Raw genomic sequence first — 72,089 nt, 5'->3', positions numbered from 1 at the left:
TTGTTCAGAAGCTGATAGAGTTATGTTGGAGTTCGAGGAATACGGAAGCAAGCAGGAGGACGGAATATCGCTTTTGCAAATCTAACTTGCAGATAGCAGGATAGAAGGAGAGTACCCACGAAGGCTTTAAATAGCCTCAGGTATTAAGACAATGGTTGAGAGCCAAAGGCAACCAATGGCCCAGATCAAAAAAACGCTTCGAAATCTTCAACAAGCAAGATCAACGGTCAAAAGGAGGCCACGTGGAAACGAGCACCTGATACGAGAATACCTCCAACCGTCGCACCGCCATTGGGATAATGGATGTATTACCAATTCATTGGAAACAGTGAATGGTATACCAAAGCAAGAAAATGTTTGGACTTTGCAGGTAGCAGAAGGGAAACGTGTGGACTTTGCAATAAATGAAGAAGTAAGGAAGAATAAAGGCTAAGGCATCTTTCAAAAACATATCTTCATGATATCTTTACAAGATTATCATTCGTCGAGGAATGTGAAGATTAAGTGATAAGTTTTATCATTTATATTTTGATATTCAAGACAAGCTTTCGAAATGGGGGGGGGAAAAATAAAGGAGGGGGAAAAACTTTTTTTTGGGGGTATAAAAATTCGAGGGAAACTCAAGTTTCGACCGGGTGAAAATGGGAAACTTAGGTGGAAACTTGGGAAATTTTGAGGAAACCGAGGACTTTTTCGCACAAGTTTTGACATCAAGTTTCGATAGGTTTTAGAGACTATTTTGGGGTGGGATTCTGTATTTAAGCTAATTAGTGTATAAAGAACACATTGGCACATGCATTTTAGTAAAAAAATCAATGTAAATATGTCTTTTAAATTACATAACATTAATGTAAAGATGACCGAGAAGTACACAATAAAGTTAACTATACTTAAGCAAATAAGCATAACATTCAACATGAACATATTAACTTCTAAGCTCTAACTTCTAACTTTTAAGTTCAATTCGAAATATCAAATAAACTCTTAAACATCAGATACAATGTAACTAGTAATAAAAATAAAATGGGAAGTACAACTCACTAAGTCAGTGCCAATAGGAGTGCCTCGGCGGATCCATCCCGTGACTTGAGTAGTACTATGCTTGTGACATCCTCTCCTCTGACCAACGGACATAGACATCCCATGATATGTGATGCCTATGGTTGTCGAGGTAATCGACAACTGCAGCTCTATAGGTCTGGTCATCAACATGCATAAGATATCCGATTCGAGGGAATGCACAATAAGGATAGGGAAGTCCTTCTTGATGAACTCTCAGGGGGTATGGGTTGGGGTTGCACCCCGAAGATCCGCTCCACAAACATCTCGTGCCCCCCGAATCAGCATCCGTATAAGTTGCACCCCTATGCACATATACCGTCCTCCCATCAGACGCTGGATAATACATCCTACCCTGTTCCACTTCCACTACTGTATGTCCTCCATAATCCTGAGGAAACCCCTGACCATAAGATGCACTACTATAAGCCCCAGAAGAAGATGCAGCACCGCTCTCGTACGAGTGGGGATCAGCTGTTGCCGGTATCCGGTATCCGACAGTGGAGCCTCTTGACTCATCTAGACTCATAGATCCTATGGAGCCTGCCAAGCTATTCACTTCAATGGGATTGTAAGACCCGTACGATGAAGTGTCATCCTCATACCCATGTCCATGGTGCTTCCCTTTCCCTTTCCCCTTCCGACTGCAAGTGGAACTACGACCTGCACCGTGGTCGACATCCTGGGTAGCATGGGTGAATTGACTCTCCCCCGTGAACCTTAATGGCCCTCCATGTCCCCGACTCTCAACCGCCGGCTCGGTGTGGTGGTGGTGGTGGTGGTCTCTCCGTGGTTCAGCTGAATCCTGATCAGCTGGCCCGTCACCACCATCATCATCATCACCACCACCACCATCATTATCATCATCATCATCATCACTCCCACTGTCATTCCCACTAGGGCCACTACCAAGTCCATCATCATCATCATCGCCTGCATCATCCTGTGCCTGACTAGCGGGTGGCTGAGTAATATCATCATCATCATCTGACCATATAATATTATCCTCACTGACACTGGATGCACCAGGGTGTGGTACAAAGGGACGGTTAGGCTCGGTGTGCACTCTCCCCTCTCGTGGCCAAGAACTCATTCACATCAGCTCCCATCTCTCGTGCAATTTGACCGCCGGGTCGACCTCCCGCCTCATCCAATAATGGCTCTCTCGACCCACTCAAATAGGGGGTACTCCTCCTCATCATCATCTATGGCAAAGATGTCACCAACTCAATCTTGTCCCCATTACCTTGCTCTTGACCTAACCTAATGTGCTCCTCTCTCAACCTCATATTATAATGAACATATACAAGATCCTCCAGCCGCTTCACCCCCCAAACGGTTCCGCCTCTTAGAATGTATCGGATTGAATGTGCTCCGATTACGCTTGCAGCCGGTGGCGAAGATGTCCGGGAGAGCACTCTAACCGCAACCTTAATCAAGTACTCCGAGTCTAACCCGTATTGCAGCCACCACTCACTGCAAGAAACATAACCAACCTAATTAATAATAGTAAAAAATAAATTGTGTCAAAAACTCAAATTGAGCATCTAAGACTTAGACTAACCGACTAAGTGACTAAACCAGGAGTGGTGTTCTCTCCTAGCCCGAATAGCGATCGAGCGACCGTAGCTACCAAGTAGCATCTCTAAAAGCCTTTAATCGCGATAAATAATTACAAAGTTAGTAATAAGAAACAAGTATTTAGCCTAACTCTTAAGTACTAGACTACTAGTCATCTCACAAGTCACAACTCACAGTCTTACCTCATTATTAATTAATGCTTGTTTTGTCGCATCCGGTTCCAACCTTTCCACTACTTCATGGACTCGCCCGGATCAAATCTGTCCTCATCCCAAGTTCTTTACTCGTAGTGGTACATGGGGTTCAAATAATAGGCTATCAAACAAGCCAACAAATGAGATGGTAAGAAACTATAAAACTACATAATAAGTATTACGTTATTAACAATTAAGTATTTAAGTAATAACTTGAAAATTTTAATAACTTTCAACTCACCAGCCAAATGCAATGGATGTTTCAACCGCCTTTCCCACCTTTCTTGGATGATGTTAAGGAATTTCTGGTTGCCCCTAGGATAGACTTTCTTAACCATCTCCTTCATCATCTCAATCGCAGCCCATATATGTGGTAAAGTTGGTTTCCTTTGTTGATCTACCAACTTCAAGACCTGCCACCACAGTGGTCTAGAAGCTTGATAACAACTCTTAGATTTGCCCGTAAGCTATCACCGGATATGGTAGCCCGTGCCGCTCTCCCCGCCGGTGATTCCGATTGGGGCCAAGCAAACCAATCTTCGATGCAAACATAGCACGTAGTTGGGCTTTCTTCTTCTGAAAACTCTTCAAGGAAATCCAATTTGTAGCAAATCTTGTGACCCCAGTGCCTCACCAAATCACCACCACATGTCCTCCTCAACATATCCAAAGCAAATCCATGGTTATATACGAATGTGGTCACATTTCGAGCCCGCTGAACCACATTCTTCACAAATTTGACTTCCCCCATGTCTTTTAGCATCAAATCAATACAATGTGCCGCACAAGGAGTCCAAAAGAGCCTATACCCGGGATCCTCCATCAACTTCATTCCAGCCTTCTTGAAATTGGCACCATTATCAGTCACAACTTGCACCACGTGCTCGACTCCAACCTCTTTCACCACATTCTTCAACAACCCATATATGTATTTTGCATCCTTCTTGTGACCGGATGCATCAATGCACTTGAGGAACACCGTCCTCCCATCACAATTCAACATAAAATTGATGATAGACTGCGTCTAGTGGGACCAGTCCAACCATCACACATCATCTGTCACCCCATAGTGCATCCACATTGGCTTAAGGCCATCAATGTAGGCTTTCAACTCTTCCTTATGCCGTGGGAGATATACATTATATATCTCATATGGGGTTGGCCCAACCACCCCACGTCCAAAGACCACCGATCTCATCCACCATCGCCGTATAATAAGGCCCCCGTGCAGCATTTGCCGGAACACCGTGATATAATGCCCACTTAGAAAAGGCCATCCCCACCTTGTCCTTCACATTACCCCACATATGCTTTAATTTCTTCTCGTTTTGACCGTGGCCTCGCAAACAAGTCGGGATCGTGCGTAGTATCCGCACATCGGGATCGGCCTCAATGGGTCTAGAAGCGTAGATGTGGCACTAGGTCGTGATCGTGGGGCCCATGGTAATGGAACCGACTCTCCGGTACTGGCTCCTCCTCATACCGGAGCTGCCTCCACTTGCCCTCCCAACATCCGGATCTCCGATGACCCCGCACCCACGGCTCTCTCGTGTCCTCCCCGATCTCATCGAGTCTATAAGACTCCCTACTCATCCCGAGTACTCTCTCCATCTCTCGCTCTCGGGGATGATGCATCAGCCAGATCCGGATCCACATTTGTCTCTCCCACCTCCACCTCCTCTATGCATGCCGCCTCGAACCGATCCCTCTTTGCTTTCTTTTGTGCCCTCTTCTCTTGCCCTCCTTTCACATACTTTGCCATTGCCACTTTAACTTCATAAGGGACATTGGGGCATCCAACCACATTGCGGTCCCCTCCCGCTAGATGGATCTTTAGTCTAGTGGCCCCACCTGATCCAATCTTTTTCAAACAATATTTACACTCGACTTTTTCCTATCATCCGTCGTAGGTTTACCATGCTGCCAAGCTATGTCGACATTGTGTTTCTATCTCGAATCTCCAACTCAAAACTCAAAAGCTTGTGCCCGAATCGAATTCCCGATACAAACATACATAATATTTAATAATCACCGTTAAAAACTTAAAATAGAAACCCAACAGTCCAACACTTAAATTTTAATCAAAGCCTTAATACTTTAACGGTTTAACATCTAAATACAAAAACTAAGAAAAATTCTTCAATTTAAGCTTGCACTATAATGGAACAAGTGAACAACAATAGAGAAGAGAGAACAAGATAATGGCATATTTCATTAACAAGTTATGTACCAAAATTTCTGGATCAAAATTCAGACATCCAACATTGAACATTCCAACTTGAACATATTCTCTCGTAAGTCTCTATTAAGCATGCTAAACAGCCTAAAGATTTAATTTTTTTAAAGCAGTAAATGGAATACATCTATTAAGCATGCTAAACAGCTAAAGATTTAATTTTTTTAAAGCTGTAAATGGAATACATCTATTAAGCATGCTAAACAACTAAAGATTTAATTTTTTTAAAGCTGTAAATGGAATACATGAGCCAACTTGTAGCAAGACTCGATGCTGAAAACACAAGAATTTCAAGGGGAAAGAAGAGAAGCAAGGGGAAAGAAGAGAAGCAAGGAAATGAAGCTAAAAACCCAAGGAAATGAAGCTAAAAGCAAGGAAACTACTGTTCACTAAACCATTCAAAGCTAGGTTACCTTCCAATAGAGCTTCAAACTTTGAAATAATCCACCAACAAGTGCCGATTTCACCAAAGGAGTGCTTGAATCTACTTGAAATCATGCAAAACCATGAAAAAAGGTAGAAAAATGGTCGAAACCTCGTGTCGAAACTCTCTCCCTCCGCCTGCGTTTCCCAATCGAAACTCTGGTTTCCCAGAGTTTCGATCGAAGATGGCGACTTTTTATAACATTGAACCGGCTGGTTCAGCCGGTTCACTTAAACAAAAAACCAAGTTTCGAGTTTCGATCGAAATTTCGAGGGTTTCGATCGAAACCCTCGAATTTTCGCAAGATTTCCCAGCCGGTTCAGACTGGCTCACCCATATTTCGACCCAGTAGGGAAATTTTGAGGGTTTCGACCGAAACCAATGATTTTTTTTCGGTACCCACTGGTTTCGTTTTGGTTTTTCAAAAGTGCGAAATTTCGGTCGAAATTTCGCATGTTTCGACCGAATTTTTTTCCATGGTATTAAGGCAAACATGGAAGAAGTATCTATTCATTAACAAGGGGGTACTTTTAAAAAAAAAAAAAAAAAAAAAAGCCCCCCTCTGCTTGTGGGTGGGGGGGGGGGGGGGGGGGGGGTTTTCTCGGGATCCTGAGAAGAGCCTTCCTCAGGATTGTCGTTGTCAGAGTCCTCTTCAGCAGCAGCCTGTGACTCGGCCTGTGACTTTTCCTCTTGGAGTGGCAGTTCATTAGCAAGATATTCCTCATATTTTGGGTTAGCTGGAAAAGGATCATCCTCTTCCCTAGCCCAGTCAGGGAGATCCATGTCTAACTTCCCGAAGACCTCTTTGTGACACACCTCACGAAAGGGAGCTGTATCGAAGGAAGAGTTGAATTCAAGAATTCTTTCCCAGACGTCATTTTGCCCCAAACGGTAAGCTTGGATGTTGAAAGCACCTAGCAATTTGGAGAAAGGTACGATGTTCAGGTATTTCCGAACACAATCCTTTCGAAGCTCTGGCTTGATATGCTCGGGCTTGCTGGGAATCGCCAACTTCAAGTATTTTTCGTTCTCTGCACACTTAAATTCAAGTCTATCACCGAACAATGTGGCAGCTGCTTTCTGCTTCTTAGCCTCGCGCTCGGCAGCAACAGCACAAGCCGTTGAAGAGTCGAGGGCCTCCTTTAGGGAGTTCATTTCCTCGTCATGCTTTCTCTGCAGCTCCTTGGCAGCTGTCGTCAGCTGGTCTATCTCAGAATTGGCCTTGGCCAAATTCTCTTCACAGGTCTGCAGCAAGGAGCCGTTGCGGCCAGCCCGGCTCAATGCTTCCATGTGCTGATAAAAGCTCAACACAGCATTCCTGGGGAAGAGGAGATTATCAGAAGAAGTCATAAGAGATTATGAAAAAATGAACAAGCAGGAAGACCGGTACCTTGTGGACTGACTAACAAAGGCATCATCATCCAGGGCTTCAAATTCCTGACAATCAGAAGGTATAAGACTGAGGGAGCTCCATTCTGCAGCTTTCTCAAGGTCTTGTGTCACCCTATTGGTCAACTTCAGGGTCCACTGAGGGGTGAAGACCTCCTCACAATCCTCGGAATTTTTGGATTTTTTATGGGAGGAAGCATCAACTATATCGTGCTTCCTTTTGGTTCGAACGGAGGAGGAGACATTTGACCTCTCCACCATCGGTTTCTTCCCGTTACCCGAAGCATCAGCCACGGGCCTGATGTTCCTGATACCCCTGTAAAAAGGGTTGGGAGAGGGAACAGAAGCTTCTTGATCAGTGGTTAAGGCTATGGGCGACCGTTTCTTAGCTGTCAAAATGGCCCTAGCGGCCTTCACCCGCAGGTTCTCAGGGTTCATTCTTGGAGGCACTGCAAAGAAGAACAAGAGTCAGAATTACGAAAAGACGTATCACTTCAGTAAAATTAAAGGATGATGGTAAGAAGCTCACAATGAGCCAAGCCCCAGTACTGAAGGATGGAGTTATACTCCACCTCAAGTCCATGTATCTCTTGATACCATGGAATTGATTTGATCTTCTTGACGGCCGCCTCGTCTTCTTTGGATAAGGGAAGGCCCCGGTTACTTTCAGAATAGGAAGTACACTGTTTCCAGATGGTCGGGAAGTTGAGATCTGATTGAGGCGCTCGATAGAAAAAGTATTGTTCGCGCCATCTTTTGTGGTTGGAAGGGCAAGTTCCTTTGGCAAGAATGCTACCCCTCCAATCAAGTTTAGCCTTATTGCGTTTGGAAAGAAAAACCCAGCCGAGAGGATGGGAGATAGAAATATGAAAGTGCACAAAAAGAGAAAGAGAAGGCGTAACGCCAAGTTCAAAACACAAACCCAAGAAGCCGACGATGAGACGCCAGCTATTGGGAAGGAGCATTCCAGAGCAAATGTCCCAGTGATTCAGAATGGCTGAAAACAAAGGATTGAAAAAAGGAAAGCGAACCCCGCTTTCCAGTGCATCTATGTACAGGGAAAACTCACCCGGAAGGGTCGAATCAACCCTCTCATCAGAGTGGGGAGCCCTAATATGATAAGAAGAATGAAAATCAAAATCCTGGATTGCTGAAAGAAGGGTTTCCTCCTTGAAAACGGAGGGGACAGAGCCAGGTCCGCCATTAGACCTGGAGGTTTGTTTCGACTGCCTAGAAGACTTGACAATCACCCTAGGAGTCTTGGAAGATCCAGACTCAGGAAGGGCGGAGGAAGTTTCAGCTTTTCTCCCTAAACTTTTTTGGGAAACTTCAGCGAATTCGTGCCAGAGGACAGTTAGGGTTTTGTTATCACTATCCAACTGTTCGGAAGGAAGGGAAGCAAAAGCTTCGTTACCAATACTATTACTGGCACTAGGTACCAGAGAAACCCTATTATCCGCCATTACTAGTTTCAGTAAGGTACAAGAAGTTTAAACTTTGCAAAAGGATCAGTAAACTTACTGATTCAGTGAAGCAAAGGCTCGAGAGCGAGAAGGCGCGAAGCAGACGACGAAGGTTCAAATACCAGACAAGAAGAATGAAACCTACGAAGACAACGAACCGCTTTTAAAACACCCGCACGAGTGTTCGGGGATCTAAACGATCGAAATTGATTCAGCATCAACGGTCGAGATTAGAAGACGTTTTGAAAGTTTGAACTCACGAATCCAAAACAGGCGTTCGGAAACCGTCGCTTGGGTTACGTGAGCCACGATAGGTCGACTGCAAAGAGACGCGTGGCATTGCCCTCACAACGCTCGAGGAGAAGTGACCACCGCATTGAATGTGATATGACATTTAATGGGATACGCAGAGACTATTGCCTGACGAAGAACCCAGTTAAAAACCAAGCCCTCGGGATCGACCGAACTCTTGGTCTGGGGGGCTCGTGATACGGAGGAAATATGATCGAACCGGGTTCATACTTGGTTTGAACCTCGACCCCGGTCGAGACGGAGGGAACCGACTCGCTTCTAAGCGAACCGGATCCAGAAGATAGCTTGCTGAGGAAGAAAACTAAATCAACTACCAGCATGCCCTAATCCGATTTATGGATTAGGTTAATTACCCTAATGACGGAAGGCACAAATTGGCGGCTATCACTTATCATCATTGAAGGGATAGTCATCAAATAACCTGGAGGTTATCTCAGGAGTCCTCTACTAGTTCAAACTAGTAGAAGTCTATCGCTCAACGGATCTAACAGTTAAGATCCAAAGACTACCCGAAGAAGGCTCGAGTGCATCTAACAAAGGAGATTCGAAGGTACACTCTATATAAACCTTACTTGCCTACGAGGTGAGGGGGACTCAGATTCACATACACACTGGTAGACATAAACTATCAGAGGCTTACGATCTAGATCACTTTTCCCAGTTCTTCATTCCTTAGCTCTGTGCTTCTAGCAGAGCCGTTTGTGATTAAATTCATCAACTGACTTAGCCTTCAGAGGTGGACTCCCGACCCCCGCGGTCGGGCCACATCTGACGCTTTCGTTTTGCAGGTCATCACAAGGAGATCTAAGGGCTGAGCAGATTTTGGACGCATCACTTTCAATAAAAGAAAAAACTCTAAACCTAATAACGACTATTGGGTGAAAATAGAAAACAAAAATCTTGATTGCCATGGAAGTAGGTTTACGGTTTTGTTTTCTATTTTTCCCAACTAGAAAAAACCCTAAACCATGACATTATCGATTGCCTATTTTAGAGTATTGAAAGATTTTTAGGGCAAATTACATATAGACCCCTTTGTGTTTGTAATCAATTACATCTACTATCCTTGAGAAAAATTCAATTACAGAAGCCCTGCTACTATTAAGAATTGAAAGCTATAAATGGGCTCTATTGAAGCAATAATGAGGCATCTGTAATTGATTTTTCTTTCCAGAGATAGTAGATGTAATTGATTACAAACACAGGATTCTATATGTAATTTGCCCAAGATTTTAAAATTCCATGCCACAGATCTGAATAATTATATACTTTCTCTCCTGAGGTTTCTTGAGGAAAAATCTTCCAGGTAATGCATAATATACCTTGTGAGCCAATATCTTAGCTGATTCTCTGGCAAAACATGTTGTCTAGCATTCTTTTTCTTTGGTAGCTCAAAAGTTCATTTATAGGAAAGCTTAAGGAAGAGCTACATCAGGGGAATCTAGAAGGGGTTGGATCCAAAGAGTGGAAAGTGGCCAGTTTTTCTTGCTCGCCAGAGTGGCCTCCACTTTACATGTTGGCCAACGTTAATTGACAATATTCATTGTACTTTTCCTCATGGTTTAAATTTAAATAAGTTCTCTCTTACCAAATAAAAAAAAATAAAAAAAAAATGGCATTGCAATCCAACTTCATACATCAACAAATCCATAAGAAATATTAAAATTGCTCAAACCAAATGTTCTCTAAATTTTTAGCTCAAAGCTAATGTTCTCTAAATTTTTAGATCCATTGTTGATTAACTTCAAATGGAAGTCATAATGTAAATCTGAAGGAAATTAATATGGAAATCTTACCTACATCCACTAAAGAGAGAAGAAGTTTCACTATTTCAGAAAACCTCACACCACTCTCACACCCATAATGTGCTATCATTTGTTTGCCTTGTTATCTAGGTTATCCCAGAGAGACTATTTATAAGGAAACCCAAAACCCTAATCTCAGTATAATTACAATTTTAACCCAGTACTAGTAATTGATTCAAACATTGTTTTAAGGGTAAATATCACTTACCTCCCCTCTTAGCTGGACAAATAGCACTTACACCCCCTCTTACTTGGATAATATCACTTACCTCCCCTCTTACCTAGCAATATATCTAACACCTCCCCTATGTTAACTTTCTCAATTAAATTTAATTTTTATCATTAAATATTTTTCTAAAACCCAAAATACCCTTGACTCAAAACAGTTTTTTAATTTAAACCCTAATTTATCTTAATCATCCTAGTAGCTAAAATATTAAATTATCATCAATTAAAATAATTTTTAAAAACCAAAATACTATACTTAAATCTAAATTATCTTTAATTATTAAAACCCCAACCTACCCCCCTTTTTTTTAAATTTTATCAAACAACTAAAAAACACGAACTGTTTGATATCAAAATGCAATTTCAATACTTAATTATCAAAAGGGCATGTTGGGCTTTTAATAATTAAAGACAATTAAAATTTTAACTATGATATTTTGGTTTTTAACAATTATTTTAATTGAGGGTAATTTAGTATTTTAACTGTTAGGGTGATTACGATAAGTTAGGGTTTAAACTAAAAAAATATTTTTAATATTTTTAGCTAAGGGTAGTTTGGGGTTTTAGAAAAATATTTAATGGTAAAAATTAAATTTAACCAAGAAAGTTAATAGAGGGGAGGTGTTTGATATATTTGCTAGATAAGGGGGGAGGTAAGTGATATTATCCAAGTGAGAGGGGGTGTAAATGCTATTTGCCCAGTTAAGAGGGGAGGTAAGTAATATTTACCTTTGTTTCAATTATAAATACAATTAAAACCATAATTACATAGTCCTACAAAATACAAGACAACCAAACTCAACCCTTGTCATGTTAAACAACAATCAAAATCGTTTTAAACTTTAAAAACTAGAGGGTTACATGACCAATCACCAATCATAATCAGAAATTGGACAGACTGTTGCACCAAATCTTAAACAAGTAGCCACAATCGCAAGACTAATACCAGAGATCTAACATAGCAAATTTTGAGAAGCTTTAACAACAGGGAAAAGGGAAAACATGTTGACATCGAGAAAATGAACGAAATACTTGAAGAAACTTGTAGAAATTCAATGTTGATGGATCAGGAAAAGAGTTCAAAAGCATTAAATGGAGGGTACCTCCTTTGCATTTCATCAAAATCAATGTTGATGGATCTGCAATCAGCAAGGGTTCCAACAACTTCCAGGCTAAATTTGGTGGTATTGCTCGTGATCACTTGGGTCACACTCTCTTCACCTTCTACTGTAAAGGAGGAAACTCACAAGCAATTCAAATGGAAGCTGCAGCAATTCGAGAAGGACTGAAGCTAGCTATCTCCCTCAATCTAAAGAAAGTAATTATTGAAAGTGACAGTGAAGCTGTTGTTAGTCTGATTAACAACAAGTCAGAGACTCCACGGAAGATCAGTCATTACATACATGATATCTTCAGTCTTTCCTCTCTGTTTGATGTTTTAATTGTAAATCATATTCATAGAGAAGGCAACTCTGTAGCTGATAGATTAGCTTCTTATGCTGCTGTTTCTCAGGCTTCTTCTTTTTCTTTCTCTTCCCCACCTTTTATTCTTTAGCTTTTGCATTTTGATGTAATTGGTACTTTGTATCCCAGGGGCTTTTCTTTTAAATGAATTCAGCTCTTCACCAAAAAAAAAAAAAAAACATGTAGAAATTCGTGAAACTGAGGTGTACTGCAAAGAGATTACAAGGTGTGTGAGAGACAGAGAGAAATAGGTGGGTTCCTCTATTTGTGCAACACAAGACCGAGAAGGTGGAGTCGCCGCTAGAGAGTGTCTTCTTCCTCTTCACACTGATGTCTACGTTGATGGAGACCTCTGTCCCTGATGCAGCACACCATCTCCCAAGTTTCACGATTTTATCGGCCACAATTTGGTCCAATTTGTTTCCAGAATAAAAAAACAACTCAGAGGCGTTTTGCAAAACCTTTTTTCAACCAAATTTACCACCGGTCTGTTTTCTTGTACACAAAAAGGAACCGGTTTACCAGACGCATTTTACTTGTTTTTTTTTTGTTATCTCAGCCTATAAAACAAAAAAAAAAATTCTTCACAGTCATCATAGCATAGCCTAAGCGTCTTGGTGCTTCTTTATGGACCTTCTTTATCATTTAAATAAATATACTTTAAGTTGCTCTTATATTGGCATTATGTTGTAGTCTAGTTGGTTAGATGCTCAGCTCTCACCTGAATGACCCGTAGAATGTTTAACTTTAGGATAATTTTCATCTGGACCCCCTGAAATTTGGTCCATGTCATTTTTAGTCCAAATAAATGGACACTTTGCGTCTACCTCCCCTGAGGTATCCAATAAGATCAATTAAGGACAATTTATGATTTTTATGACCAAATTACCCCTACATCTATTCTACCTCAGATTTACATCATGTCTTCGTAATTAAACTCAACGATCAAAATCAAAAGAATGGGGTATTTACTCCATTAAACAAAGCACATGGCAGGAGTAAACACTCCGTTCAGTTTCAGCCTCTCCGGCGAGTCGCAGTCTAACCGCCGGCGACTATAGAATCGGAGGTTCGACTGCAGAATCGTCTATCCTTCTTAGAGAACAATCTTTAACGAAAATTACAAATATTCCAAGCTATCAGATTGTGGGTTTGGAGAGTTACCGCTAAAGGCAATGCCGGATCAAGCAAGGACGCAAGTCTGAATAACGGTATTCTCTTGCCTTGTGAAGGTTGTTTGAGAAAACTAGTTTTCTGCAACAAAACCGTCCGTGTCTTGGCGAAGAAGAAACCCAGAAGCTCAACACTGATGTTGAGGGAAGGTAAGATTCTAGTGGTGAGATTAAGCTTCATTACGATGACGGCAAACATAACATTCAGAAGTAGACTCACCACCATAGCCCTGATGGTTACTTACTGCCATGATGGAATTTTTTTCTTGCTTTTTGAATACCTGGTTGACTGAAAGACGCTCTATCAAGGGCGCTCTATTTCCTCTTCGACATTCTGCGCTCTCCAATCTCATCCGCTTTTGATGCTTGCCATCGTTGGAGTATGGAATTTGGTATCTGGAATCTCGTTTTTTCAAAGTTTTGGATCACTGTGGTGGGTGTGATGGGTTTTGAGAGTGGGTTTTAAACAAGAATTAAAAGCATTTATTTTTTATAGCATGAAATTAGGGATATCATAATTGGAATTGTTTTTTCCTTTTTTTTTTTTGCCCAACAACTGGAATTGCAGAGTACATAGAAACAACTGGAATTGCAGAGAACAGGGAAACCTGCTTTATTTTCTGCGTTAGAGAGGAAAATTATTTTTAATGTTTATTCAATTAAATATCTCACTCGTAGAACAGATGTGAGGGTCTTTTGGTCATAAAAATCACAAACTGTCCTTAAATGATCTTATTGGATACCTTAGGGGAGGCAGATGCAAAACATCCATTTATTTGGACTAAAAATGACATGGAACAAACCTCAAGGGGTCCAGATGAAAATTACCCTTAACTTTATTAATCAAAATATCAGAAAATGATACCAAACAAATGATAAGATCTAAATCTCTCAGGTCATGTGTTCGATCCTTGTAGACGACAAAGCTCCCCCCTTGAGAATGTAATCGAGGTGGACGCAAACTGACATACAAGTGACAAGTTAATCATAAATTAAATCTCAAAATATCCTTCTAATATTAATTTATAAAACTATTTTTTGTTATCTCATTTTTAGATGGATATGAAGGTAGTCTAATAGATTGATGTTAGAGGGTATTTTGGTAATTTAAATTTAAAATTTAACTAGACTAACTAAAATTGTTAGTTGAGTGCTACATATAATATTGGATTGAGTTACATGCATATAACTCACTTAAGGGAGGCAATAAGAGTTTCACCCCAACTTCACTAGTTACACTAAAAAAAAAAACTCATTTTTTTCTTAATATTATTTGGTTAAGGATAAATCATTCGTGAGTCTCCGGCCTTATCAATTATTTGTAAATTGTAAATTTTTTTAGCATTAGAATAATTATTCCTCCTATTTCGTCAATATAAACAAGAGAGATAACAAAATTCAATAAATTCAAGCGAGATTATTTGCAAAATAGCTCTGTTGAGTCCCGTATCACTTATGGAAATAATTTCTATAATTGAAAAATCCATATGAGATACAGAAGATTAGACTGTTAAAGTTATATTGACCATAGATGTTGAAGTTGCATAAATTATTTGCATTGTGCCTACTATCTTTTTTTTTTTTTTTTTTTTTTTGGGGGGGCCCGGCGCTGCCGCGCCTCCCCCCCCCCCGGGGGGGGGGGGGGTGGGGGCGGGGGGGTTTTTTTTACCCCCCACTAGGATAAACTTTACACAATGAGCACTGGAGCAACCCCCCTGTTGGTTGCATTGTGCCTACTATCTACTAGGATAAATTTACACAATGAGCATGGGATAGTAATTCTATATCGATCCAAAGTAATATGACCAAAATACCTCCTAATATCAATTTAGTAAACTATCCTTATGTATCGTATCAAAATGAAATGATATAAAGGTAGTTTAGTAAATGGCATGAGGATAGTTTAGTAAATTAATATTAAGAGGATATTTTAGTAATTTCATTTCAAGATTTAATTGAGACTATTATTTGTGTGCTATACATGGAAGAACATATCATCGAATTTTAGTGATTTCGCCCCCCGGCGAACCGAAACCATGGGGTGAAACGAAAAACAATTTTCCGGCAAATCAGCGAAAATCGACAATTTTCCGGCGAATCACACGAAAATCCTTGGATTGTTGAAAGAGAAGAAGAAGAAGAAAGAAAGAAAGAGAAAGAAACAGAAGAGAAGCATTAGAGATAAGGGTGTCAATTGCGCACCGAAACAGTTTAACCGTACCGAACCGCGCCATCTAAAATTCAACCGAATTTTTCCGATGCGGTTCAAAATTCATACCATCGGTATGTACCGATACCGTACCAAATTAAGAGATATAAATTGTAATTTTACAATTAAAACACTTTACCTTTTCCCTATCCCTAATTCCCTATTTCAATTTTTCGTTTCATCATTCACTTCTCTTCTTAGATTTACTTGTTTTGTCTCTATTAATTAGATTTATTTGCTTTATCTATGTTAATTTCAAATTATATCGATTGGTTGATCACAATTTCATTAGGATCTTAATGAACTAATAACAAAATTGGCATAAGTTCATTCATACCAAAATTGTACCGCACTAGATACCATGTTTAAACCATTTTCCCGTACCAATTTAATACCGAAACCGTACCGAACCGTTTTTGTAAATACCGAAACCATACCGTACCGTTTAAATTCTGTACGGTAAGGTTCTGGTTTTCGGTATTCAAAGTTGGTACCATTACCGATTGACACCCTTAGTAGCAGATTTTAGGTGGTTGATCTTTCTGCGTTTTTGATTCACCATCAACAATGCCGAGCAGATTCTGTCCCAATCATTCTACACAAATCCAAGCCAAAAGGGGCCCAGGCGCTGCGAGATCCAAAAGCCGTAAACTAGGCTCTCCATGTGGGTGTTGAGGTTCATAAGATAAAGAAGTCTGACGGAGGTTCAAATAAGAAACCACCAGCAGCAGCTATGAACACCAGAAAACTCGACCACGGAACCAGCGGCATTAAACAGAGTTGGGGCTGAAGTAAGGCAGGCGATACAAAAGGCACATTTGGCTAAGAAGATGAGTCAGGCAGATCTTGCAAAGTAGATCAATGAGAAGCTGCAACTGGTTCAGGAGTATGAGAATGGGAAAGCTGTTCCTAATCAAGCTAACAAGTGAAGATGGAAAGAGTCCTGGAAGTCAAGCTCAAAAGGAACGATGGGAACTCATGTAGTCACGCTCCAAGTCTCCTTGCAAAATCCAATTGAAATATCGGCAAAATTTCGCCGAGATTTCAGGGTTTCGTTGGTTTCGCCAGCCAGCGAAACCCTAAAATCCGGCGAAGTTTCCTTCCTTGGTGCTATATGTAGTATTGGATTAAGTTATATAAAATATCCAGTGTAATGTAGGCAATAAGAATTTCACCCCCTTGCTTGTCTCAAATATGCATAAAAGACGGTGGTTGTTTTATGAGAACTCAACATTCACCCAAAATTCATTATGTTTTTTTGGCGTCTTTTCCATGCAGGACATCCCAATTAATGCAATTCTTGCCAAATGAAATTCAAATTCAGATTGTTTGTGTGCTTTATGGTAGTAGCAGTGAATCAGTTAGCATCTTTTATTCACTTACGAATGGACGCGGAGGATCTGGACAGTAGGACCGTTAGGATTAATAACTGAATTGTTGCCTTTTTCTAGCATTTCTACATTATGTTTAGATTTATTCTATAACTCATCCATGGAGAAACCTATGCTAATGTGGATAGTTTTTGTTATTATCATCACTTGCTATAGTGTGTGGCAAATACGTAATGGACTAATGTTTAGGAAGGCTGAGCCCAATTTGGAACAAGTTTTGAGTTTTATTAATTATTGGTGTCAAGAATTTAATTTAAAACCGCATGGGCTCTCAAGCATTGATTCTTCAATAGCTCTGCAAGTAGAAAATAGTGAGAATTTATTGTCCGCTAAGCAAATCATAGTGCTTGTGCATCTTACAATATTATTTTGTGCAGGAATGACACAACACTTGACTAAGGAGGTGAGATACTGTTGGGGAATAACTTATCAAGCGAAAGTACTATATTGCTCGAGTGGTAAACAGGCGGGTAGATCATTGACACTGGCCAAAGGACTAGCAACCGGACTGCGATTGGCATTAAACAACTCACTGCAAATCGATCTAATCTTGACAAATTGGAACCAAATCAGAGAGTTTTTACTGAACCCACGTATTGCATGGTCACTGGATGCAATCCATGACCTTCTCTTCATAGTAGCCAAGATAGATGGGATTCCCATCAAAATTTATGAAGAACAGGAGCTTCTGACGATTTCAAGTAAATTAGTAGTCTTAGCATTGCAAGGACAGGAATCAAGGGTGTGGAATAACTGGAAGGGGAAGGAACCAAAGGAGGGGGCTGAAATACAAAGTTTTTCTGTTTGAGTAATGTATTTTGGTTGTAAATAAATAAATAAATAAGAAAGAGAAAGAATTTCACCCCAACTCAACTGAGTTATACGTAATTTTTAGAAAGTCCATCGTGAGCCTTGGCCTTTCAGGTTATCTTTCTTATTGGGTAAATAATATAAAAGGGTTCTATTGGCGGGAAAAAGCCCTTGTGTGACAGTTCCCTGCAACTTCGAGAAAAACTGAAAATAGAGAGCGTTTCCTACGACTCTGAGGTTGGAGAAAAACTGAAGATGGAAAAATATGGACCGATGAACAGAATAATTGAAGAGAATATCTTGGCGATCCTCAACGCTTCAGGATTGACTGACGCTCGAGATTATGACGACGACAGTATTGTTTATTCTCTTCGTCACTTCATGTTTTTCTTGTTATTTTTTTTCTGCCAGTAATTCTTATTGTTATTCTTGTGCTGACGCAGGGTTAAGCTTCCTCGAAGCAGTCCGTGCTTTTTCATTCGTTGCAGAAAATTTAACTGTTCCCTCCAGGTATCCAGTCTGCCTTCTCGCTGCACAAAACTAGGGATAGGGGTACCGAAGTTCTATTTTTACCATTAATATTGAATCCTTCGTTACGGGGTTGTTACAAGTTTAATTACTGATTCACTTCTTGTTTATTGTTCATTTTTCTCTTCTTATTTTTCGTTGCTTTGTGGAGTCTAATAGGATGTGAACTGCCTTCTATGCTTATTTACTGATAATGTGTTTGCTAAACTTGCTGCAATAGCAAAATGTTTGAGGCGGTTTTTCAGATCTTGCGGGATGGAAAATCCCTTGAACTGGCTGCAGCTAGTTACCAGCTCTTGCGTGAATTGGACAAGGTAATTATTGTCCCAATCAAATTTGATAGCATCTGAAGCTAATATGATCACCTATTTATAATAGCCATTTTCCTCCTTTTATTGATGAAGCGCTTTCCTCGAGTCTACTTGTCCAATGTGGATAAATCTCAGTCAACCAGCTGTGAACAATTAGAACTTTTTGTTGTTAAAGAGGTATCACTCCTGTTGTCTCCTTTATCCTTACTTTGCTCTGTTTTTTTTCTTCTTTTCTTTATGATTTCTTGACTTTCCTAGGATAAGTTTGCACTATTTTTCTTACTTAAATATGATTTGTTATTTTTCCATTTGATTGCATGCCAGGCCTGGTCACCATTTTCTCTAGGGATGGAAAGTTCCTCCAATGGGAAGGAATTGACTGACAAGAATCTGGATGAACCAATGGATTCGTATGTGAGTTGAATTTCTCTTTGTTTTAGTAGTTATGTAGGCACTGTCAGTTAATTCCTCTTGGGTAACTAAAACAAACTGATGTACATGATGATTTAACAAAGAGGGTTTTGTTAGCCTTATGGGTTCTTTTGAAAGGATTTTGTCTAAGATTGTCAAAACATGAATTCAATGTTCGGCTGTTTGGGTCTCCATAATCAAATTGAGGACCAGTTGATGCCCAGATTACTAGCTTACATCAAAAGATCACATTCTTTTTTGATAAAGTTTTGGTATCAAATGCTGGCAATGATGGGTAAACACTCTTTTTGTCTTCTTTAGTACATTTCCTCTTCATGCAGATGTGTTCAACACATGCCCATAGGCTTGAAGCTGTTTTAAAGTTCGAAACTGAATTTAACTCTAACCTTTGAAGGAGAAGCAGAATATAGCCATCTTCGTTCGGATGTAATCATGTAAATGGGCCTTTTCAAATAGCTTGAGTAGCCATGTGATCATGTTCATGTAACTGTTACAGACCCAGTCAGTTGAATTGTGTGGGTGAACTAGAAATCTGGAGCCCTATGTTGCAATTAGCCGCCGTTTCCCCAAAAAATCTCTTCAAAGGAAAAATTAGAATGGACTAATGAAGTAGGTAAAACTGTAATCTTGTCAACTATACTTATTTATATTTATGTCAAACCTTTCCCTCAAATGTGTGCGATGCATTATCATTTGGACCGGTCCAATGGTTTTTGGTCCAAAAGGGTTGGAATTTTTTTCCAGCATTATATTTACTTTGGGTTACCTTCGTTGGAATAGAGTTAGACTTTAATTGCATTTTATTTATTGAGTTTCATTATTCAACTTGGATAGGTGTTATTTTTCTTATGTTCATACTTGTAAGTTGTAACTCAGCAATAGACAGAGATAATAGAAGTTTGAGTGTTTCTTTGAGAAGTGAGTGTGCTTGCAGATTCCTTTTTCCTCACCCCTGAATTCTTCTGCTACACCCTATGGTTCTGCCATTAGTATGACCTGCATTGTCTGGGAGCTTTGGAGACTATTAAATGGTGCAAGAGAAATGTAATTTTGATGGTTGTGCAAATGTTGCCTTTTCTTATACTTCATCCTATGCTCATGTTTCACGTTAATAAACATAAACTTGCAATTGGTTTATTTATAAAGGGATGGAACTCTGTCATTCTGAGAATTAGTTTGATTTACCTGCTTGAGATCATGTTGCCCTTTCCACCTTCCTCTTGACATATTAGCCCCTGTAGACCTCATTGATGTAAAATTCTACTCATTTCATTTCTCTAATGGTTGATCTTTATATGTTTATATGTTGTAACTTTAACCTGCAACTTCATTAAAATTGAGGCTGCTATTTTCAGCGGTTTCTTGTTTTGATACAAGGCATTACACAAGTGGCTGCTGGGGAGAGTTTTCAAGTGGCAGACTCGACGGTTAGTTTTCGTTTCAAATTTTGTTATCAGAAATTGGTTAGATGTACTTGATTGCCTTCATGAAAGTATATTTTCCAATTTTTTTTTATATGGGTTGTATTTTCTTTGTGCGGCATTTTTCCCCCCGGGGGGGGGGGTTAAAAGATGATGATGGGTTTTATTTTTGTGTGTCCGTGATGTTGTGGACATTCATGGTCCTAATGGAAAATAGAATAATCTCTACTACTCATTAGGCTTGCAGTTTGGGTTAGCTCATCAGAAAAGCAGTCTTAAATTTGAACTATACCATTGGTAGTTGAGGGGAAGGGAAGGGCAAACCAGCTAATGTAAATCTAAGATTTGGAACTAGCTTAACCCTAAGTAAGATACACAATGAGAATTAGTAATCTAAGGTCTGAATGAAACCAGTTGCCAAACTATGATCTGCCTTGGTTTGAATGAAGCTTGTATGGTGGCGAATAACAGGTGTAAGTTTCACCTGATTCCAGCAGTTGGACTGAAAGATACAAGGATGGTCACCAAAATAGAAGCTTAGGTGCTGCAGACTAAACTAGCCAGCTGATTGGCTCCCAACTTGAATCGAATGGAGTTCCCATTTAGGGGATGCTATGCTGCAAATTCAAAAGTTATGGTTGGATATCCGATTATGGAGGTGGATTGAAATTAAAAAGTTTATCTGCAGTGAAGGAAGAAGGTGATGGATGGATGGAATGGTGGATCAAATGAAGGGGAACATAAAATGGATGGAAGGCTAAATAAACGTAATAGGGTTCTTGAGATGGAGGGAGTGAAGGTGGATTAATCAGCCCAAAATATCATTCTCACAAGTGTTTGACTTGAAGAGCAGTAGCAGTCAACAAGTGCTTGAGTGTGAAGTAACTTCAAGTTGACAGTCTTAGCGGGAACATCAGTTCACAGACTCGAACAAGAGAAGAAAGGAGGATAGCTGGATTTAGCCCTTTGAGCAAGGCTCCTTCAGACCTAGGTACTTGACAATCAACTGCAAAGTTCCTCAACCTTAAGTGTTTAGCTCTCACAGCAAGGCCCTGGCTCTGTTTATCAATCAACTTGGGCAAGAGAATAACATCTCAAAGCAAAGCTGCATTAATCAATAGTCAAATTATTATGGGCTGTAAAGATACATATTTATGGAGCAAAGGTTTGCTCAACAAAAAATAAAAACTATCAAATGCTGAAATTAGAAATTAAGAGAAACTGAAACCAAGTTTTGGAAACTAGTAATCTTTATAATTAAGCCACATGCATGAATGCTAAAATGGGTACTGATAGATACTAAAATAGAAACCAAACTAAGTTTCTATATCCAAGAATAAAATCTCCTTGTAATTTGTTCTCAGGCCCGTTTGATGTAGCCTCTTGAAGGAGGTCCAAACTGCCAAGATCTAGGTCAGAGTTAACTCCAGGCTCCAAAAATATCAAAGCAAATTAGCCTTCTAGAAGCTGTAGTTGGTTGCCTCTCTTTGTAAGTGACTTGGTTTCTTGGACATATGAACATATTTGCTCTTCAACTTGGGTTATCTAGAAGGATTTCCATCAAGTCTATATATGTTGGAAGTATGATTAAGGTTTCCTAATTGGAGTAGACTCCTCTTTTAGTTATGCTTCTATTCTATTTGCTTTGTATTTCCTTATCCTACTCAGAGTAGGATTTATTCAGATTGTAACTATAAATACCCCATTGGGGCCTATGAATGAGAATAACCTTCTGAGCAATTATTTCTTCAAATTCTAACATGGCATCAGAGCCAAAAATCGATTAGAAAGGAATGATCATTTCTCTCTCGTGATTCTACGACTAGGCTTGCTACCGCTGCGACTACACCATCGCTGCTCTTCAACTCTTCAGCATCGATCGCTTCCAGCAATTGGCTATTTTTTTCCTATTCTATTGCCGTGCAGAAGCAGGTACTTGTTTCTCGCAAGAGTAGATTTTGGCTGTTTTTTCTTTCCCATTCCCATCGCCTTCCACCAGCAGTTTTTTTGGTATCGCAAGAGCAGCAATTTTTTTATTCTTGCAATAGCTTCTTTTGGAATCGCAAGAACAGCAGGATTTTTTTTTCTTGGAATCGTAAGAATCAATCGCTACCTTCCGGCAGCAGTTTCTTCTTTTTGGAACTGCAAGAGCAGCCGGACCTTTTTTTGTTTTTTTAATCGTAGGAACCAGCGCTGCCTTCCAGCAGCAGAATCCTACACTATTCCTTAAAGACTGTTTGCTGCTTCACTTTGGGCTTTTCTCCACATGCCAAGACCAGCTCAACCCTGGTAGAACCATATCTTGATTTTTTTTCCTTTCTAACCTATGGTTCCATTCTCAGGGATTTGTTTTGGAAATTTGCATATTTTCAGGGGTCTACCTGTAAATTCGCATATTTTCGGGGTCCTAGTTGTAATTTTATAAATCTCCAGGGGCTTATTTTTAATTTTTCATATCTTTGGGGACCTGTTTGTGATTTCATATATCTTCAGGGACCTGTTTGTGATTTTCCATAACTTCAGAATTAGAATCAGAAGAAAAGAAGAAAAAAAAGAGAAGCAGAATTGGCTCATATCATATCATTACCCAGACTTGTCATTACTTAAACTTGTTTGGGTTGTTCGGCTATTGCATTCTGCGACGTTTTAGTTTTTTTCCAGAAGGGGTGAAGACTGAAGAACTGCAGACAATTCTTTCAACATGGCAGCCACCAATATTACTACTGCTCCCACTGGATCCAAATATTTTCCCACTCTTCATTCTCTTTCGATAAGATTTGACGGCACAAATTACTTGATCTGGTCTCGATCTGCTTACCTGACTATTGTTGGAAGAGAACTAGTTGGATACATTACGGGCACCACTATCAAACCCACTACCGCAGGTGTTTTACATGATAAATGGATATCAAATGACTCTCTTATTATGTCATTCCTTTTGAATTCCATGCATCCAAATATTGCCCGGGGTTACCTATTACTTGATACTGCAGCCCAAATCTGGAAGGCTACTACTGAAACATATGGACAGTTGGGGAATGATGCACAGGTTTATGAGCTACGAAAGAAGCTTCATGAGACTACCCAAAAAGAACTAACGGTGGCCCACTATTATGCTGAGTTGCGATCTCTTTGGCAAGAGTTGGATCATTATGGGGATTATCACCCACTAATCTAGATGATGTGGCGACATATAATAAGTACATTGATAAGATTCGAGTATGACTTCTTGGCAGGTTTGAACATAGAGTACGATCAGATCAGAGTGCAAGTCTTAAGTCGTTCTCCCTTTCCTACACTAGAACAGTCTTATGCTCTTGTTCAGTGTGAGGAAAGTCGTCGATTAGTCATGCTTCATACTCCTATTATGGAGAAATCAGCTTTACAGTTTGTTCACACTAAATCTGATCCGGCTAAGGAGATTGTCAAATGTGAGCACTGTCACAAACCATATCATAGCAAGGAAAATTGTTAGAAACTGCATGGGAAGCCTTCTGATTTTGAGCAAAAACAAGCACAAAGAAAGGGAAAACCAAAGGCTAATCTTTTTGAGACAGTTTCCACCACACCCTCTGTAGACATTGGTTTTTCACAAGAGGAGCTCGCTACTCTGCGACGTATTCTGCAGTCTTCTACTGCCGGTACAGCCTCGACCACTGCTTCCCCTACTACCCCTACCAACTCATACCTTGCTACTTCAGGATCTGGTCACGGGGAAGGAGATTGGACATGGTAAATGGACTTTATTTGCTCGAGCCGATTGGAGGATCTACTTCTGCTTTGACTACATCTTCTAATCCGGTCCATTCGGTAATATCAGACCTTCATCAGTGGCACCGTAGGCTAGGTCATCCCCCTTTCAAATTTTGTCATTTTCTCTAGACTTGTTCCATTGTGCTTTCTTTTCGTTTGGGTTAGAATAGTTTTTTTTTCCATTGTAATGATTTATTACCCTGATTTCTATCCATACCTTTTCATGATACTTTCATCTTACCATTACAATTTCTTCCTTTCCAAGTTTCCCCGTTGGCTTGAATTTTGTCTTCAGAGAATTCTTCTAATTCCATTCAAGCCATTATCTTACCTTGGTGGACCATGGACCATATCATTTAGGGATTTCCTTTGTTATTTTTTTCCCACGTGTAAAGCTACACGTGAGGGGGAGATTGAGGATGTCTACAATTCAATGCCTTTCATGTAGACATCCTTATGTAGAATTTGATCTTTGTTATCTTTGAAAGTTTTTCCCTTACCTTCGCAATCTTCTACTTTGGAGATCTAACATTGCTATAGAGCTATCTTTTTGACTGTGCAGAACTTGATCTCTGTTAACCCTGGAGATTTGCCCCTTAACTTGACATCTTCCCTCCGAAGATCTAACCTTGCAAAAGATTTGTCATTTGACCTTTGCAGAACTTGATCTCTATTACCTTTGTAGATTGTCACTTATCTTGACAAATTTTCCCCTACCTTTGGAGATTGTCCCTTGGCAAACTTTCCCTTTAAAGATCTAACATTGCTACAAATCAAAACTTTCACTTTGGCTGTTTTACCCTAGCAATTGTTACCCCAAAAATATATTTTCCCTCAAATTTGCGCAGAAATTTAGTCTTCTCAACATTTGAAGATTCTACCTTTTTTCTTACGCATTCTTCCTTGGAGACATAAAGTTGCAGTAAAGATGAGGACAAAGCAAATGGAAGTCTATAAGGCAGAAGTAATCTATAAGTTTGAAGATCAAATTGCAGATGTTTTATACTCTTTTGGTCAAGTTGGGCATGTGTGATATCCATGCCTCAACTTGAGGGGGAGTGTTGGAAGTATGATTAAGGTTTCCTAATTGGAGTAGACTCCTCTTTTAGTTATGCTTCTATTCTATTTGCTTTGTATTTCCTTATCCTACTTAGAGTAGGATTTACTCAGATTGTAACTATAAATACCCCATTGGGGCCTATGAATGAGAATAACCTTCTGAGCAATTATTTCTTCAAATTCTAACAATATAGCTGTGACACTTTCTTATGAACAACAACTTGAGCAGTGTTTGCATGAAAAGTAACAACTGAACGGTACTTTTTATTTTGAATTTGAATTTGGTCTATCTCTATGTCACGCTTCAATCTACATGATTTCATAGTTTGGTATATCATTTCCCATGAGTAGCAAATTATGTCTTTAAGTTATCGACATGTGTTTTTGTCTTTAGAAACTATCAGAATGAATTTATTTTGTCCTTAATATTTTGTACTTATACTTAAGTTTTCAATTTATTGACCATAACATGTTATAGCTGACATGTCCAATTCTGTACTTTTTTTTTCTGAACTTATTGACAATGCTTTTCAATAATTTTAAATTTAACTGAAAATATTTAGGACAGAGGAACTCATTACCAAGGTTGTCTAGGCATCCTGGCCACTGTAGTTGATCAGCAGCCCACTTGCCTATGCAGCGTCCTACTCTTTTACCCCCCCGCCCCCCAACTGCCTTGGTTCTCCTAGCACTTTTCTATGCTTGTTAATATTCTTTTGATTAGGTATTGATGTCATGGTTTTAAGTATCCCTTAATAGTTGCTCCTTACAGCTATGTATAATATCTTTAAGGTCCCAATATTATGTTTATTTCAGACCTTATTAATTTAAAAGAAAAAAGAAAATAAAAAGTGCACTCTGTATTTCAGTATGATCCCATGGTGTGGTCATATTTCATTCTCCTTTTATTCATTGGATATCTTACATATTTCTTTTTTATGTGCTTTATACTGAATTTTACATGTCTTCTTGCATTTCCTTGTGTTGTTGACCATATTCATGTTTATCTCTAGTGTCTCTTCTCTTGTTGATGCTATGCAGTATCTCTTAAGCTCACTCTATCAATACAGTACCTGATACTAGGATCTTTTTGAACTGACACTAAGGATTTTGTGTTATCTTGCTTTACTAAGTCAATGTTGTTGGCACACTTTTCTCATGTTCTTGCAGCATTTGAGCAACATGTTGTTGTTCCAGTATCTGGTCAGTGTTCTTGAAGGGGATTTCTTACCTCGTAATACCATATATAAAGGTGAGATAGTTGACATGTTATCATATGGTCCCTTATCGCTTCATCCCTTTTCTGAAAAAAAATAAAAAAATGTAGACATTGCCTGGACTAAAGTAGTTTTCGCTGAATCACAGAAACCATGAATTGGGTCCTTCTCAGGGAGTCATTGTTCAACATGCTTCTGGTACAATGACAAACCTCATTTTTGTTTTATCATCCAGAGTTCCATTTAAGTAGTGTGTGACAGCCATCCATCTGTTGACTGCAATTATATGTTTCCGCTTCCCCTTTTTTTTTTGGATCATAATTTGGTATGGCCATGAATCCTGGATGGTGTATGCAGGTTTCAAGAAGGATAAGCTACAAAAATTTAATAAAGGATTGCTTGACTATCATATCTAAAGGATTCCATTCACACAAAAATTGTAGCACTCATGAAGTGGAACAAGCTGAAAAACCTCCAACAAGAATCATTAACGAACAGAGCAATCCTATGGCATTTGCTTTGGTTGAACTAGAAAAACGAACCTGTGTTGCACTGCTTAAATTCTTGGTGCTGGTAAAGTTCATCAAGGTTCCTTCTTCTTTAAGAAATCTGTAAGACTCTTTGCACTGGAATAACAACTTTATTTTTGCACTTTTCTAGATTATGGAGCTTGATGTGTCAAAGAAACGAGCAGATATGCAAGGTGATACTTCCAGAGCTGATGGTGTGAGGTACATTAATCTTCTAACAATCATTTGCTTATATTTTATCTAGTCAATAGAGTATCACATCTTTTTTGGGTCTTTGCAGAACTCCAGTAGTGGAAATAATTCTGGACGAACTTACTTATGATGATGATCTACTCTTGCAATTTCTCTCGGTAATTAGCTTTTGTCCCTGCTTTTATTGAAGTAATATCTGAACTTCTGGTATTATTTTTCTTCCTTTTTAATGGTCTGCTACATTCTTTTTGGTTGAATGACAGTTACCTTCCCTCTTAATTGGCTGAATGACACATAGACCCCCTTGTAATTGATAAATGATAATGACACTTACACCCTCTGCCGTTAGAAACATGACAATAAGGACTCCAGTCGATTTTCCCAGTTAACTGATGCCTTGGCTGTTAATATTTTTAAGACTCCATAATACCCTCCTAATAAATGTGGGTGAAGGAATTGCCCCTCACCCATCTTCTCCTCCTCAGCCTGCAATGACACCCATTCTGTTGCTCTAACCCATTTCCAGGAAAAAAGTCAGAACCCCAAAATGTAAATTTTTTTCTACCTTCGGATGAACAAGGTCTTGTTCAACCTTCAGACCATTACGATATGTTTGTGTTTGTCAACCTTGGAGCATTCAGTTCGTATTCTAGAGTCTTGTACACTCTGAAGACCCGAAAACTTCAATAGATGAAATATAAAAGGGGTTTTTGAGCACAGAGACTAGCTGGAGCCGTTTGGAGCTGCCAGAGAAGGAAGTGAATAGCGCCGCGGACGCAGTCTTCCTGCTTTGGGCCAGAGATGTAAGAGATCTAGAGCACAAACAGCAAGCGGTGAGTGCTTGACTGAGCTGATCATCTTGTTGATGAGTACTTGGCCAATTTAGGGGGGAAAAAAATTCTGGAGAAATGGCTGATCCTTATCCTGAACATGTTTAGGTATTCACCACCATTTTATGAAAATGGTGTTTCTTTTCAATTGATCTATCTGCATTAGCGTCTTGATGTGAAGGGTTAAGAGAAGCATAGCAAATTATTTCCATAGCCATGTACAGGTACTGTATACCTTCAAAAATTCTCGTTAAGGTGTGAAAAAGCTGTATCATTTTGATTGATTGATCCGTGGATGCCAAAATCCAGACTGATAAGTCTACTTGTGGTTGCAAAGATGACTTGTGGCAGGGGTGCACCATTTTCTACCTATCCATTACCAATCAGCTCGTAAATGGAACCCCTGTTATGTAAACTTGTGATTGAACCATTGTTTTTGTAATTTGTTAAATCCATCATCAATTCAAATTTTAAACAATCAACATAAGCATCACCATGGCCTTTGTAACCTGAAATCCCACCTGCCTTTTCCCATTGTTCCAATACAGAACACAAAAACCAGCTAAATCCACACCTTTGCATAAGTTAGTTTTAGCGTTTTTATATAACCACTGCCCTTTTTCTTCTTTCTTTGCATAGGATTTCAGATGCGAAGTGCTAGAAAATTGCAGGGTGGGTGGAGATGAACCTCAATGAAAGCACTGGTTTTTCAAGAACCCACATTGCAAAAAGATTGTCTTCTTGATGCCTTGAGTTTATTTATTTGTTTATTTTTCTATGGATAAAAACTTCAGGCTGAGCCATTGAAAAACAGAAACTGCTTTCTGTTGAAGAAGATGATGTTTGCCTGGTTACCCCACCGTTCTATTGAAGAAGATAGGCGAAGGGGGTATTCTTTCAACTACATCTTCTATTCACAGAAAAATGAGAAAAAAAAAAAAAAAAAAAAAGAAAAAGAAAAAGAGGAGAAAGAAAGGAGAGGTTTTAGTATTTTAATACTATCAGGGGTAAAATCAACTTTTCATCCACTTAACTGGGAAAATTGACGGTAGGGTCCTTATTGTCATGTTTCTAACGGCAGGGAGGGGGGGGGTGTGTGTGGATTTGTCATTTTCATAAGAGTCATTCAGCCAACTAAGAAGGGAGGTAATTGTCATTTACTATTTCTTTTTGATGGTTTCTTCTTAAGATTTAATGTTGCTCTGTTTAGTTACCCAGTGCAGATTGAAGTTCTTGATACTTCTTAACAAAAATATGTTTTTACAGACTTAACTGTTTATAATATCTTTCCATATTTATACCTGCAGAAGTGGTTATTTTCAATTTTGTTTCTGTATGGGGTAATGGTGGATAGTTCTAGCAATGGGCATCATGTTAGACTACATATATGGTTAATTCTGTAATCCTATTTAACATATATTACTTTTATGTACACATGAAACTATCGAAGTTAGTTTTGGCATCAATCCATTGGAGTACATTCAGGGTTATCTTCAGTGGAACAAAATGAATCCAGTTCTGAAAGGATTCAACATTTATGTCAGAGTTGCAAGTGCCATCCCCTAGAGATTCATGCCATTACATCCCACTGCTATTTCAAAAATGCAAACAATAAGGTCATAAATAATTTTGACTTGTGGACTTTATATATTTATTCTCCAAGACCAATATACTGCTTGGAACTTCTAGTCAAGTTGAGGTATTTTATGCTGTAAATGACAGTCTCAGTTGTTTAGCTCCGTAATGACTGGCAGAAGTACTCCTAGGTGTCAAAGGCAAAGTTGTCCCCTTCCTCAGACTCAATTGCCATACGAACAAAAATACTCTTTGCTTGCCTATGCAGTTGCCCAGTTACGCTCTGGAGCAGTTAGGGTTGCCTGCTCTATCTGCAGTTAGACTGTCAGGCTAATACACCTAGCTGAAGTCAACACAAAAGCACATTTAATAGAAATATACAGATATGAATAGATAGTGTTGGCTTAAAGTTATTAACTAAAATTTTTCGGTGAATGCATTTTAGCCATGTCATGGTAGGTGCCATTTTTTTTGTCTTAAAGTTGAAATAATTCGTGTCTGATATTATATATTCTTGTAGTGCTATAAGCCTATAAGCCTATAACTTTATATAATATGATTGTATGATTACCCTACCTGTTTTATTCAATTCTTTCATTTTAACACCTGGAGGTTACATCTTGGTTGTAGAGCCAACTGCAGATAAATAAATTAGTGTTAGTTGATTTTTTGAAGACTGCTCATAGTTACTTATGTGATTATGTGATTTGAATCAGTTAACTTGGATAGGCATGACCCTTATATATATCAACGTGGGAAAATATTACTGTAATAAAGAAATAAAAATTCAAAAATAGAAAATGAAGATAATAAAACAGCATTTGAGCAAGAAGAAATAAATTTGACGCTAGTTTCTTTTTCATTTTAATTATCATGCAAAACATTTTTGGGCAAAATTGCTAAGCTCAAAGACTTAGACATTCTAATCATAATTTTGGCTCAATCCTGTACAGGTTTTGTTAAAATATAGATTTCTTCATCATTACAATGGTTAAAGTCCAATATCTATCTCTATTATGTTTAAGGCCCCAAGTGACGGTTTCAGCTGATCTCGGCTTTTTAAATTGAAAGAAATATCTTTACTATTCTTAATGTTATCTGCATGTGAGCCTTCTCTTCCTTTTTGAATATGTGGTACTTTACTCCTTAACTTTTTCTTATGCCAACTTTTAAGGATTTTTTGTTTTGTAGGTATTTACTGATCCTAAATGGAAAATGGAAATAATTTTGAAGTATTTTCGGAAGTACATTACAAAGGTTTGTCAGCTTTTATGGCTATATAAATGAGTCATACTGTTTTATTATCATAGGGTAGTACTTCCATTTAGACACTCCAACAGTTACTGTGTGAAAATTATGATAGCTGAACTTGACCAGAATTTCAATAAAAGAAGGGGCGAACGCGATGCTGAAGGCTTTCACACAAGCAGAGCCGGGGGGGGGGGGTGGAGGCAACTTTCATGCCCAGCTCTACCACAGCAATTTTTGCTGAGAGGCTGTTTCCATCCCTTGACAGCTGGCTACAACTGTGACTCAGAGTCTCAGACCATTGTTCCAAGGCCTGTCTTGACCAAAATTTCAATATATCCTAATATATTGGAATTATCTTATATCAAAATAAAATGTGAAGAAACTCAACAATTTAAAAGGTTCTCTTATCTTTTCTCTCCAATTCTCTACTTCATGCAGAATATTATACTCCAAAAGGCCAGCTAAGTGGGTCATCCTCAGACCAGGCCTAGCCAAAGTAGTTGTTTGGTTTGAAAACTTTTCTTTTAGCTGGCCCATTGGCTCTATATTTTGATCCAGTGGAGTTGCAGAAGTACTTCTTTGGCAAGGTCTGGGAGGGGGGAGTTGGGTTGGTACTACCTTACACCGTTCTTTGCACAAAGTGACTATCCACAGTCTCTAACCCAATTCTTCATGCTAGATGTATGCTGTTGCGATGCAACTTCATTTATTGTTTCCTTATCTTGTATTTGGCAGCCTGCTACTCGCACTCGGAGGTCAAATGTTTCCTCGGATGATGATACATTTCATGGTGTCTTGAGATGCTTTTCAAATAGCTCAAGAACAAAGAGCATTATCAAGAAGATCAGCACGGATGTATGCCAACTGCTTCTAGCACATGGTTTTCAGGTGATTTGCGTTTCTTGTGAGATGGTCAGTAGCTTTTTTTTTTGGGGGTGGGGGGGGGGGGTGTTACATTGGTCAGTAGCATTTTAATTATAGAAAGCCTGAATGAAATGCATTTATCAGTAATATGGTCTAGAAATATGAAAGTTGATTGGTTTATCTGCATAATTAGGCGCTGATAGTCCTAGTTTTAGCTGCTGTGTATTCCTCATTTCCTTGCACTATTGAGACTTAGTAATTATCTTTGCCCCAAGACATTATAGTTAAAACCATAGAAGTTCATTGATGCTCATCTCATTTTCTTGGCATGACTCAACTTTCTTTGTGGTGCAACTTCATCAAGTTCTTTTTGAATTGGTAAAACTTTACTCAAAGTAAAAGATCTCAAGGGGGGCATCTTCTCTTTTATAAATTGTGTATTATTTGGACTGGGCACAGCTTGTGGAATTTGGATAATTCATGTTCTAAGCCAAACCATATGTGATCGAAATTCTTGCTTGAGTTCACGAGCCAAAAAGCTGGAAAAAGAATGAAGACCCTAGTTCTTGATTAATTGACTAAAGTAGTGCTTGGACGTGGACACCATGATGTAACCCAATTCTAGGATAAGGGTTTCTTGGAATATTTCCTTGGAATTTAGGGTTAGCCCAGAATCAATCCTCTGGAGACCAGCAAAACTTAACAATCTAGGGATAGGATGGATGAAATTGTTAAATATGGGTTGGATCGTTATGGGTTGTTGACATGGAAAAGAAGATAAATCTTGGGGATCTAAAAGGGTAGGTTTTGGGTAAAAATTTGATTTAACAAAACTGATTGGAATGTTATGGGAAGGGTTAGAGTTTTAAGATATCCTTATGGAATAATCTTGAAATACCCAGAATCAATATGGGATGTAACAAAGAAATATAGGATGTGTTAAGGTTCATAGGAAGCTTGCCGTTGGGTATGAGAGGGGTTTTGGGATGGCTTGGGGAGATTTTTGGTTTTAACGAATGTTAAAATGGGCTGGGGTTTGAGACAAATTAGGGTTGTAAGCAATCCCTAATGGGTGGAAACTTTGGAGGGAAAGCAATTCAACTCATGGGAGGGGAATAAGAGGTTAACGATTAGGGATGGGGAAATGGGAAACTTGCAGTTGAGTTGGTAATGGATTCTTGGAAATCTTCAAGAATCTTGGTTCTTGATCTTGCATTTTCCCTCTCTTTTCTTTCTTTTCTTTCCTTTCTTCTTTCTTTCTTCTTTTCTTATTCCAAAAGTTCAGAACTGCTGCAAAAACCAAGAAAGGGAAAAGGGGGGGGGGGGGCATAGGGTTTAGGAAGGGTGGGGAAGGGTTCTGGGGTTGCGGAGGTGGGGGAGGGTTTTGGGAGGTCTGCACAAGAAGAAAGAAGAGTGGGGGAGGGTTCCTGATAGGGCTGCAGGGGAGGCAAGGGGTGGGGGAGGGGCTTGACTGGGTAGGGATGCTGCTGTAATGGGTGATTGCTTGCTGGACTCTCAAGATCTTTTGCTGAAACTGATGAATAAAGCCTTCTAAATCTGCCGTGGCCCTCCCAAGAAGTCCACAACCTTGTTTGCCTCCAAATAGAAAGTTTTATACATCAATTCAACTCCCTTTACGATGAGGTAGGGTGGGCTATATATAGCCTTACAATTGGAGGGAAAAAACTTGGATTCAATAGGAAACCTATCTTAACTCGACTATGGAATCCCTTATAGACTAGGATCCCCTTTACAATTTTTTGAATAACAACTACAAATAAAAGGAAACCATCTTGGAAATAACAACTAATTATCCAAAAGGAATCTCACTTTAAAATGGATTTCAACGGGGACTTCCAGACTGACTAGGACTCCATTAGAACCCTCAAAATACTAATCCAAGTAAATAAATATAGATAGATCCATGACCCTTGGATTGAGGGGATTCCACCCTTCTTGAAGCCCAAAAGGGCTGGAAAATGACGAAAATACCCCTGGGCTACTTGGCCATCTTTGGGTTGGGCCTTTTGGATCTGGGTTTGGGGTCCAATGATAAGGGGGCTCATCCCTGCTTACATCAAACCAACCATTCAAATCCTCCAGGATCAATAAGATGGCATGTGGCTTCAAGTGGAGCTGTCTGGCCACCTTTGTGCTTGGGTGCCATGGCAGTTCTCAAGCCAGCTCTATTAGACTATTACTATAAATAGTAAATGGATAAAAGAAAAAAAGAGAAGAGAGGTTGCTGTAAACTGCAACATTGGGAATTGCAACCTTATGTTGTGACTGCCATTTTATTTGATGTATATAGTAACCAATACAATGACTAAGTAGAAAATAACCCATAGAAAAATGAAAACAATAAAATAGTCTCTGAGGGAAAATCATGACTTGTGCCTATCACTAGCTATTACCAGCCTCCCCTTTATGTAGTTAGTTCTACTAACACTTCCCCTCAAGCTGGAGTATATATATATTAATCATGCACAGCTTGCTACGATTTAATCAAGTCTAGCGTTTCCAAGAGATTTAGTAAGAGCATCTGTAAAGTGTTCCCCTATGTGAACAAGGGTTGTACAGATAATTCCTTATTGTAGTTTTTCTCGAACAAATGATAATTGACTTTGATGTGCTTGGTTTTCTCATGGAACATTGGGTTTAATGCAATATAAATGGTAGCTTGGTTATCAGATAACAACTGCATAGGAATCACACTTATCAATCCAAGTTCAAGTTCACTCAATAACTGCTTCACCCACATCACAGTAACCTGTTGCATGGCTTGAATTCAGCCTTAGCACTAAGTCTAGCCACAACAACTGGTTTCTGCATTTCAGCTTCAACCTCTAGACCTAAACATAGTTCAACCTGGACCCTCACCCCCACTCCAAAATCATTTAGAATTAGCATCTCCTGTACCTACTCTACATCCCCTTCCGAATCCTAACCCTAGATGACTTCCTCAAGAATCCACTCCAAGTAGGAAACCTATTTTGAAACCCTAAACCTCTATTATTAAATCTGAAATCACAAATTAACAATAGTCGTACTCCTAACCTAGCCGACCCTATTAACCTTCCTTTCAGCCCTGGATTCCTGATGTTAACATGGGTCGAAACCTTGTTGTGGGCCCCAAGGCCCCACCCAAGTGGCGCACCTAGGGCTGGCCGAACCCTAAAAGGGGTATTTTGGTCAATTCAGCCCTAATTAGTTGCTGCAATTTAATTTGTGAATTTAAATTTGATTCTTAGTTTGATTTGTTAGGGGAGTGAGGAGATTCTGGAAGATTCTGGGCAAACCCTTAATTTTAGGGAAATCTTCCAATCTCTAACCCCAATCACAATTTCAGATCTGAAATTATGATTACAGCAAGGTTTCCACCCTTAAACAGAAAACCCTAAAGCCCCTTAGCCTGGTTGAAGCCTAATCTAGCCCTAACTGAACCCTAGTACCCTACCACCCATCCTTTGTGGCAAAAGACCTAAATTGAAGGCAATTACAGCCCTTGAAGACTGCTGATTCTATTGAAGAGGGTCCTGGAGTGAGCCTAAATCTAGGGCTTTACCTTAATCAATCAAACCCTAGATTCTGGTTCACATCACCTAGTAGTTTTAAAATTCAGTTATAGTAGGGTTGGGAATACTAGTCCAATTAGGAAAGCAATCTACCCCACAGGTTTTATAAGTAAATGGGGAGAGTTAGTTCTGAATGAATGATAATAAGCTTCCTTTCATGCACTTTGTGTGTTATTCTTTGATTCTATAAAGATCCAAGCATTAGGAGTTCTGGTTTTGTAAATTAATTTGAAGATCCAAACCCTAGGAAGGTTCTAAGTGAAATCAAGCTTAGAATCTTGATAGTGGCTGTATAGAACAGCCTCAATCTGTCTTCAAGTGAATCCAAGAAACATCAGGCTCCATCCAGTTATCTGGCAGCCTACACTCCATTTCCTATTTTCTTGAATTTTTGAAGTTCCAAAGACACAGAATTCAAGGTTAGATCTGCCCCACACTTCAGGTACATCATTCCGCCATTCTAGTGACGTTGGATCCCAATTTGATATCTGATTTTAAGGTATCAATATTTTCTTGACTTTTCATACTTTTTGAAACCCCCAAAACAAGAACTTCCATATCTTCTAATTTAACCATGCAAATCCAACAAAACTTGAAGAATTATCTCCCTATAGTTTTATTTATATTGCCTCCAAGTTTCAACAATCTGATGCCTATGACCCTAGTTTTCCATCTTAAGGAATGTATCCCATATCCCCCATGATGGATTAGGGATCCTTGAGACCTTAGATATCATTGTTGTGATTCTAAGTAAAGGTTAGAATTGTCTTAGGATGCTATTACGTAATAATCCTACATCGGGAATTTCTTTTCTTTCTGTACTCTCTTGTTATTATAAGTATAAACCAACTGTGTCTCCTTGACACAAGTCGGAAGTTCTCAGACCATTCAACATGGTATATCTCCCTTTCTCAAAGAAACCGTACCTTGGATTTATTAGCAAAGATAGGAATGTTGACCCATGATCCACATTCCTCTCATCTCGATGTTATCTATAGAATTTTGAGATTTTTAAGGCGGCTCTCGGATAGGGAATCCTGGTTTCTTCTCATTGACACTTGGATATTGTCATAGTGAAACCTACACTGATGCAAACTGGGCAAGGTGTCCTGATGATAGAAGGTCTACTTTTGGTACTGTGCTTATGTGGGAGGAAACCCAGTGATTTGGAGGAGCAAGAAACAAACTGTTGTAGCTAGGACTAGTGCTGAAGCCAAGTTTTGGAGCAATGACACATGGCATTTGTGAAGTGTTATGGTTGAAAGGGCTACTCCAAGATGTAAGTGCAAAAGTTAAGGTCCCTATCAGACAAGAAGCTTGCAATCACATTGCTTACAATCCAATTCAGAGTACAGGATTTAAGCATGTAGAGATTGACCAACCCTTTGTCAAGGAGAAAATTAAATGTGGGCTTATATGCATTTCTTTTCACTCATCAGATCAGAAAATAAAAAGGCTGACGTATTCACTTTACTAAAGATTTTGTTATATTATTTGCAAGTTGGGCATGATATATATTTGTTCACCAACTTGAGGGGGAGTGTTGTGATTCTAAGTAAAGGGTAGAGAGGGTACTATTATGTGATAATCCCACGTCAAGAGCTTCTTTTCTGTATGAACTCTTGTATTACTACAAATAAAGTCTATGCCTCCCCTGACACAGGTCAGAGGTTCTCAGACCATTCAACAATCATTTAAGAGCATATGATTGTTGCCATAAATTTTTCCTAAAATTATCTCATCACCAGCTAGCATCACAAAAAAAAAACCCCTATATCCCATAACCAAAATTTCAAGAAACCCTTTCTTGGTCCCATATAAGTTGGTTCTCATAAAATATCTTGGAAGGGGTGGCCCTTTCTTAACTGGAGCTGCATCACTTTAACCAAGCAAGAAAGCCATTGGAGTTGAACTTGACCACATAAACACAATGGTAACCAGTAGCAGATTTCCAAAAAGCAATGCACTAGATCCAAGGTCTGATTCCCTCCTGTCAAAAAACTCATCCTCCATACTGCCCTCCAGCCAGCACTAAATAACGCCTCTGCAACAGACTTGGAACAAGATGAAAAGAGATATAGGAAGACAAGAATGTAAGGCAATAGATAGTAGGAAGACAAGAATGTAAGGCAAAGAGTGAAGTTGAAGACGAACCAAAATAAGAATCAGTGTTGAGTGCAGCTTTGAACACCCTTATGCTGATGAATACGGACACCAAGGTCAGAAAGGAACTTTTATAAGACGGCCTGGACCTAACTGATGGCAACAAAATAAACCTGCTAATCCAGTGGTGGAGGTGCTGATGCTTCAACTTGTGTTAATGGTGTTACAATAGCGGTGCTTGCGGAATTAGTATGCACAACATATATGGAGATCATATCCAGCACAAACTCAACAAATGAACGATTTATGTAGGTGATGGACTCAAAGAATGAACAATCAGCAGGAAGAAGGGAAAAATGTGTGTGAAATGTAGGAGAAATCTATATCCTTTTTGGGTCTGGGAGTAACCAAGAAAGATACAGATATGAGCTTTGGAATCTAAGTAGGATGTACCTGGGTGGTGATCACGAATAAAGCAGACACACCTCAAAATATGAGTTGGAAGAAAAATAACATATCGGAAGGAAATACCAGGGAATGAGGAATACCAACCTGTAAAACCAAAGAAGGCATGGGATAGACAAAATAGCATGTGTTCAGAACAGCATCAGCCATTCTTGACCACCTCCATTTTATAAAAAAGAACTAAGCAGCTTCCATTAAATACCTATTGTTCCATTCAGCTGCATCATTTTTTTTAGGAGTGTTGAAACAAGAGGACTGATGCATAATCCCAGACACAGTTGTAAACTGAGAAAAAGGGGCCAACGTTATTTTGCATTATCACTACAAAGATTTTTTATTAGCTTATGAAACTGATTTTGAATTTCTAAAACAAAGGCACTAAATAAAGAAAACAGTTCCAAATGATTTCATTGGATAAATCTAAGTGACTCTTGAATAGTTATTAACAAAAGAAACATTCCTTTTGTTTCCTAAATGGGAGTTGAGAAAAAAATGTCCTCACTTTTATTTGCGAAGAGGTTTTATGCGCTGCTGTTTGTGGTATACAGTCAAGCTTTCCATCATTGGGGAGGCACAATCATATACCATACAGAAATTCTTATCCCATCCAAGAGTTGAGGCCTAATTGTGCACCATGCATGGCCATTCACAAAACCGTTGCTGCTCTTTTGTTTCTAGAATTTTTTCCATTCATGAATGCACTAACAACTTTATGATTTTATGACTTGAAATTAAAGAGTACATATTCCAAATCATGGTAAACACCTAGTGTTATTTATTTTGCAATCTCTTTCTTAGGACCGTCCTATGACCAGCTATGGTATATGGTACAGAATTTTGGGCAGTTCACACACATCATATAGATAAACGGTGTAATAGAGATGAGGATATTGACTGGAAAAAGTAGGAATAGTAACATGAGGAATGACCATACTAGAGCTGGCTTGGGAGAAGCCGTTTGATGTGGCATCATGTTCAAGGAGTCCTTTAGATGCCTTAATGCGAAAGAGTGGTTTGATTCTGGTGGAAGGAACTAAAAGGTCCATGGGTAGATGATCTAAATGCTTTTAGAAGTGGTGAGGAAAGACATGTATAGCCTAGCCTTGTATCAACTACTCTTTGCATAGCTGATTGGAGTGCACGGATCCATGTAGTCGAACCCATTTAATTGTGATCATGGTTCAAGAACTCGCTCTCACCAGGGATCTCGCCCCTTCGAAAAACCAAGATCTCGACCAAGTTGGCGAGATCTTAGTCGAGATATGGTCCTTTTTTGGGGCCATCTCGACCAATTTGAATTTATGCTCAATTTTTCTGATAGTCTATACCAACTACCTAGTGGTAATATGATAATTCAAACAATATTTTATGTAAAACTATAAAATGGGTTATAACAGGTTGCGGTTTGGGTTTGGGTTGGTGCGGGGCTCTGCCACCCTCAACCCAAACACAACCCATTAAGGTTCGGTTCTTGCCTGTTTGAGCTATAACGGGCCGGTGCGGTTTGGTTTTAACGGTTCGGGTTGCAAATTGACACCCCTATCAGCGGGTTTTAGGGTCCAGGTTGGGCTCAAACTTAGTTAGCCTAATTTAGGCCTTTTGAATACATTGGTAGCCTTGGATTTGTGAGAAAACAGCCCTAAGTGTGAAACTGAAATGCTGCAAGATTGAGGAATGCAAGGTTATACAAAATGTAATATAGAACCTTTAAGGCATACAAATGAAAAGCAAGTGTATCAAGTACATCAAATAACTTAAATGTTATCATAATTCCATTCATATAAGTATCACACTCTCGACTCTCGAGAATAGAATGATAAAATTATACAACCATTAGAAGTTTTGTACAAGTCATAAGCATAACTCATAAATTCATAAGACAAGCATAAAATGATTGATCTTCCTTTGGTGTTGTAAATGTGCAAAGAGTAGTTGCAAGTGAAAATCTATCTGAAATCCACAAAAAATCTGTCGAAAATTGAGAGTTTGGCGAGAGATGGCAAGATTTGGGGAGAGATCTGGCGAGATGGGCGAGATCTTGAGTGAGTTGTGGGAATCTTGCCCTTCACCTCATCTCACTATTCGGAAAAAGTGAGATGTCGCCATCTCAAACCAAGGTTGTGATAAAGTTGAGTTGTTATATTTTGTTTACTGATGATCGAAATGTGTCCAGGATTTTATATATTGCATGATTTCTTTTAATTATATATTGTCCAATGCTTTTCTTGTTAATTCTACCTCTTAGGCCTATTTATCTCTCAAATATAATATCGAAGAAAACTGCTGCTTCTGTTGGACGCATTAGGGTTGTTACTTGTGTTCTCCTAATCACATATTGTCCAACATGTTTCTTACTATTTTACCTTTTAGGCTTACTTGGCACTACAACGTCATGTAAAAGAAGATACTGCTTCTGGTGGAGACAAGGGGAGTGTCTCTGTGGTTCAGATATGTAAAGATATGGTTTCTGCTTTCCGTAGTCTTCAAACTACTAATGGGTAAGTTATAGGGTTGTTTTGACTGTGGTTTTTTCTTTACAAAACCTTCTGCATACGTTTTGTATGGATTCTTCTACCTTGCTTTCTCTATATGGAAAATGAATATATATATATATTTTTTGGTCTAAATATGGAAAATGAATATGACAAACTGTGTTTTATGTGTTAGCAATCTTGTAAAGTAAACATGAGAACATCTTTTATTTTCACAGTTGAAGAATCACAGCAAGGGGTTTTCACACTTCTACCCTTTCTTGTAAGCAATATCAGACATGCTATTAATGGAGTTGGAAGCATGTTATTTTTTATTGTAATATGTTACAGCAATAAATATTTTCTGCTACAATGAGTCCTCCATTTTGTGTTTATTTTATGGACTCATGTAAATGACAGATTAGAATTTTTTGAAGAAATTTCCTTTTCCTCTTGGAAATGCTACATGACAGATTGTGGACAACATCATGTCATTGTGCTCTGCATGTCGAAATTGAGCTGGTAATCCTAAGTTTGCTGAAGTAGACATGAAATAGATATTCACAAGACTATACATAGAAAGTTACACCACAGATCTAAGATCTACTTTTCATTTTCCTAACAACTTGCAAGGAAAATTTATCCCTGGTAGTGATAGCACATGTCCATGGGCACATGCTTTTTGTGAAGCGGTTGTCTTGACTCCATGCAAGGGATTTCCCGATGTAGAACAGGTTTAGAAACCACACTGAACCACAAACCAGTCCACACTGAACCACAAACCAGTCCAATGCTAGCCACAAATATGATTTATTGGGGTTTACGCGCTGCTGCAGTTGAAAGAACAATTGGAATGCTCTGGAGTTGGGAGAAATAAAAAACAATGTCTAGGGGTTCCAAATTTTGAATAGGGATAATTTGCTGGAGACGTACAGTTTAAAAGAGAGGAGAGGATAGAAGAAGAAAGAGATAAACAATAAAAATGATCTTGGCTTCTTAAAGTCTTGGTTTCTCTCATAGAATTGCATAGAATTTCTCCTGATTTTTTGTTTTAAAATTTCATTGCTTGTCTTTTATTTCCAAATACAGTTCCTTTTCTTTCTGGCAACCAAATATGATAAACAGAAGGAAATTATTCCCTATAAACAGTTTTCCAGCAATAGCTACTCCTGATAACTACTTCTCTAGCAGAAACTTCCTTATGACACTTCTACATAACAATTCTGGTCAGATAAAAGTACAATAAATTATATAAAGAACTAAACATAATGCTGATCATCTAGCCATGATGAAAGTAACGAGTGGCTGCATATATCCTTGACTGTTGTACTCATCATATATCCATTCCTTCGAGGACTCTTGCTTCTTGTCAGTTGTCACCACTCACCAGCTTAAATCTTGATAGCCAGCAGTAACCAGGAAGATATTGCAATAAGTAAGACGGATGATCCCAGCTGAATCTCTGTGGTTCATCATTTTGAGTTGAGGATAGATTGTTAGGTCAGAAAGAATTCAATGTAGTATAGAGATGACGTCAGTGTAAATTTGCTTCCTACTGGGGTTATAAAACATGCACTGGGACTTCTGTTTTTAGGTTTGCCTTTAATGCAGTCCCACTTGTATGCCACACAGTTTTTTGTTTTTTTGGATGAATTAAGAATTCATTACCAATGGTACACTGTTATTTCTTCTTTTTTATATGCTACACTGTTGTTTGATAGTTAGGACCTTCCAAAGTTTTAAGAGGAAATCTACATGATTTAATCTGCGTATTTTCTCATAATTATTGATGAAAAATTTTCTTTTAAATTCTTCTTTAGAAATATTCGTATTTGAAGTTCAACTACCACATGCTGAGACATACTAAAATTGCGCAGAAAGAGATGACAGTTTTGTTTTATAACTCCCAAGGCATAATGCAACAGAGTATTGAATGCCTTAAGCAAAGTGTAACTTCAATTGCAGCCGATTCATAGGATGATAAAAGGGGTAGTTTAGAGTTGTGAAAGAGCATATGACTTGGCTTGTCAAATGATAGAGACCACTCCTGGGCATTGGCTAAAGCTTAGCCATAATCAATAAGGTTTGATGTACTAGGGCCTAGAAATAACCAGCATAGTTGTCATGGGGCTTTCGCAATCCTAGGTACTGGAGAGGGTAAAAAAGACCAAATCTACACCCGCAAGGATGCCAAGGTGTCCAAGTTGGCTAAAGCAGATACCTAGGAAAGTCTGTTTTCAGGGAGGGCTTTGGGTCCTAGTTGCAGCTAGCTGAGCCAGCATAGGTGTTGCAGGTTCTGATTTCAGATGGGAGATGTTGCAGGGGGAAATGATATGGGATGAGTCCTAGGTAAAAGAGTTAGGGGAGGGATTCAAGCTTCAGATGGGAGACGTTGCATTTGATTGAATAATAATAATAATAATAATAATTCTAGCATTTTGAATATAGAATTAACAGAGGTTTTAGCAATCAATTAGCTTGGAAAGCAGGGAGGTACATGTATATAGTGAAAACCCATAAGTGGAAGTGGAAGTACAACTTACCTCAGGGAAGGTACCTGTAAATTACCCTTTCATTTAAGTAAATGTTTTTCATTTTCTTAAGAAAACTGATGTGAAAATGGTTGACCACCCATCCTGGCTGAAACCCTAAAGTGGGTCCATCTGAGGCTGGCTGATCCCTAAAGAGGGTATTTTAGTCAAAACCAGACCTAAGTAATTGCTGGATTTTACTTCCAGAATTTTCTTTTATTTTTTCTGGAGTGTTTTAGTCAGTTTAGAAGTCCAGTTTAAGTCAAAGAGGAGTTCTTGAGACTTGGGGCTCTTCTTTTAAGATAAGACTCTTAACAGTCTTTAATTGCAAGAAGAGTTCCTTTAGGGTTTAAGTCTTAGGGGGAATCTATTTTCAAGGATATTCCATTATATCTTTTATTATGTATTTTGATGGTTGGGATTAATTTAATGGGATCCTAATCGATAAAGGAGTCCCGCTTAGGTTAGAGTCTTCTAGGAGGATATAAATAACCTATTCTTTCTTTGTAAAAGTTAAGTCTGATTATTTGAATAAAAATTATTGTGTTGAGGACCACGATTCTTGTTTGAGGGGGCTATTGTGGATTTTCAGTCAAGCTTTCTTCATCAAAGATCAGCAACTCTGTCTAGCGCTCTTCTTCAGAAAATTCCAGAAGTGTCCAACAATTCTCCAAGTTAAGCATCCCCAGCCCTTCCCCTTCAATTGCAGCCATGCCCAGCCCCTTCTCCATCCTTGTGCAACCCTATTTCCCCTCCCCCTTGCTGCAATACTCTAGCAGCATTGTTCCCTAAGCCCCACGACACCCCAGCCCCTTTTCCCACCCCCTATGATCTTCCCTAGGCCCTGCCCTCACCCTACGACACCTCACCTCTTCAACCCTTTGGCCCTCTCTCTTCTTCCCTATGGCAGCAGCAGCACCCCTCCCCTATCAGGTCCCCTTTACCTTTCCTTTCCCTCCTAGTTGGATTGCATATCACCCCTCATCCCATCCCTACCCTTGGTTCCATCTAAAGCCTAAAACCCTAACACTTCTAAAATTCCTGCACTTCATCTTCTTCATTAAAATTCTGCAATTCATCTTCATCCTCCAGACCTAAGCCCTAGTTCAACGTAAACAATCAACCACACTCCAAACTCCAAAGCGACTTAGGATTAGCGTCTCCTATACCAACTCTACTTCTCCTTCCAAATCTTAACCCTAGTTGACTTCTCTAAAAGTCCCACTCCGAGTAGGAAACCTCCAACTAAACTTAATCCCATTAGGATAAATCTGAAATTACAACGTATCAACAAGAGACCCATTCCTAAGCTAACCGAAACCCTAGTTTCTAAACTCTTAACTGTTAAATCCAGATCTGAAATTGTCATTACAGCAAGGTTTCAAGTTTAAAACCCTCAGCCCTTTAACCGGGAGCCTGGTCAATTTCTTCTAGGCCTTTACTTAACCCTTGTGAACCCTAAAACCATCCCAAACATCCTATAGTATCTGACTTATTTGCTGGAAGATTTTGGGCAGCTCTTAATTTTAGGGAAAGCATAAAAAACCCTAGCCCTAAAGTTGGGTTTCGCATCAATAACATTCACAGATAAATAAATACCCCAGTTTTAACATATTATTAAAAAATGAACAATACCCACTATTTTACTTCAATAAAAACATTAAAATAATTCAAATTTTGAATGGGGAAAAGTCAACCCTTAGTTCAAGAACAAAAACTGAAATGTCATTAGTAGACGACTTCTTACAGTGGTTCCACCCCCCCCCCCCCCTTTTCTCTTTTTCTCAAATCCAAAAATTCCATAGATCTTAATGTAGTATAACATTGCTAAAACCAAAATGCAGTAAAATACTCATTTGTTTTTAGTTCTAAAATTTTTCTCATCCTGATTGATGTTGACAGCAGCTGCACACACCAAACAAGGTTTGGCAGGAACATAACTCTCCAATATAATGACAACAACAACAATAAACCTTGTCCTGGCAAGACTGGATTTAATTAATGTTGGATTTGTTGGAAACCTGGTTTTGTGCTTTGAACAGTACAAAAGGGTCTTGTGGAAATAAAATTATTTGACTGATCAAATTTCTTAGAGATTAACATTTTTATATGTTATTGCTAATCATATTATGATAAAACATAATTTTTTGAAATTGCATTGGGATGATTCCTTAATAATCTAGCATATGAGTAGAATTAAAATTAATTAAAAAAAGGCTTTTTTGTTCAAATCCTTTCATTGCAAGGGGTCATACAGTAAGAACTAAAAGAATAGTACTCGATGAAAGAAACATACCAATCAATAATTGGAATAATCAGTATTTTTTATACAACCATAGCTGCATTTGCCATGGTGGCGCTTTGTGATTTCCTTACAAAAGTCCTTAGGAAAGCTCTCACAGGACTTGGTTGTCCTGCTGCATTGATAAGTATCCCACCATCTGTAGATCTTGAAGAACACAATAAGTAGAATAGAAACGATAAGATGTAATATCAGTAATAGAAGTAACAATAGAACTATAAAGGAAAGACATTGCACGTAATTTGGGAATATGAAGAATAGAGAACAGTAAATAGTGCCTTAACCAGATATTGAATGAAGGGATTGAGAAACTTAAACCTAGTCTTTACCTGAAAAAGGATTGTATGTCTGGAATAGGTATGAAGTACTAGCTGTGTGGTTGAAAGCCTCCAGAATCAAGGATCCAGGAAGGACTAGAACCAAATGAAAAGAAAATATTTAACTGGCCTAATTGAGAAGTTGGGAGGAGACTTAGAACCAAGTTTTGAGTCCACTTTTGACTAGGCAAAAACTGAATTTTGGTCAAAATTTATCTGAATTTTGAATTTTCCCCCTGAAACCAACTCAATGTGGTGGTTTTAAGGCCAATATATATACACTAGCTTTGTATATTGCCTAATTTAGACCTTCTAAGCACAATACATGAATCACTTGTGGTACTTGTGGGTTTTTACCCAAATTCGATTGGTATATATTCTTCTTGGACATTGGCTGGGAACCAGGACAAGCACTTGCTTATCATTTATGTAAAATCATTTACTTTAAGATATTATTTTTTATAAAAAGAAAAATACCCCTATTTGAATCCAATAAAAGTAATCAAAAAAAAAAAATCCAAATGAATAAAGAGTCAACTCTTAGTTCAAGAACAAAAACTGGATTTTTTTATGGTAGGTGCAATTTTCAAATTTCAATGCTGAGGTTTTTCTAAATATAAAAACTTCATAAATCTTAGTATGATACAAAATGTTGCTAAAGTCCAATAGAATGGTAAAGTATTCATTTATATTGGTGCTAAAAAAAAAATACTTAGATTCTGATAGTAATCATGTACTCCCAAATCAGGTTTGACTTGTAAACCTAATAGGGCAAAACCAACATCGCCCTGTGCAGGGTTTCTGCCTTTCCACAGGAGCAGAGTGTCACTTTCATGGACTTCCATGTCTAGGTGCATGAGCCACATGGGCGATGAGACCTGGTATCATTCTTTTCCCCTTATTCGTGTGTACTTCGCTTGGTGGTTGATATGTTTTGTTTTCTGGGATTATGTTTTGTTTTCCTTTTTGGGATTACTTCAGGTGGTGTCTTTATGAGTGTACTCTTAAAACTATACATTGTGTTTGTCTGTTCATACTTATGTTGGTTGATGTTTTTCTGTATTTTATTTTCATTTTGTCCATTTTCTGCATATTTGTATAATTTTATGTCTCTCCATAAACCTTGTCTTTTTTTATTTAATTCATCTTCCATGCAGGGAGATTATTCCTTTTGGAAAAGAAGCACTGTTCACTGCTGCAACGATCCTTACAAAAGAAACATAGGGTTTTGAAGATAATTATTTTTTGTATGCCCTTCCCTCATGGAGTGGCTATCCTAAAGGTAAATTTATTAATTCCCCACCACACTTTTATGATTATGAAGATGGGATTATATCTAGTATTGCATTGGATTCTGTTTAAACTGAGGAGGAGAATGAGAGCAGAGATGATATCAGGAATTAAATGAGATTCCTATGGCCAAGTACCTCAGGATAAGCCTAAACCGTAAACAGTCTTTCATAATTTAAGCTAGAATAACAATCTTTGCATAGGCTATTTTTATTAACTGTTTTTCTAAACTATTATTTATTGGTTTTGAAGGTTTTAAATGTAGGGGCTAGGCTTTGTCCATAACACTTGTATACCCTGCTGGCAATCCTCTTTTAAGAGCTCTAATCAATGTTCTTTGGTGACAGAAGATGACCCTACCCTATTCTTGAATCCTCTGTTGAGCTCTATCCTGCCTGCAGTTTCTTTGCAGCCAAGATATATCTCCTATTTCTGCCTACAGTCTTTCTTTGGAATTACGTATGGGTTGATCCTCCTGATTTGTTTTTTGGCGGCACATCCAGAGGTCTCCTCACTGAAAGCTCCCCAGAAACCACAGAGGAATCAACCCGCCTACTGTGGCCAGGCAGCTTTTTTTTTACTTCCACAACAAAACCTGGATGATTATCCCTACCCAAGGTACCTTGTTAATCTATGTCCACCCCTGGACAGATACAGTTTCTCTTTGATTTCCCCTTCGTAGTCATTACCAAATCCCACAAGTTTGTCCGCATACCCCAAACTGACTTGACAAAAATGTCAATATTTGCTAGGTCTACCACAGTAGATAGGAAGGGTTTAAGGTATCTATGGCTATAGTCAGTTGAAGTTTTGAAAGGTTTGATGGGTCACATTACACCCAGCACTGAATCTGGACATTTCATGCCTATATGTTGTCTAAAGTTGTCAATCTGCAAGCACCTTTTGAAGGGAATCTGGGTTGCATGTGGTTATTGCTCTATATATATTACAGTTCAATTAAACTATAGTATTGTGGCATTTGTGTTTTATTCTTTTTCTTCTACGTAATTAGATTTAGACTTTATTTTTGGAATCAGTTTAGTCCTTTGGTTATTGTTATTATTGAAACTTACCCATGAGGAGAATAACAACTTAGGAATGGTTATGCCTCAGGTGAGCAACAAAATGAAGGCCAGTGCTCTGCCTTGAAGATGGAATACTGCTGAAATTTATTACAGGATACTGGGAGCACATTTTGTTTTGAACATAGGTCTTAAAAGATACTCCAGCAGAGTCAAGGAGGATGAACAGAACTAGAAAAGTTACCCACTTTTGGTGGTTTGATTTGATCAGATATTCGGAATTGTTTTGGCCTGGAGACTGCCGGAGGGGACCAGAAGCATCAGAGAGGTTATGTTTTGGCGTTGCTGTTGTCAAACAAAGACCAGTCAATTAGGAGTTCTCATATATATGACCATTAGATGTACGACAGAGATGACCCGTTTGTTACAACACATGAGCTTATGTATTTGCTATATATCTTCCGAAGAGAGCTAAATTAAGGTGTTAGCAATACGCACACTAGTGAATGAAACTCTCTGATACATTGTTGACTACCTCTTGATCTTCGAATGAAACTTTTTTAGTTCTTTTATAAAAATAAAAAAAAAAAAAAAATAATTTTCAGAAGACAGATTTTCCAAACATGGATTCCTTTAAATGGATATAAACATTTGAATTTTGATTTTCCATTTGAAGTCTTGAAAAGGCTCAGGATGGATCATAGTCCAAATTCGGGGACATCTGAATGAAATCATATTTGACTTCTGGGAACAGTACTCTATCTAGTAACATTAACCTCAAGGTAATGCTTCAAAGTGCATTCCCATCGGCACTTGCACTCAGGCAGGCCAAATAGATTGGCTATATCCAGCTATTGACCAATCAAGCTGTAAAATGGAGTGTATACAAAACATTTTATGAATTAATTCCTTCTCCCTCTCTCAAGGGGTTTGCTGTTGAATTTTTGACTTCAGAGAAAATCAATAAGGAGATTTATTCGAAATAAAGTTTCATATGTACCGGGAACAAAGGCAGTCAGTATATATAAATATACAACAGAACATAATAAATCAATGCAGAAGTTTCCCTGGAGAAGTACAACCCACAGGTCTAAATCTCAATATCCTTCATGACTATCAATCAGATTATGGTTCCACCGCACGAATGAGTAGTCATATCCGAACAGAACATGATAAATCAACATAGGAGTTTCCCCAAAGGAGTATAGACCATAGGTCTAAATCTCTCAATATCCTTCATGACTATCAATCAGATTATGGTTCCACTGCATCACTTGTGTTCCTGAAATAGGTTGGACATGTTAGACAATGTATTGCGTCATAATATAAAATTCTCAATCCAATACAAATTATAAACTTTGTGTCAGCCTCCTGTCTTTTTTGGTATATACTCACTTGGATGTTTGTGCAGAATCAAGCTGCATTGTAACAGGCCCATCGTTAACCAAGTTCACCTTTCAGTAATAGCAAACAGGTCAGGACATCATTCTACAATGAGAAGTTCTGTCAATTCCCAGGAGAGTTTACTTTACCTTCATCATCGCTCCAAATACACCATCTGTGAGAGACGGTAACCAAGATGCGAAATAAAAGGGTTAGAGACAGACTGGCGAAATAAAAGGGTTAGAGTCAGACTGTAGAAGGTTGTCTAATTATCATGTGCTATGACAAATGAAACTAATGTTGGATGGAAGAAAATGAATTCAAAATATTAAAACATATGGCAAGACCACCTATTGGAAGGAAAATGAAACAACTAGTGAAACTTCAATTGTTTAACTACATGTGATAGCCATTAAGTCACACAAAAAATGTCCGGTTATAGATAATAGTAACTAAAAGTATTAACCATACATGATTCAGTATGGTTCATTTCAATTTCAAAGCACAGGAGGAGGGCGGAGTGGGGTTCAAGGGAGTTCAAGTCCAAAGCCAACCCCCCCCCCCCCCCCCGAAAAACCAAACCTCCAAGTTCAAGGAATGCTGGTCTAACCTCTACCCCACACTCAAGGACTTCTGAATTAAAAGACAAAATTAATAATTAAATTACTCTCTTAAATAAGCGGCTGACAAACATATGCACTAACTTTATGTGGCACAAGCTCTTCAAGGACTCTAAATAATCCCAGGTTATCCAAAGGAGAGGTGGGGGGGGGGGGGGGGAAGAAATAAAAAAGGATGAGGAAAGGGGTTGACTTGTCAATGTATGAACCAATTCAACTTCACGGACACCTTGGTCTTCTAGAGATTATTCAGAGGGGTAAATAAACAAGACGGAGGCTAACAGGCAGCTTAGGATCTTTATAGAAGGCTGCATGATCAGTGACATGTTCAAGTACTTCAAAGCTTTCTAGCATAGAAGTAGGTAATAAGTAGTGGAACACAAAACATTTACAGGAATAGGATATACTACATCAAGAGGCCACCACCATCTCACACGCTTCAGAGCAAGATTTGAGAACTCATCAAGATATTGGCACAAGATTCGGTTATATCTTGTGTTTTTTAGACAATATAGCGGCCACAAATGGTAGATCGCCCAGCTTGATCCAGAACTTGGATATCACGGTAATGTCTTGGATCATCAGTATCTTGATAGGATCATGGTAATACCATAAAAAGGGGTAGAAGAACTCAACTATCAGAAAAATATGCAAGAAATTATAGAAAAAAAAAAAAAAACTCTAATAAAGCACAAGCAGGGCCTTTAAGCTCATTGATGAGGCACGGACCTATTTGGCCTAAAAAATGCAGTTTTTGCTGAAGAGAAGAGAGCTTTGGGCTCAAACTTTGACTATAATTTTATGCTTCCCATACTTATCTGGCTTACCATAATTCGAAGATCTCACCCCAATTTGTATTTATGGACCACCACATTGTCCTTTGAGATTAAGTTCTCAAAACTTGCTTCAGAGATCCATTATACTAGAGTAGCTAAAAGAAACAGGCTCAAAGTCTATAACCCAAACATATGAAACACAGTAGCATCAAGATTTGGTATTGATTTCTGAATTTGCACCATATTTAAAACTTAGTTTGACAAAAAACCGTATATAAATATTTATGCTTCATTATTGGTGCTAGGGTGAAAAGCAGAAGTAGAAGAAAAATTAATTCCCCAGAGATAATTCAAAATCAACTAAGATTATTATTAGGTTTTAGAATTCAATGCCATCCAACTCCTACATGTAGTTACCAATGAAAGCAACTCCTATATTCAATATGAGCAACCCAATTCTCCAACAGAAAAATATTAGCAAAACTTAAAGGGCTTCAGGTAACAAGACTGTACATACCTTTGACTGCATCGGCATTGTAAGATTTGCGAAACTTATCAACCAGAGAAGCATAGAAAGGTTTCGCTCTTTCAGGTGACATAGCCACATGGAAATCCGGCTTGTTGCCTTTCAAGATCCCATACAACGTAAATTGACTCACTGAAACAAACAAGTAAAAAAGGTAATGAATCCATCCATCATCCACTTCCATTCAAGATGCATACATCACTTTTCAGACAGAAGATAACCATAATAGTAATGACAAAAAACATGTTAACTTTCCTCAAAACTATGACAAGGTGTCAATAAAAAAAATACCAAGTAGAACTCCATAATTCTTCTGCATGACCTGCAAGTCGCATGAAATGAAATAAATATTTAGCTCTTAGCTGCCCTTTTTAGGCTTATTGTCTTTTTTTTTTTTTTTTTAATTCTATCATGCATTATGTCAAGCATTTGAGCTGCGAGTATGACAAAAGTTTTACGTACTAGAACATACCAAAAGCCATGGAACTATGGAACATGCTAAACAGAGTCATTTACTAAAGACCATATGCTGGAACACGTAGCATTAAATGTAACGATCGCATGGGTAATCTACCAATTTCTATGTAATATCTAAATATTCTTGTCTATCCAACCAACAAAGCTGTAAACAGAAATCACCCAGGAGGTACTTTCATTCTGTTTTGGTACAAGATCTATTCACTAACGAATAGATTATCAATTTCTTTTGGTGGCAAAGGCAGTCATGATGGTTGTTATCTCATTTCGAACAGTGTTTAAGGATTGGGTGCTTACATTTTGATCCCATTGCTTCCCAGTCTTCTCATTTGGAAATAATCGCATATTCAATACCTTCCTACATCTGCAACATTCGCAATTTCATTTCGTTTTATAAGAACTAAAGAAAACATAAAATAAAATAAAAATAATAAAGAAACCTTTTTTGAGTTTGTGTAATTACATGTACTCTGCATCGGATTCGACATCAGAATCATGAACGCCGACGAGGACTAGGAGGCCTGGCCCTATCTCTGATACCGTCCGGCCTTCCACCTGCACAATTTGCTTGAGAAAGAAAAACAGAACGATGGGAGGAAAAGTGAAGAAAGATTTTTCCGTTTCCAGTAATAGTGATTAGTAATCACTGACCTCAACACTGGCTGAAGCTACTCGTTGAATTACAGCCCTCATGCTTCCTTCTTCCCGTTTCGCTCGAAATCCAATTACGCTTGAGCGTGTTGAAGCAGCAAGCCTGGTTGGAAAAATTTTCCGCGCTCTCTGTACTCACGGCTCACATGCAAATCGAGCTTCAGACTTGAACCAAAAAAAAAAAAAAGAGAGCTGCTTGAGCGTGGCTCTCTGCTGGGAAGCAGCCCTGTGGGCTGTGGCCCCGGGCCCCGGCCCAGGGTAAAATTTTGGAAAATTTTGAATTACCTTTAGAATTGTTGCCATTTACCTAATTTATTAGACAGATCTTTAGAGGGGAAGAATATACCAATGACATCCCCTGCTGTCCGTGAGCTTAGCCTTGATGTTGAGGAGCTCCCTAGTCTGTTTAGAGAGGAGCTGTTTGGTCGTCGTTTTTTTAGAAATTAGTTTGATATAGTATTTTTCTCTTATTATATTATGTCTCGCCCTTGTTTAAAAAAAAAAATCAAAAGGACAAAAATTCCCTTGAACGGAAAAACCTACAAGACTTGTCTTCATCTTTCTCTACATTTACAACCACTCTTCTTCTTCTATTCTTGCATCTTTTATATGATTTTTATTTTCTCACGATATTTTTTTTCAGTTTCCTCTTTTTGTTTTCTTCCCCCTTTCAATCTTCTATTCTTAGGAAATAGGGGTATATTGAAAATGAACGCATGAAAACAAACAATGTCAAAAATAAGTGGTATGATTAGGGTAATTCAAAGTTTGGAAGGGGTGCAAGTTTGGCCTTGATGGCCCTGACCCGCCCTAAGCCAGTCAGCCCTAATTTTGTCCCTGAAGCTTGATCTCATTGAATTAGGAATAGGGACAAGGATAGGGCCAATTAGGGCCAGGGCCAGGGCCAGGGACAAGGCCAAGTATAGGGCCAATCAGGGCTAGGCCAAAGATATGGCCAATAGGGTTAGGGACATGGCCAATTAGGGCCAGGGACAGGGCCAATCAAGGCGGGAATGGGCTTGGCATGGCCTTGTGGGGTTTAGGGTCAAACACAATAATCCTTGGCCCTGAATTAGGGTAAGGGCGGGAATGGGTTTAGATTAGAATATCTAGGGTTGAGCTTGGGATTGCAAAAGCCCAGCCCAGCTTGGCCTGCTGCAGCCCTTAAGTCTGGCATTAATTTTAGAGGATAACTCAAGGAATGGTGTTGAAATTTTTCCTAAACTTTTTAATGCTCTTTTTTTTCCCGGGGGGGGGGGGGTTTAAAGAGGATATTTGGTAAGAGGAATTGTGTGTACAACCCATGGCATCCTTCATGAGAAGTTCGTTGACTCCTAGAGTAGATTGGCCATTCTATCATAGATAATAGTGATAAGGCTTTCACCACTAGGGTGTTAGCTAGAGCAAGACATCCAGTGGAGAAAACAAAACTTCAATTGTCACACCCCACTTGACGGTATCGGATCCGTTTGATAACCCGTGTATGTGATTCACAGTCACATGATCAAGTTACAATATTAGCAATAAATAAAGCACACAACACCACAATCAAAAGCAATAATTAATTTGTTCATTAATTATTTAGAATAATAATGTCCAAAATCCCAAAATGAATACCAAAGGAATATCTAAAAGAGAGTATGTGAGCAGAAGCAAAGAAAATAGCTTAATTAAGGTTTACAATTGTCCTTAAGCATTTTATGTGTATTTTCCTCAAATTATTCTATAAAAGGTGTTATGAGTCTATGTTTAATCCCTTCATCCCACTGATGAATAATCATGGCTCTATTTTTATTAATGGGTGCCGTAAGAGCACTCCAGACATCCACATGAAACTTTGTGCTCACCATAACTAGTACCCATTAGATTCTCTAGTATAACTTCAGTGGAGTTCTCCCATGAATACAGGGTTTCTTCTGCATCTGTATAGTCATATAAGAAAATAAGGAAATCCACAAGGATGAGTTCTATAGAACTCAGTAAGGCAACAATCTACATACGTACTACGATACATGAATGCAAGAATGTAAAATGTGCAATGACATGCTACATATGCAGCTAATAAACTAACCATGCTAGTTTCTACTTAGGCAGACATGCATTAAGATGAGCACCAACCCTCTTCTGGGAAGGTCTCACACTCTGATCTCTCACAGACTGACTACCTCTGTTGGAATCCCAGGTATAAGGGTACGGTCCACATCATCACCTTGGTTGGGGTTATAGGGTCATACTCTCTCACCACAACCATTGGTATGAGTACTGGCACATGTTGGGGAATCCTAAACCCAAAGCAAGGTCATATAGTAATGCACTATATGTGGTCTAGATAATCCTGATGCCTAATGCCCTTTTGGTCTAGTATCTTCTCCACATAGGAATGTTATTCCTCATGGGCTGACTACCTCTATTGGATTAACATTATGAAACTCCATAGTCATCCACATATGCTAAGGACGATGCCTCTCATGTCTCCTCACAACACCCAGGCTGTCTTTTGGACGCCCATGAGCCCAACCCTTGGCATATGCAACCTTACCATTGCATGGTAACAATGAGCTTGTGTCTTCTCACAGATTTGTTACCTCTTTTGGACACCCACAGGACTCAGCCACTGCCATCACGGGTCACTCGACTTCAATTTCCTTGCTGAAAGTGTAGTAGCACGTAGTGGGTAACCTAACTATGCATGTAGATTTCCTAAATATGCATACACAATAACTAAGGAAATGCACTAAGGGTACCAAGGACAGTGACTTAGACCACAAATTACCCTTGATATATAAGGCTAGGAATACCAACCTGGGTATTCTTCATGGCAAAGTCACCAATCATCAAATCACACCATGTAATAAAGTAAATGTTGATGCAACTTAGAGGGGCTGAATCGGTTGCAACTTGTGGAATATCCCAGTTTTGCGGTTTATGCAGAAATACAAGGTAAATTAAAAATTCAAATGAATTAAACAATTACAAGCAACCAAAAAACAAGATTTATAGTGGTGTGACTATACAAGTCTACGTCCACTCCTCTGTTGGCCTCAAGAGAGTATTCCACTAATGATTCTCTTTCAATACAATGGGTAGAGATCAAACCCTTACAATAATCTTTGTTACGGGGCAAGAGTACCCTTTACAATCTTTGTTTACGGGCAATAACACCCAATCAATCTTTGTTCACGGGCAAGAGCACCCTATCAATCTTTGTTAACGAACAAGATGACCCAAAGACCAAATCTAATCTACCAACCTAGACTAGAATTGAAACAGTTACAAAGGAAGGATGTTACCTTACAAGAGGTGTGGCACTTTACCTCTTGTGTGAATGTGATGCAATGTGAGTTGTATGCTTAAATGAAATGAATGCACCACCAATGCCTTCAATCACCTCAAGCTTGACTTTCACAAGCTTACTTAGTACCTTGGTATTGTTCTTCAAGGTTGGGAGAGGGTGAGAGACAAAGCACAAGGCTTTCTTACAATTTGAGAGCTTAGGATCAATTGGGGAGTGGGTGATCAAGTGTGTGTCAATGCTCTCAAATGGGGTGAATTGGGTTTATATAGAGCACCTTTGAGTGCCTAAACCCAATCCCAAATGGATATAAAACCAACATAATTTTTGTCCTTTTTTTAGCCCAGACGGAAGTCCATTTGACGAGAGGGTCGTCCGTCTGCGGTAGCCGTTAAAAACTAGCCGTTGTAGGCTTAGTTGAAACCAGACGAACATCCATCTGGTTCAGACGGATGTCCGTCTGGCTTCAGCAAGCCAGACATAATTCCGTCTGACTTTCTGTAACCTAACAGAAACTAAAAGGACGTCCGTCTGGTTCAGACGGTCGCCTGTCTGCAGCAAGTCAAGTATGGGACTTGGATTTGGCTTGGGTTTTTGGTCATTTTGGTCAACCCTAAGCCTCATACACCTTCCTACTATGTTCTAGGTCAGTCTAGTGACATGATATGCACATGATTACATACAATTACATGAGAGTGCATATGGAGGTGTTCTAAGTCCTAATTTCATCTAAGTCTTGATCATTGAAGTTCTTGAGTTTTCTTGTATTCCATTCTTCATGATCATATTCATGTCCATCTTGGCATGGTCATCTTGACTTGGACTTCATGTCCATCTTGGCATGATCTTGGCTTGGGTTTGAGCATATGTCTTTGAATTGGAGTTGGTCCACTTATTCTCATCTTGAACTAAAACAACACAACTCAATATAGCCATTAGTAATTCAAGTTTGTTATCATCAAAACAAATGGAGGTTGATGTGGCAAATGCTGACATGGTATTTTCTAACAATCTCCCCCTTTTTGATGATGACAAACACATGAATGATAGAAAATACGAATGATCATTAATAACAATAAATACTCATTCATATGCATGTTATCACATGTTTTCCCAATGAATAATCTATTTCATATAATTCTATCCCCCATTTCTCATCAAAAAATAAATTAATATATATATATATATATATATATATATATATATATATATATATATATATATATATATATATATATATATATATATATATATATATATATATATATCATACTACTATAATAAAAGCATGTACTCTACTTTTTTCGCAAATTTTTTTCTGTCATTTTCTATCCTTAGAATTTTTCTAAATACCAATAATGTTGTACTATTTGTTATTTCGTTAGTTATTTTTGCAAGGATAATTTGGACATTGTAGTCATGAATTATTATGAATTTATCCTTAATTTTAATTCCGATTTATCTCTTAACCTCTTTCAATCTCTCCCAAAGTCTGTAACTCTATCCCTCTCCCTCTTGAACTCTCTCTGAACCTCTCTCTAAATCACCACTATCTCCATGACCTCTCTCAATCTTAGTCTCTCGCTTTCTATATCCCTCTCCCTCTGAATCCCTCTCGAACTCGCTCTGAATCCCTCTAGATCTCTCTGAATCTTTGATGTTATTTGTACAATAGGGTTCTTGATTTAATGGTTTTGTGAGGGAAGCGGTTGTTGGATTTGATGGTTTCGGTCCTATGGAGAAGGGTGGGAAATACTACGAATTCCAGCACAATACAAGGCTGGTGAAGCATACGATTCTACTTGGTTAGTTCTACTTGGTTAGTTCTACGAGCATACGATTTTACTGTTCTATCAGAGTCTTAGTTCATTAGAATATCCGGAACAGATTCAGAATAAAGCGTTGGTAACTTAAAGATACAACGTCTGAAGAGAACTTGAAGATTTAGCTTCACAAGATCAAGGGCTAAACACAGAGCGAGAAATTGATACTTGGCTGCTCTGCTGCACTTGGCGGAAGTCGAAGATGAAGGTTTGTGCGTTTGGAACTCTAAAACTTTCCATCATTTGATCATTATGATATTGTGTTCTTTGCCTTCTCACAGGCTGACTATGCTGTCTTTATCATCGATTCTACCACTGGAGGCTTTGAAGCTGGTATCTCCAAAGATGGTCAGACCCGTGAGCATGCTCTGCCTGCTTGCTTTCACCCTTGGTGTCGAGCAGATGATCTGTTGCTGCAACAAGGTGAGGATTCCTCTTCAGTTTGTTGGTTTGTCTTTTCATAGTTATATACTTATATTAACTTTAGACTGTTTTGCTACAACACAATGTCTGTTTTTCAGTTCTGAGGTTACAAATGAGTGCATCGCAGGCTAATCAAATAAAGCTTCTCCCCACTTCGTAGTCTTTTTCTTACTCAGGTTTTTCTAGAGCAGGTAATTTTTTTCCTGCAACACTGGCTTGATGTTTGGAACTCATGCATATCATCTTCTTGTACTAACTTCTTGTTTAAATCTTTGTCTCGGCTGAAAGTTATGATTGAAATTATCAGATTAGTGTTTGTTCCCCTAAAATTGTCAGATTATGTTGCTCTCCTTCCCTCCCCAAAGCTTTAATCACTGAATTATTTCATTCAGGACTTAGTGGGATTGGGGTGAGAGAGTGGGAAGCCGTGAAAGCGACTGCAGAGCGAAAAGAAGTTAAGCTGATAAGATGTCGTTTGTAACTATCTGGAATTTAACTTGCAGGAGAAAAGTAGAGGAAGAAGCCAATTTGGTTGATGTGTGTATATCTTTTGGGGCACAACCTTGTTATAGATGGTCAATTGTTATTTTCTTGTGCTTCACACTAGACGCAACAATCAATTATTGCAGACTCTCTTTGAAGGGGGTGGTTGAAGGAAAACAAAATAGTTCTGTTTGGGCCAAGTTTGCCTCCATGAGTGGAATGGCAAGTGAGAGGGCGGCAATGGGTATTTTGAGAGTATTTTGGGTAATTTGAAAACACAACAGCAAGGGTTTGTGAACCCTAGGGTGGCGTTTGAATTGTCCCCATTCCTCTATGGGGGAGGAAACTTATTCCTTTCCATTTTCACCTCACTATTTAATTACTCAATGAGGAGTTGAACTCCATTCAAGACTCTCTAATGCAGACAACACGGGAGAGTAGTGTTGAATGGTACTATATGAGATGTTGTCTAGAGAGTTTACCTTAAGATTGACCATCTTGTATTTAGGAGGAATGCTGCATCAGTGTGCTTCTTAACATGGTGTTGGAGACTATAAGCTGTCCAGTATATGAGCTGTTGAGTATGCAGGCATCATCTGCCGACGAGTGTTTTCCCAAACCTTTCTATGAGAAACCAGGCAGACCCTGGTGCCTCTGACAAACCACCATGTTGACCTTGTAGTCTTGTATATGAAGTTTGAAAGCCTTGTGATAGTCTTGCCAAATTTCTTCTTGTCATTGGCTGGTTGATTTTAGGAATAATATGAAGCTGTTGGTAATTGATTTGGCTCGACCAATTTGCTGCAACCTTCTTGAGTTCTTTTAGAAGTTTATGTTTATTTGTGCTCCTATCACAGTATCATTTTACTCAAAAAAACAGAGGTCCCTTAGAATTTGAAACCTTTATGATGTATTGATGCCTCACCTATTTGCTAAATTTGGTCTATATGTAAAATGTGATAAATTCTTTTCTTGATGATTGTTGGTTATGGAGGTGTGATCAAATCAACTGTTTTCTTTTTCTTTTCATCTACCTTGCAGTTGAGTTTCTCCTCTATTACTGTTGGAACTCCTAATTTGGTATACTTTGTCTGTTTTCTTTGCATTCCTAGGAACATGACTAATATAACTTTGAGAACCACAGCAGCCTTCTACTTCTACTACACCACCCATAACTTCTTGAAGTCAGAGGATGCAACTTTCTTGGAAGATATAAAGGATCATATGGACAAGTATTGAGCAAAGAAGGATACATCTCAACTGAAGTTATTATTGAGTGAAGTAAAAATATGACTCTCTGTATGCAAACCTAAGTACCAATGTAAGGAAGATATAATTTAACTAAAAGTTGATTTTCAAGACATTTCCCTTCTTTTCCTACATGTATAGTCGTCACGTGCATTTGCACGTAGCAGTTTTTACTCGTATATATATATATATATATATAGGAGATGCTTCCCCTCAAATAGCACTCCTCCTTTGTCATTAACAAAGATGAGAAAAGTATGGAATGCTCCCCCTAAAATAACTCTTGCTTCTTAACTTATGCTCCCCCTAAATTAATGCATAATAAGAACAATTTCTCTCCCTCACATTTGCACTCTCCCCCTACACGAATGCATAAAGGAAAAGAGAACACCATACTCTCCCTCAATAGCCTTTTCAGGGTCCTTAATTATTTTGGACAATACTACAATTAAGTTGTCCCTATCCATGTCATTTGTTTCATCATTGCTAATGAAATTAAGACTATGGGAAGAATTTACCTCAAGGTCTTCTTGTTCTTCCTTGAACTTCGCCATTAGAGCCAAGTTTATTCTTTCTTCATCGGACTCCTCCTCTTCTTCTTCACCACTTGTGTTGTAGGGTATTTCAGCCATATAGGCGCTCTTCTTTTCTTCATTCGGGCACTCGGATTTGATGTGACTCGATTTCCTACACTTTTAACAAGTGACATTAGAAACACAACTTCTTTCCTTAGAAAGATTCTTACCTCTGTGCTCCTTAGAGGATTCTCCTTTGTGAGGATACTTTCCTCCTTCTTTTTTGAGAAGTCTCTTGAACTCTTTGGCAATTTGGTAAAGCTCAATGTCCAAGTCTTCTCCTTCACTCTCACTTTCTTCTTCTTCCTTGGTGGCACTCTTTAAAGCTATGGACTTCTTCTTTCGATCCTGTTGCACACTTGCTAGAACTTGCTTGTCTTCTTTAAGCTCCGCTTCATGAGCAAGCAAAGATTTCATAACCTCATCAATGGTGATTTTTGACAGATTTCTCACTTCTTGAATTGTGGTCATTTTGGGTCTCCATGAGGGTGGAAGGCTCTTAGAATTCTTCTTGTCACATCCTCATTTTCCAACTCCTTTCCAAGGCTATGCAACTTGTTTGAATCTACTAAATAAAGAAGTAATATTTTCATCATCTAACATTTTAAAGTCTTCATATTGAAGCATATAAACATCTAAGTTCATCTTTTTTATGTGGTCAGTCCCTTCATATGTGACCACTAGTTTATCAAAGATTTCCTTGGCACTTTTGCAAATGCCACATCTATTGTAGACTCTTTAACTTAAAGCACATTGCAAAAACATTTCTACTTTGTGGTTTAATTGAATTTTAATCTTGTCGGTTGGAGTCCACTCGGCTTTGGGTTTGGGTACTTTATTGCCTTGTTCATCTATTTTAAGAACTTTGTTTGATCCACATGTCATGATGTTCCAAACATCGAAATCATGTGCACAAACAAAATCTTCAAACCTATTTTTCCAATAGGCAAAACCTTCTCCATCAAAGTATGGAGGTCGAGAAGTGTTAAGTCCTTCGGTTCTTAAAGGAACTTGGTCAAAGGGAAAATCCATGATCTTTAACTCTTTTAGAGATTGATTTCAATCTCAAATTGAGCTCCCACTCTGATACCAATTGTTGGTGCAACCTAGAGGGGGGTGAATTGGTTGCAACTAGTGGAATATCCCAGTTTTGCGGTTTATGCAAAAATACAAGGTAAATTGAAAATTCAAATGAATTTAAACAATTACAAGCAACCACAACATATGATTTATAGTGGTTCGACTATACAAGTCTACGTCCACTCCTCTCTTGGACTCAAGAGAGTATTCCACTAATGATTCTCTTTCAATACAATGGGTAGAGATCAAACCCTTACAATAATCTTTGTTACGGGGCAAAAGTACCCTTTACAATCTTTGTTTATGGGCAAGAGCACCCAAACAATCTTTGTTCATGGGCAAAAGCACCCTATTAATATTTGTTAACGAACAAGAGCACCCAAATACCATTTTAATCTACCAACCTAGACTAGAATTGAAATAGTTACAAAGGAAGGATGTTACCTTACAAGATATGTGACACTTTACCTCTTGTGTGAATTTGATGCAATGTGAGTTGCATGCTTAAATGAAATGCATGCACCACCGACGCCTTCAATCACCTCAAGCTTGACTTTCACAAGCTTACTTAGTACCTTGGTTTTGTTCTTCAAGGTTGGGAGAGGGTAAGAGGCAAAGCACAAGGCTTTCTTGCAATTTGAGAGCTTAGGATCACTTGGGGAGTGGGTGATCAAGTGTGTGTGTGTCAATGCTCTCAAATGGGGTGAATTGGGTTTATATAGAGCACCTTTAAGTGCCTAAATCCAATCCCCAACGGATAGAAAACGGACATAAATTTTGTCCTATTTTAGCCTAGACGGACATCCGTCTGAAGAGACGGTCGTCCGTCTGTGGTAGCCATTGGAGGCTTAGTTGAAACCAGACGTACATCCGTCTGGTTCAGACAGACGTCCGTCTGGCATCAGCAAGCCAATCGGAATTCTGTTTGACTTTCTGTGACCTGATAGAAACTAGACGGACCTCCGTCTGGTTCAGACAATCGTCCTTCTGCATCAAGTCAAGTATGGGACTTGGATTTGGCTTGGGTTTTTGGTCTTTTTGGTCAACCATAAGCCTCATACACCTTCCTACTATGTCCTAGGTCAGTCTAGTGACATGATATGCACATGATTACATACAATTACATGAGAGTGCATATGGAGGTGTTCTAAGTCCTAATTTCATTGACCAATGAAGTTCTTGAGTTTTCTTGTATTCCATTCTTCATGATCATCTTCATATCTTGGCATGGTCTTCATGTCCATCTTGGCATGGTCATCTTGACCTAAACTTCATGTCCATCTTGGCATGATCTTGGCTTGGGCTTGACTTGGGCTTGACTTGGGCTTGAGCATATGACTTTGAATTGGAGTTGGTCCACTTGTTCTCATCTTGAACTAAAACAGAACAACTCAATATAGCCATTAGTAATTCATGCTTGTTATCATCAAAACCAATGGAGGCTAATGTGGCAAATGCTGACATGGCATTTTCCAACAGTAAAGAACAATCATAACTGTTAATGACTTACATAAAGTATATAATCATGCATAAACATTATTTACAGCATAGTAACACAATATAAACATGCTTGGAATATTTACGAGAATAGCATATCAAACAATTTAGTATGATGTAATTGTTTCCTTACTTGTCTCTATGGATGATATTTGATAAATGACTTAGTTTCTCACAATCAAGCAATCTAGCAGATTCTAGTAAGTCTTATGATCATGTCCATATAGTTACATTCATGGTTAGGAAACAAAAATACCAAATCAAAGACTAAAATAGCCTCTGTAATAGAGCCAGTTGGTTGGCCAACCGATCGGTTGTAGCAACCGCTTGGTCACACTAGCAATTTTCCAAGATTAAAAGTCCAACCTCTGATCTACCATTCTAAATATGTTTTGGGATGATCCTAGGCTTAGATTATGTCCCTAAATCACTATAATAATATACCCAACTTCGAAAGCACGGAAAGCTAAACAAAACTCAGATCCAAAACTTAAAACTCTCTATGAAAATATTCGCCATAAAAATAGATATAAGATCAATTATTCTGACGTGATTTAAATGAGATCAAATATAAATAAATATTTCTTGTAACAACTCCCGTAATTCTAACCTGGAATCCGAATTGTAGGTCCGATAACCCGAAGGTCTAGTCGGATTAAGTTGTGGAGTGTCCGGATAAAAGTCCATGATCCATACCTTGAACCTATGGATCTAGATTCTCTTGATGAAGAACCTGCCTTGCTGGAAAGTTGGACATCTGGTAGAAGGCAAGTAGTGTTTGGAGATGTTCGGAATGAAGGTAAGACCTCCCCCATGTGATGATTAGGGTTAGGTTGTGTTTGGGTTTCAACCCCTTGAGCAAAGCACCCTTGTACAACAATGTACTAGGAGGTAGTTGCTTGAGGCAGTTGATTGAACCAAGCGACCGCCCCAAGCGACCTCTAGGTTCTGCTTGCGGGAAAATACCCTAATTTCCCCCCTGTTCATTATAAATAGCAACCCTTGCCCAATGCCGCATTATTATATTTGGGATTGCTATTTTGGGCAATTAGGCGGCAGTGGAGATTTGTTGGAAGGTCTTGTAATTATGATTGGATTGCAATTTAGTAAGCTTTTAGTTAATTACAGGTAAGGACATGCATTCTTATTTATATGCAATTACATATACATGGTGATTCAGCTGTTCTATTTACTATTCTTTGATCATGTATCTTGCTGGAATTGTATAAAGCATATGAATCTTGTTGTATACTTGCTGTTTGTGGTGTTCCTTGATGTACTTTATCTTTTGTGATATTGCACAACTGTTTTGGTATGATGATGAGTGATGAAGTGTAGTTGTGATGGAAAGGGTATTCCATTGGGATATCTTGGCTGGAGATATCAGAGGGCTGTGGTATGGGACGTGCTCATTGATGCCTCTAGCACTATCATGACTACTGGATGACATACCTAGGGTGTCTAGAACTGCATGGCTAGGTACCCTACATACTATTACCCTTTCGGCAGGGAATTGAAGCCGGGTGACCTATGACAATGGTGACATGACTCTGTTCATCCTACTGCAGTAACTAGTCCGTGCGGAGATTCAGTGGTTTACTGTTGGTCATGCAATGGTAGGGTTGCATATGTTAGGGTTGGGCTCATGGACGTCCAAGGAGCGGACCGACTGTCGTGAGGAGTCATGAGAGCATCCGCCCCAATAATATGTGGATGACCATAAGGTTAAGGAATGGAGTCCAACAACGGTAGCCAGTTCGTGAGGGTTATCATTCTTAGGTTGCGACGGATACTGAACCGAGTTGGTTGGTGTCATAGGGGAAGTATCTGGACTTCATATAGTATGTTACCAGTATAACTTGCATTGGATTAGAAACCCCGACATGCGCCAGTACTCATGCCAATGGTCGTGGTAAGAGAGTGTTGACCTAAACCCCAGCCATGGTTTGAGAGCCAAGTGTGGACTTATCTCTTTACCCAGGATCCCAATAGAGGTAGCCAGTCCTTGAGGGATTAGAGTGATTGGACCTACCCAACCGGTACCCTATCTGGCATACCCGAGTGTGTGATCCACAGCCCCGAAGATCAAATATCGAGGAAATCATCCTCCCACATATGCAATAACATAATCATGAATAGAAATAATCAATGTATAATGAAAAAACAAGAGATTCAAATAAGGAAAGAAATGACAGTATAATCAGAGTGCGGAAAAATGATACCAATGGTGTATATAATCAAAAGGAGTAGAGTGAGGCGGAATCTCACTCCACAGTTACAACGGAATGTAGCTCATAAATCTAAAAAGAAACACAACTGTTCTCAAAGGAAAGTAAGAAAAGAAAGTCAAACTAAACTAAGAGTCTTCTATTTTATAAAGTACATCTTCATAGATATGGACTTCATCAATCAAACTCGGACGTTCCCACTCCACATTAGGGCTAATCATGGTACGTGTCATGATCACATGAGGAATCAGCAATGTAATCTTCATTGTAGCCAACACCTTGCGTCTAGTACGCTTCTTCAGCTTATGCTTCCTTATATTGCCCTTCATAATATTCAGTACTGTTAGAGTAGTCTAACAAAAGAGATTGCACAAAAAGGAGTGAGTTTGAAAGAACTCAGCAAGGCAAGTTAAACCACAACAACATAAATAACATGATTGCAGAACATAGCATGATGCAATGCGATATGAAACAGACAATGAATGTATGAATCTAACTCTATGTATGCTGGTCTCTATAGGCAGACATGCTTTAAGTCATAGCACCATACTTCTTTAGGAAGGTCTCATCACACAACGTCGTTTGGTAGTGGGTCCTTCATCCCTCAGGACAATCCATGGTTGAGGTATAAGTCACCGCTCTCTCACATCACCATTGGTCTAAGTACTGGTGCATGTCAAGGTAAAACCTAGCCCAATGCAAGTCATCTACTTAGTCATATCAACTCAGATCCAAATACGTCCATTCCTCGCCCCTGGCGATCCTTTCCGGTATCCTTCACACTAGAGTTAGCATAGTCCCTGACTACGGACTCATCAACCCTACTGGTCATCCACAAATAACAGATGGGAAGCTCTTATGTCCCCTCACGGATTGGTTACCGATCTTGAGCGCCCATGAGCCCAAGTCTACTATTTACAACCCTACTAGTAAATGGCCTCTCGCGAGTATCCACAACGTGATTCATGTCCTATCACGGATTGGTTACCGATCTTGAGCTCCCATGAGTCCCCATTGCTACCACGGGTCGTTCGGTCTCAATACCCTTCTAAATTGGGTCTAATATAACGGGGACATCCTAGCCAAACACTGCTAAACAGCCCTAGGTATGACAATCAATAATTCGGGAAAGTGTCAAAGGGCACCATTGGAAACATCCCATACTATTCCCACTGATGTCCAAGGACAGAAATGTTGAAAGGACACTTCCCAATCCCAAATCATACCTAATCATTCACATTCTCAAATCAGTCACCACATACACAACCAATATCTCATCACATAGAAAGATTCACATAAACATTATCAATCGCATATGTAATTGATAAGAATAAGTATTCATAATCAAAAGAATACATGAATCATGATGCTACTGTAGTCAACATACTTGCATCAGTAATAGAATAATAAGAAAATATATTTATGGTAGTGAATCTAAGAGAATCAAAAATAGAAACTAAGATTCATGCAATCTATATAATTATGGAAATAATTGTCCTTACCTTAAATAGCGTTGATGAATATCCAAAGATCAAAGAGAGAAGTTCCAAACCTAGCAAATAGACCCTAAACAATCATATATACAACATTAGGAAAGAGGCCTAAAAGATTGGAGATCAAACGAATCAAATCGAGTGAAAATAAGAGCTACTGACTTGCTTGGTCAATTGGTTGGTAGACTGGTCCAGTCGACCAACCAATCGACCACCTGAGTCAGTACGAAGCAAAAAAGTGAATTTTGATCCGAAACTCAATCTACAAGATTTGAAACTCTACGAAACTTGGAGGAAACCCTTAGAACAGTATTCTAACACTAAGGAGTATAGATTAGTCTCTAACAATGGTCAAAAACACTACTTACCAATTTGAAATCATGACTCTCTAATTTGGTAAAAATCCCTAGTTTTCGATGAAAAATATACTATGAATCCAAAGGAAAACTAAAGAAGATTAGACCTCATTCTAGTAGAAGATAATCAGAAATCAAACACAAGTCCATCATGAAAAACAGATCTAATCATGCTAAGAAATTGGATCAAAAAGGGAGATCATGGTTTCATGAGGGTTATACATGGGTTAGGGTTAAGATCATTATGTTGATCATAAAACCTTAAGAATGGAAGGAGATCAATGAAGTGATGGTTGCTAACAAAGAATGTAGCATCATCTTCATAGTCTCAATCATAAAGAATAGATCATAGAAGAAGTAGACCTATATGACACGAGAGAGATCACTAACCTTTGATTGAAGAATCGGAGTTGAGAGGCTTGAGATCTTGCAAAAGTTCTTCCAGTTCACCAAGGAAAGCTTTGAGAGAGTCTTCCCACGTCCTCTGAGAGTTTTGGAGGCAGAGGATACTAAGAAATATGAAGTTTACTTAAATAGAAAGCGAAAAACCCTAAACAGAGGATTTTTTCGGATTTTTTTGCTCTGTTGGTCGATTGGCCCAATCGACCACCCAGTTGACCAAGCCAGTCAGCAAGGCCAAACACAGGGAATTGAAGGCCCAACTCAAGTCCAAACCTAATGAGCTTCTCCCACTACAACATATGGCTTACCTAGTATAGAAAAATGCCTTTGAATCATGTCCAACTATACATCAAGTCCATCAACTTGACTCCTTTTCAACAAGCTATGTTTCCTTTCTAGTTCTGAACAAGCCTCCAAATATGGAACATCATCATCAACTTCCATGGGTTATGGGTCAAACACCATGTCTTCCACTGAGATGGCCCATAGTTGGCTTCTTCCTTTACTCCGGGTCTTCGAACCTACAAACCGCAGGGTTTCCGGGTCAGGGTCAGGGTTAGGATAGGGTTTGATTTCACAAATTGAAGAGTGGGGCTAGTTGCCTTAGGAGGCACGTTCCTTTCCTTAGTAGGACTTTAATGGAGGCATTACTCCAAGAGTCACTCCCCCATGTTTCATTGTGGGCATATTGGGCGGTTATTTCTCTAACTGGCCCTTTTGACTTAGTCCTTCAAATGTGGTGATGGGCATTCTCACACTGTCCGAGCCTATCTTGAGTGATTCCCGAGGGATCCTCTAGAGGAGAGGTTCTCCAACTTCCCGAGGGAATGTTTACAGGGTTCCCCAAGGGGTTCTTCAAATAATTTTGAGTGGGTGCTTTGTATGTTCCTCGAGGAGTCATTTGTTCCTTCCCGAGGGGAAGTTTATATGTCTCGAGAGGGTGCTGGGGAATCTTCTCGAGGGGGTATTGGTGACTTTCTGACGGTGGAGTCTACATGTGTAACAACCCCCGTAATTCTAACACAGGATCCGTATTGTGGGTCCGAGTACCCAAGATCCAACTGGAATAAATTGTGGAGTATCCAGATCGAAGTCCATGATCCATAGCCTGAGCCCATGGATCCGGACTCTACCGATGAAGAACATGCCATTCTGGGAAAGTGGATCACTAGTTAGAGTCAAGTTGTGATTGAAGATGTCTGGGATCAAGGTAAGAACACCCCCACATGTTGTTTAGGGTTAGGTTTGAGTTAGGGATCAACCAGATGAGCAAAGCACCCAAGTACTGTAAAGTACAAGGGGGTGGCTACTTAAGGCGGTTGATTGATCAATCAACCGCTCCAAGCCATCGCCCAAGTCTGCTTGCGGGATTTAAACCCTAATTTGCTCATGTCCGCTATAAATAAGTAACCTTGACCTTTTCTCTCATTATTATATTCGAGATTACTGGTGTGGACGATTAGGAGTCAAAGAACATGTGTGGGAAGGTGAATGAAGCATGATTTGCAAAGAAGATCCAATCCCTCATCAGTCTAGCAAATCAATCGGAGGTAAGTTGATCTCACAACCTCTATATTCGTTCCTCATCTCTTTGAATGTTGTAAATCCACCCTCCTTGATTGGTGGTAAGTTATTTGTGATGGCTCTATCCTCCCATCAATGATCCTGATTAGATAATGTTCAAAAGTAGATCCTTGTATTCGAATAAAGGATTGATCTGATTAAAGGAGATGATGTAGTTATTGAATCATTAGAAATATAGGGTTTTGGTTTATGCTTGTGACAGGCTCCTTAAGGACGAAATTTGGATCTAGATCATCCCAAAATCGGATTAAAATTGGGAGATGAAAAGTCAGAATTTCTGACTTAGAAGTTGTTTGGAATGGAGGAGGTCACTTAGGGTGATCGCTTGCCCAACCTGTCACATCCACCCAGTCGGTACTCCATCAGGCATACCCGAGTATGTGATCCATAGCCCCAAGGATCAAGTATCGAGCAACCATGCCTCCCACATACACGATAACACAATCATGAACAATAATGATCATGGTAAAAGCATATAATAAAAGAATCATGGATAAGATAAACAGATAATCAGAGTGCGGAATAAAATGATACCAAAATATATATAATCCAAAGAGAGAGAGAGAGAGAGAGAGAGTGAGCAGAAAGTCACTCCCCCAATGGCAGCGGAAAGTAGATAATTCAAGTTAAGTTACAAGTCCGAGAATTTAAAGGAGTATATCAATGAAAGTTTAATTACAGATCCAAGTCTTAAAAGAAGAATTTAAAAGATGGATAACTAAACAAATGTTTCCTCCATCTTATACAATATGTCCTCATAATCATAAATATAAGAAACCCAGCATGGCCGCTCCCACACCAGTATAGGACTAATCCTAGTACGAAGCGTGATCCTCTTCGGTACCCTCACCGTGATCTTCATAGTAGCTACTACCCTAAGGGTAGTATGACTCATCATAGGGTGCCTCGTAGGACATGCCATTAGTCTTTTCAATACCTGCAGAATAGTTTAACGAAACAATTGCACAAAAAGGAATGAATTCAAAGAACTCAGCAAGATAATTATTCCATAATACACAAGTCATATGATACAAAAACATGATGCAAAATGATATGAGACAGATGATGCAAATATGATTCTAACTATACATATGCTAGTCTCTATAGTAGACATGCTTTAAGTCATAGCACCATACTTCTTTGGGTAGGTCTCAATCACTCAAGCTGGTGGGAATTGGGTCCTGCATCCCTCGGGACAAATCCATGGTTGGGGTTTAAGTCACTGCTCTCTCACACCGCCATTTGGTCTAAGTATTGGCGCATGTCACGGTAAAGCCTAGCCCAATGCAAGTCATCTACTCAGTCATATCATGTCAGATCCAGATACGTCCATTCCTCGCCCCCCGCGATCCTTTCCGGTATCCTTCACACTAGAGTCAGTATAGTCCCGGACTATGGACTCATCAACCCTATTGGTCATCCACAAATAGTAAACGAGAAGCTCTCACATCCTCTCACGGGTTGGTTACCAGTCTTGAGCGCTCGTGAGCCCAAGTCTAGCTATTTGCAACCCTACCAATAAATGGCCCCTTTCAGGTATCCGTAGTATGATTTATGTCCTCTCACGGGTTGGTTACCGGTCTTGAGTGCCCATCAAACCAAACTACTACCACGGGTCGTTCGGTCTCAATACCCTTCTGATTCAGGTCTGATATGACAAGGACATCCTAGCCATACATCTAGACAAGTCCTATGTATGTCATCCAATAATTCGGGAAAGTGTCGATGGGCACCTTCGAAGAACATCCCATACTATTCCCTCCGTTGTCCAAGGACAAAAATTTCGGAAGGACATTCCCCAATCTCAAATCATACTTAACCAATCACATGCTCAATTCCATCATATCATACATGATTGACATTTTATCATATAAAAAGAGATATAATGTAACACGCTTGATCACATATGTCATTATCAAAAGAAGTAAGCATGTTAATTCAAAATGATATATAACATGGTACTACTGTTATGAAGTGTATACAGCAGTCACAAGATGTCTCAAATATTACTAGGAAAGTAAATCTACCACATTTCAAACATAACGGCAAGATTCACATAATTCATGTAATTATGACAATAATCGTCCTTACCTTAATCGAACTGGGAATAATACCAAGTATCACTAGAATAGTCCCCAATTCAGTGCTTGTATCCTAGACAACATATGTTCAACACTAGAGAAGGAAATAATTAAATCGGAGATCAAATGGAGCAAATCGAGCAAAGATAGATTTGTTGTTCTCAACTGGTTGACTGACTCAGTCGACCAAGCAGTCGACCAAGATGAACCGTAATGGACATCATAGTGATTTTGGTCCAAAACTGATCTTACGGGGCTCGAATCGATCCGAAACTTGGAGGGAATGATTGTAACAGTATAAGAACACTATATAACAAGTATTAACATGATCTAATGGTCCAATTAGGAATACCCAAATTGAAACCCTATGTTCTATATGCTAAACATCAAGAATTGAATTGGAATTTCTTGCAATGGCAAGGAATGATTGGGAATTAGCTAAGGAAGTGATAAGAACTAGATTAGAATCATAAACCAATAATAAATTAGACCTAGCATATATCTACACATCAGTTTAGATAATAAGACAAGTTGGAATGAAAAGAATCATATAAATGCAATGCTAGTGATTGAAATGGAAGCATAGCATAGCAAGAATTGAAAGAAACTAATGGAGATGAAAGGGAAAACACATGACCAAGTGTTTGCAAGGTTGCAGCACTTTAGTCATGGTTTCAATAGCAAGAAAGAGTAGAGGAATGGGTATAATAGAGGACGAGAGAGAGAAATCATACCTGAGGAAGCAATGGAGATGGTCTGCAATGATTGAGACCAAGAATCTTCACCAACTTCAAGAAGTGGCTTTGGGAAGCTCACTCCTCATTCTCTGGAGTCCAAATGATTGGGGTAGGGTTCTATTCACGAGGTCCCAATAAGTAGGCTTAAAATAATCAAGAAATTTATGATTTTCGTATTTAATAATCTGCTGGTCGACTAACTGGTCGACTGGGTTAGTCGACCAAGCCATGACAACAACTTCAGATAGGGAAATGGAAGGCTAGACTGATCCAAATTGAGTTGGATTTTTCTCCTACAAGTCAATCAACAAGTCTAGATTAGAGAATACCTTCGAAACAAGACCAGGAGTGCATCAAGTACTTCAACTACTCTTCCCCTCTTCTAGGTGCAGTTTCTCACTGAACACTGACAGTGTATCCAAGTAAGGGGCATCATTGTCAATATCCATAGGCTCTGAGTCATACACCAAATCTTCAACTACGAGGGCCTACAAGTCTCTTCTTCCACCACTTCGGGTCTTCGGACCTACAAACATCAAGGATCCGGGTTGGGTCAGGGTTAGGACAGGGTTAGATTT

At 38.9% G+C, this 72,089-nt stretch overlaps 3 protein-coding genes and 1 long non-coding RNA gene across 8 annotated transcripts; 2 read left to right on the top strand and 2 right to left on the bottom strand.

Annotated features, from left to right (window-relative positions):
* Window positions 1-3,240: 3,240 nt before the first annotated feature.
* LOC149004985 (uncharacterized) lies at window positions 3,241-3,837 on the bottom strand. Its single transcript, XM_089135763.1, has one exon. It carries the CDS (start codon window positions 3,835-3,837, stop codon window positions 3,241-3,243), a length of 597 nt encoding a protein of 198 aa, XP_088991889.1.
* Window positions 3,838-17,929: 14,092 nt separating this feature from the next.
* SNI1 (negative regulator of systemic acquired resistance (SNI1)) lies at window positions 17,930-48,431 on the top strand. Of its 2 annotated transcripts, XR_016175712.1 has the most exons (16): window positions 17,930-18,092; window positions 18,181-18,247; window positions 18,486-18,579; window positions 18,670-18,753; window positions 18,901-18,990; window positions 20,364-20,435; window positions 26,412-26,493; window positions 26,607-26,656; window positions 26,816-27,031; window positions 27,119-27,189; window positions 27,269-27,338; window positions 30,777-30,842; window positions 31,572-31,724; window positions 40,214-40,341; window positions 46,622-46,746; window positions 47,868-48,431. XR_016175712.1 is itself a non-coding variant. In XM_089169619.1 (15 exons), the coding sequence occupies exons 1-15, from the start codon at window positions 17,993-17,995 to the stop codon at window positions 46,686-46,688; spliced, it is 1,410 nt and encodes a 469-aa protein (XP_089025745.1). In that variant the 5' UTR covers window positions 17,930-17,992; the 3' UTR covers window positions 46,689-46,756. The 2 variants fall into 2 exon arrangements, 1 of the variants encoding a protein (XP_089025745.1); XM_089169619.1 differs by lacking the exon at window positions 47,868-48,431 and having other exon boundaries at window positions 46,622-46,756.
* A 250-nt stretch (window positions 48,432-48,681) lies between these two features.
* LOC149004983 (D-Tyr-tRNA(Tyr) deacylase family protein) lies at window positions 48,682-52,390 on the bottom strand. Of its 4 annotated transcripts, none has more exons than XM_089168401.1 (8): window positions 52,210-52,390; window positions 52,022-52,125; window positions 51,856-51,922; window positions 51,373-51,403; window positions 51,073-51,213; window positions 49,309-49,334; window positions 49,172-49,194; window positions 48,682-49,058 (listed from the first exon to the last, which is right to left on the bottom strand). In XM_089168401.1, exons 1-8 carry the CDS (start codon window positions 52,249-52,251, stop codon window positions 49,031-49,033), a joined length of 462 nt encoding a protein of 153 aa, XP_089024527.1. In that variant the 5' UTR covers window positions 52,252-52,390; the 3' UTR covers window positions 48,682-49,030. The 4 variants fall into 4 exon arrangements, with proteins under 4 accessions (XP_089024527.1, XP_089024524.1, XP_089024525.1 ...); XM_089168398.1 differs by having other exon boundaries at window positions 48,686-49,058; window positions 49,172-49,230; window positions 52,210-52,389; XM_089168399.1 differs by having other exon boundaries at window positions 48,686-49,058; window positions 49,172-49,230; window positions 52,022-52,113; window positions 52,210-52,388.
* A 5,075-nt stretch (window positions 52,391-57,465) lies between these two features.
* LOC149004982 (uncharacterized) lies at window positions 57,466-57,908 on the top strand. Its single transcript, XR_016175561.1, has 3 exons — window positions 57,466-57,532; window positions 57,606-57,747; window positions 57,846-57,908. It is a non-coding gene; the product is annotated as an uncharacterized LOC149004982 (long non-coding RNA).
* The last annotated feature ends 14,181 nt before the right edge of the window (window positions 57,909-72,089 follow it).

The sequence above is a fragment of the Hakea prostrata genome, chromosome 9 (assembly GCF_041222555.1).
Source record: "Hakea prostrata isolate BN-2017 chromosome 9, UWA_Hpros_2, whole genome shotgun sequence".
In the NCBI taxonomy this organism is placed as follows: Eukaryota; Viridiplantae; Streptophyta; class Magnoliopsida; order Proteales; family Proteaceae; genus Hakea; species Hakea prostrata.
This window is presented reverse-complemented; position numbering and strand designations above follow the sequence as displayed.

Coding starts and splice junctions, on each gene's coding strand:
- LOC149004985 (XM_089135763.1), bottom strand. CDS start 3,837: ATGTTGAATTGTGATGGGAGGACGGTGTTCCTCAAGTGCATTGATGCA.
- SNI1 (XM_089169619.1), top strand. CDS start 17,993: ATGGAAAAATATGGACCGATGAACAGAATAATTGAAGAGAATATCTTG. Junction 18,991..20,363: donor ATGAACCAATGGATTCGTAT/GTGAGTTGAATT, acceptor TGCTATTTTCAG/CGGTTTCTTGTTTTGATACA. Junction 26,494..26,606: donor TCGTAATACCATATATAAAG/GTGAGATAGTTG, acceptor GCTGAATCACAG/AAACCATGAATTGGGTCCTT.
- LOC149004983 (XM_089168398.1), bottom strand. CDS start 52,251: ATGAGGGCTGTAATTCAACGAGTAGCTTCAGCCAGTGTTGAG. Junction 52,126..52,209: donor TAGCTTCAGCCAGTGTTGAG/GTCAGTGATTAC, acceptor TTCTTTCTCAAG/CAAATTGTGCAGGTGGAAGG. Junction 51,214..51,372: donor GAATTATGGAGTTCTACTTG/GTATTTTTTTTA, acceptor TGTTTGTTTCAG/TGAGTCAATTTACGTTGTAT.